This window comes from Apium graveolens, chromosome 7, assembly GCF_009905375.1.
Source record: "Apium graveolens cultivar Ventura chromosome 7, ASM990537v1, whole genome shotgun sequence".
Classification (NCBI taxonomy): Eukaryota; Viridiplantae; Streptophyta; class Magnoliopsida; order Apiales; family Apiaceae; genus Apium; species Apium graveolens.
The window spans coordinates 99241619-99313707 of NC_133653.1; the positions used below are offsets into that span (position 1 = coordinate 99241619).

At 35.1% G+C, this 72089-nt stretch overlaps 1 non-coding gene across 1 annotated transcript; it reads right to left on the bottom strand.

Annotated features, from left to right (window-relative positions):
* Positions 1-38853: 38853 nt before the first annotated feature.
* LOC141676125 (small nucleolar RNA R71) lies at positions 38854-38960 on the bottom strand. The gene has a single exon (XR_012556732.1). It is a non-coding gene; the product is annotated as a small nucleolar RNA R71 (small nucleolar RNA).
* Positions 38961-72089: the final 33129 nt, after the last annotated feature.

Sequence of the window (72089 nt, forward strand, 5' to 3'; positions counted from 1 at the left end):
GAGAGAGAGAGAATTTTAAGACTGTTGAAATTTTGAAGAAGAAAAAAAACTGAATTGAATGAGAAAACAGAACAGGAAAAAGCAATAAGTAGACAATTGGTATGACAATTCGGGATAGTCTTACCGATTGTCATACCGATAGTCATACCGGGCAAATGATACGACAAAAACAAAACAAAACAAACAAAAAATAGTAAAAATATATAACTGGTATGACAATCTGATAGTCATACCGATTGTCATACCAGTACAAAATAAAACATAAAATATCTGATATTAATTTTATTACTGGCATGACAATCAATAGTCATACCGACTGTCTTGCCAGTTATAAAATTAACCTGAATTAAAAATAAACATGTATTTGTATTGGAATGACTTTCAGCAAGACAATTTCAATTGTCTTGCCGATTGTCATTCAAGTATAAACTAAACACAAACAAACAAATATATATATTTAATAATTAAAATAAAAAACTGTTTTTAACAAAAACAAAACATATATATATATAAAAAAATTACAGAATAGTACAATAACTACTAATATAGATATGGCAGAAAATATTTACACAAATAAAATATTTCAGAGATAATAATATTTTCAGTAAAAAAATAGATTTCTTTTGAATTTTAGCAAATAAAATTCATAGAAAAATATTTTTAGAGAAAATAAAATATTCTGAGACATTAAAATTAACAAGTTGAGTAAATAAATAAGATAAGATAATAAAAATTACATAGAAATAAGCAAGAAATTTTGGAAAATGATAAAATAAATTTGCAAATGAATTTTTCATTTATGAAAAATTCATTTGTAAATTCACTCAAGAACAGATTTCAGATATTCACAAGTTTAATCACTAAAGTTATTCAACATACCTAATTTACCAATTAATTTGGTAAATGTGGATTCATCAAGAGGGTTAGTGAAAATATCTGTTATTTGTTCTTCTGTTGGAACAAAAAATAGTTCAACAGTACCATTCATGACGTGCTCTCTAATAAAGTGATACCTGATGTCAATGTGCTTGGTCCTTGTATGCTGCACAGGGTTGTTGGTGATGGCTATTGCACTTGTATTGTCACATAAAATAGGTATTTTGTTCAATACAGAGCCATAGTCCCGTAGCTGATTCCTAATCCACAAGATCTGAGCACAGCAGCTTCCAACAACAATATATTCAGCCTCGGCCGTTGAATTTGAAACTGTTTGCTGTTTCTTGCTGTACCATGAGACTAGTTTGCTACCTAGGAATTGACAACTCCCTGAGGTGCTTTTCCTATCAACAACACTTCCTGCATAATCTGAATCTGTATATCCAACAAGGTTAAAACCAGATTCTTTAGGGTACCAAATACCTAGATTTGGTGTTCCCTTAAGATATCTTAAGATTCGTTTAACAGCAACAAGATGAATATCTCTAGGATCCGCTTGGAACCTTGCACATAAGCATGTAGCATACATATTATCTGGTCTACTTGCAGCACTACAACAAAAATGTTCATAGACATCGGTTTTTGACCGATGTCTATGCTGTTTGGCAACCGATGTTGATGTCGGTGATGTCTATTCTAGACATCGGCCATAACCCGATGTCTTTACTTGCTTAGACATCGGTTCTGGCAAACTGACTGATGTCCATGCATTGTTTTTTTACAAAATATGTTAGAAATAAATAATTTAATAAGTAAATTAAACCTATTACAACAAATTAAACATATAATGAGCTATGTTTTTTGCCACATAGACATCGAATATTTTCATTTAGGTGATGTAAAATCAAATATTAAACATCGATTTATTTAGTAAAAGGTGATGTCTATATTTACATATAGACATCAGTTTTATCCCAAACAAAGTGATGTCTTTGTCCAATTTACACCTGAACATGTCAGTATTTGACATCAGTTTTGTATCTAAAAACGATGTACATTAACTTTTTTGACATCGATTTTTCTTCTTTTACATCAGTGATGTCTATTTTCCTTTTAGGAATAACATATAATACATAATATACCACTGAATCAAATTTTAATTTGAAGCATAATTTAAACCCACAACAACCACTAAATCAAAATAATAAGTAGAAAATGAACTAAATAAACACTTATATTAACGAAAAATAATATTAAGTACCAAATTTTCTTACATAACTAACCAAAACAAAACTATAAAGAAATACTTGTACAAGTAAACCAATGAAACCATAATTTACTTGGTGAACCATTACAACTGCCCTTTCCATGTTGTATATCATTTGATTCAGGTTGTCCAAACGGCAAATATTGATACTTCACCTCAACATATTTGTTCGATTTTTTCTTGAATTTACCCTACTTATGTTACAGGGCAGATGCCATATTCTAAAAATTTTGTATATTGATTGAAACCTCCATGTACCTTCAATAAGAACCTGTAATCATGGAAAGTATGAATTATAAGTAAACTGAGAACTTGGTTTGTCAAGATTTTTGCAGCCAACCAGTTAATGTAAAACTTATGTTAATCCATAATTAACAGATTGAGTCTATACCACTGATATGTAAGAGAAATTTGAGAGAACGTCTGTAAGCTCGACAGTGCCAAGGTGGTATCCACTCCTTTACTCAATGAAATTGCTCTTCATCTTTAATTTGATCCTGAGTGTCATCTGCAAATTGGCAAGTACAACCTGTTAAATTACCAACCTCCATTTTCAGAGGATTCTTGGTCCATGGATTATTAACTTCTTCTTCTATGCAGCCTCTGAAGAATGGCGAATCATAGTCCACATGTTAACAAGTATGTGTAATAGTGTCTTTAGATATTATTACAACAGCATTTTCAAATTTACCAGGGCTAATTCCTAAGAGACATGATTTCAGTAAAAAGCATACTATATCAAGGCAATTTGTATCATGAAATATTAGCTAAAAGAGCTACATTATATCCCTATATCTTTAATTTGGGTTAGCATAAAAATAGACTTGACTTTTTTTAAATTTCAAGATTATCCAAGCTGAAAAACCTTCATTGGCAATACAAAAAAACTAGAAGAAAATGAAGATGAAAGTAAGTCAAATAAAAAGGCATACCGTAACTTCATCATAATACAGGAGTTTCATCAATATAGTCCGCTGCAACAATATACCAGAGTAATTATTACACTAAATATGGAAATAAATCTGTGCATTGTAATCAACAACACAGTAACTGGTATGCAAATATACCTCTTCTGGCTTCTTGTCCAGAGTTCTCACTAAACTCAGATACGACCTTAGATTCTCACTAAACTAGACCCTAACCCAATTGGAAAATTGAAGATAATGCAGGTCTAAAGAAATCAATAAATCAAATACTAACCTGATGTGTGTGTATGTATATTCATGTCCATGATTTATTTCGGCACCTTACATATGTATATCCATGTCTATCGTACAAACTGTACATAAAACTGATGCTTTACAAACATCTAAATGGAGCTATATTATACCAATGCTTCTTCTTGGCTGCTCTTATAGGAACATCTGTCAATAGATTGAAATAGATTATGGTAGTTAGCTATCTATGCTATAAACAAGATAGAACAACAATGAGTATATGGAGATTATTCACCTCCTCTTTCGTACAGTGAGTTGTAATGTATCTCACTGCAAAAGCTCATCCATAACTTTGCAAACAATTATTTATATATAAGCAAAACGGATGCACGGATTTTAAATGTAGCCATATCTCAAGTTCACGTCAAACATTTATTCTATGCATGAAAAATATTTTCTTTTATATACTATAGATCTGACTTGAGATTACCAAAATAGTGTTGAAATTACCATATTGATGGTATTTAGCATGTAAATCAATAAACTAGGCATCTTAAGCATTTTATTTGACTGTTGCACTTTAAAATATGATAACCAGAACATAATATACTACGGCACAGAGGCAGATTTGGTAAAGGAAGCAAGAATGTATAGTTGATATGCCTCAGGTTTGTGCACACAAATATTATAGCTTTAATTTATTTCCTATACTAAAATTTGTCAATCCTAAATATATGTAAAGAAAAAAGTATACCTGGATGTTGATTGTAAATTTTTCCTCTTGAACAAATGCAAACCAGAAACGGGATCGTCTTCTGGTTTACCATCAACTTGACTACCATTGAAAAATGACAAGTGAAGATCTCCATCAACATAACAAATTACCTCAATCTGTAGACAAATAACATTTACTTTGAATGGAATTTATTGTAGCAGGATAGATAAGAAGGTCTTATCATTTTAAGGGGAGATTATACCCAACCAGCGAAGATTTTGGCATATTTTTCCTCGATGCCAAGTTAACCAGGCATTCTGTGACAACAAGTGTATTCTCAACAAAATTGAATTACATACATTCAGTCATTAGTCGTCACAATTGTAACCAACATGAAAATTCATTAAGAACCAAAATATTTACCCTGCATCTGATTAAATTCCTAACTTAAGGCCCTTTTTGTGAACATAATCTGCTAGAGCTTTAATGCCAGAAGGAAATGTAGTTCTGTTAGCCACTAGATACCCCTGAAATTGAAACAACCTCGACATCAGTCCATTCTGAATTCTAAATTTCATTTAAACACATAAACATATACATAAATCAAATAAATTACAAGTAACATAGAATTCATAACATACAAACACATTCAAGACATAAATATTTAAATATGATAAATATTTAAATTCAAATCCATACCTAAATATTTGAATCCACAACTGAACAACAAATTCAAATGAATTAATAACTTAAAAATACTTAGAATTAATTGTAGTACATAGAAGTAAGTAGGGTTTTGATTTGAGAAAACCCCCAATTTTAAAAAATTAGGGTTTTGATTGAAGAAACCCCTCAATTTACAAAGTTTATCTCAATTAAGATTTCAAGACCACTTACATTCAACCTTACCATCCAAGTTTCTAACAAGATAATCTTGCCAAGTTTATCTTCTAACCAATATGGAGATGTAGAGTAAAGAGTGCAGAGCAGAGATGGAGATATGTGAGATGAATAGATGTGAGAGGTGGGAGGAGAGACAGAGGACAGAGGTGTAGAGAGAGTATACAGAGTGGAGATTCGATCGAGAGAGACAGAGAGAGAGAGTTCGGTGAGGGGAGAGAGGTGATTGAGAGAGTTTATTTTATTTTTTTAGTTATTAGCTGAAAGAAAAAAACAAAATGGGGGGAAACACATTTTCTGAGTCAGAGTGAAATTTTGGAATAACGGGGAAAATTTTGACAAGGGGGGAAATATAGTGAAGTGGGCGCGAGTTAAAAATATTTAGGCAAATTTAGACATCAGTTTATAATAACCGATATCGTGAAGCAACAAAGACATCAGATTAATGCGGGGTGATGTTATTAAATCTTTTAACATCAGTGGCATTTGTAACCGATGTCTAATGTGTGATGTCTATTGAACTTTTTCTTGTAGTGTAGTAAGATAGAGTAACGAGCCAATCATACCTCTGTAGCTTGTGACATCTACCTTAATGGAGTTTTCACATGGTCCAAGCTTGACAGCTGTAGTTGACGGAGTCCTTGCTGATGCAGAATCCTCTAGATTGTACTTTTTGAGGAGTTCTTTGAGATACTTGGATTGACAAATAAAAGTTCCATCTAACCTTTGATTTACTTTTAATCCAAGAAAGAACTTTAGCTCTCCCATCATGCTCATTTCAAATTTGCTGTGCATTAACTTAGTAAATCTCTTATAGAGATTATCATTAGTAGACCCAAATATTATATCATCCACATAGACTTGGACTAATATAGTATCATTCTTATGCTTTTTAGAAAAGAGAGTTTTGTCTATGACACCTCTAATAAAGCTATTTTCAATAAGAAATTCAGAAAGAGTGTCATACCATTTTCTCGGAGACTGTTTGAGTCCATAGATAGCCTTGAACAGAAAGTAGCCAAAATCTAAATGATCTGGATCTTCAAAACCAGGAGGTTGCTCTACAAATACCTCTTCATCCAGCTTTCCATTCAGAAAGGCACTCTTGATATCCATTTCATAAACTTTAAAGTTAGAGAATTCTGCAAATGCCAGAAATATCCTGATGGCCTCTTGTCTAGCCACTGGAGCATAGGTTTCATCATAATCAATGCCTTCAACTTGAGAATACCCTTTAGCTACCAGTTTTGCTTTGTTTCTTGTAACCACACCATCTTCATCTAGTTTATTCCTGAATACCCACCTAGTACCAACAGCTTTTTGTGTGTAGGTCTAGGTACCAGTTTCCAGACTTGTTGATGTTCAAACTGATTGAGTTTATCTTGCATAGCAATCACCCAATCTGGATCAGTCAGTGCTTCCTCAATCTTCTTAGGTTCCATCTCAGAAAGAAATCCTGAGAACAGACACTCATTTTGAGTAGCACGTCTAGTTCTGACTCCAACATCTGGATCATCAATAATCAACTCAAAAGGATGAGCTTTATTCCAGACAGTCTGTCTTGGAAGATTTGATCTTGATGATTCGCCTTGAAATTCATTGGGATGTTGTGTCCTATTAGTTGATCCTTCAGCATCTCCCCCTGAGTTGTTGACATGTTGACTTGAAGATTCTCCGTGAGTAGCAGTGGTATCTCCATTGTTGCCAAAGTTTCCATCACCATTACCTTGAGTATCATCATGATTAACAGGTTCTTCACCAGCAACAACCTCAGGTTCTTGACCATGTTCTGATTCTGAATCTGACATATCATCAAACTTCAGTTTCTCAGAAGGATCTTCAGTTTGGATACTAGGGAGTTTAGTGTCATCAAATGTAACATTGACACTTTCAGTTACTTTGAGTTGATCAATGATATACACTCTGTATGATCTTCTTCCATATCCAACAAAAATACCCTCATATGCTTTTGCCTCGAATTTACCACGACGATCATCTTCATCCTTGAGCACGAAGCATGTGGCACCAAATACATGAAAGTATTTGATAGAAGGTTTCTGTTCATTCAAAATCTCATAAGGAGTTTTCATGAAGTCTTTTTTGATTAGAGTTCGATTCTGAGTATAACATGCAGTATTGACAGCTTCAGCCCAAAAGTACATTGGAAGACCTGATTCACTTAACATCGTTCTTGCAGCTTCAATCAATGTACGATTCTTCCTTTCTACCACTCCATTTTGCAGAGGGGTTCTAGGAGCTGAAAATTGTCTGGTAATCCCTTTGTCTGTACAGAATCTATTGAGAAGTGAATTCTTGAATTCTGTTCCATTATCTGACCTTATTGCTCTAATAGGGACATTAGAATCTAACTCGATCAACTTGATATGATCAATCACAACTTGTGGTGTTTCATCCTTAGAGTGAAGGAATAAAACCCACGTATACTTGGAATAGTCATCAACTATCACAAGACAGTAACACTTCTTTGACATCGAAAGGACATTAACTGGTCCAAATAAATCCATGTGCAATAATTGCAGAATACCAGTTATGGAAGATGTGTCAGTGCCTCTGTGACTTGCTTTCTTTGACTTTCCTTTCTGGCAAGCCTCACATAGTCCTTTTGGGGAGAATTCCAGCTGAGGCAGACCTCTGACCAATTCTCTTTTGACAAGAGAATTCATTATTTTGAAATTGAGATGAGAAAGTCTCTTGTACCATAGCCAACTTTCATCTGACGATGCCTTTGCATAGAAACAATTGACTTCAGGATTGCTTCCAGAGTTCATGTCAGCTATGAACAGATTTCCTTTCCGGATTCCCATCAAGGAGGGTTTATCATTTTTCTTGTGCAGAATCTGACACTTCAGCTTGTCGAATAAAACATTGTAGCCGTTGTCACAGAACTGACTAATGCTAAGCAGATTGTGTTCAAGTCCTTGCACAACATACACATTTTCAATGATAACATTTCCAGCTAGCAAACATCCATATCCCTCCGTTAAACCTTTGCTGTTATCTCCAAAGGTAACCACTGGGCCAGCTTTCTCAACCACATTTGATAGCAGGGCTCTATCTCCGGTCATATGTCTTGACGATCCGCTGTCAAGAATCCACACTAACGGTTGTAGCTGTTTAATGCCCTGTAATACAAATGGATTAGACCTTCTTCGGAACCCAAGCTTGGCTGGGTCCGACATACTTGTAAAATTGGCCTTTATCAGGCAAAACAACATTCTTAATTTTAATGTTCTCAACTTTCTCAATGACTGTACATTTGACCTTGTGAACAGCCTTGACAAATTTCTGTTTAGGCTTAGGCACAAAGGTCTCCTTTCTAGCTTTAGGAGGACTAGCAGTCTTAGACCTATCATGCTTTCTATTATTCATATGCGGACGAGGAGTAGTCTTATCATTAGAAACATGCTTACCATTAAAATAAGCATACATCAAATTAAAAGCACGAGACATACAATCAGGAACACCACATGCTTTATGAGAGGGATTAACAATAGGCAACTTATGCATGGTAGACATGGCATTTATGTTATCCAACTCATGTGTGTCTGAGTTAGTCTCAGTTGCTTTCACAACTTTGACTGGAACCTTTGACACACTTGACTTGGAGACAGCTTTCTCATTAGCATGATCTTCAGCACGGATTTCTTCTTGAATAATAAATGAGGTCTTATCAAATGGTTCAGCAATTGATTCTTTATAGAGGGGTTCATCAACACCCTTAAGCACATGTGGTACTTCCCTGCCTTTAGCACAGACATGAGGAGGGGAGTTTATGCCTAATTTTCCAATAGCAACATTGTAATCATAACCTATTCCAGATGTTTGATTAACAACTTGCTTATTGTAAAACTCTTTGGACTTCGAACAAGAATTAAAGTAAGCTTTAACCTCAGCCTCAAGACCGGTGATCTTGTCTTTGAGAATAGTTTCGAGTTGTCTATAACAATCAACTCTATTCTCTAGAAAAGATACTTGTTCTTTTAATTTATCTTGATTAATGTGCACAAGTCTTAATTCATTGACCTCTTTCTTAAGGTCTTTGATTTGTTGATTTAACAATTCATTATCACGACGAGCACAATCTAAGGAACCTCCTAGATGATAAACTAATTCAGCATCAGTAAATTTTACCTCTTTTCTTGACGATGAGGTGTTTGCATCACTAGCCATGATAGCAAGATTCCCAACTTTTTCATCTTCACTGTCAGTATCATCCCAGCTTCTTCCCTTTTCCAGGTAAGCCCTTTCAGATTTACTCTTCTGATTAGAATCGTAAGAGTTCTTCCTAACTTGTTTTGGCTTCCTGCATTCTGTGGCAAAGTGTCCCAACTCATTGCAGTTGAAGCATCGAATGGTGCTTCGATCAACCATCCCTGTTTTGTACCCACCAATGCTGGTGTTAGAGGATGAAGATCCACCTTTCTGGAATCTATTGTAGTTGGACTTGTACTTGAACTTGGGATTCCTTTTGAATCTGACATTTGAGAATCTCTTGACAATCAGGGCCATTGACTCATCCTCCAATAGCTCCAGTTCTTCCAAGGAATAAAAATCATCTCCTGATTGATTTTCTGCTACAATCACATTTTCTTCAACCTTGGAAGACTGTACCATTCTTTCTGACTGTTGAGATTGTTGTTGATATTGTGGTTGTTGTTGTTGTTCATCAGCTACTAGAGCAGTAGACGTGCTGACCACTCTTCCTTTCCCGTAAACTTCCTTCTGCTGAATCTGCTCCAACTCATAAGTCTTTAACACACCATAGAGCCTTTCCAAAGAAATCTCACTCAGATCTCTTGCTTCTCTTATGGCAGTGATTTTATGTTCGAGATGAGTTGGCAGTGTTAAAAGGAACTTTTTGTTGACCTCCCTGATGAAATAGTATTTACCATTAATGTTCAGGTTGTTGATCAATGCATTGTACCTCTCAAACACTTCAGTGATTCCTTCTCCTTGATTGGATTTAAAGTATTCATACTCAGAGGTTAGGATTTCTAACTTGTTCTCCCAAACTTTCTCTGTGCCTTCATTAATAACCTCAATAGTTTCCCAGATATATTTGGAATCTTTACAGTTCATCACATGTCTATTCATCAAGGGATCAAGGGAATCTACTAAAATTAATTGAAGGCTAGCATCCATGGAGGCTTCTTCTTTTTCAGCAGGAGAAAAATCCTCAGGATCTTTCACATAAGTTCTTGCTTTGGTAATCACCACATCATTTTCTATTACCTCTGGTTCAATAACCATCGGAATTTTAGGACCCTTCTTTAACACTTCCAGATATTTGGAATTTGCAACTTGTAAAAACAATAGCATCTTCTTCTTCCACATAACATAATTTTCTTTATCGAATAGTGGAATTTTAACGGTTCCAACTTTTTGTGTAGTCATTATGAATTTTTGAGTAAATAAAAATTCAAGGAGTGAAAGAAACACAAAAGTCTAGGATCTTGATTTGTACGTTAATCAGAAGGCTCTGATACCAATTGTTAGGTCTCAATATGTTTGTAGAAGGGGGGTTGGATACAAACAATACCGTTTAATCGAATAAAATGCGGAATAAAAAAGGTGAAACAAAATTCAAGTTAAATAAAATTATTATTAAACTTGAAAGGTGTTACAACAACGGTATCGTTTACAAGGGATTAATCTCAAATCAATTATTACAAATCTAGAATAAATTCGACATGAACTTTTTCTATTTTTGCAATAAAAAGATCAAATGCTAAAAGCGATTTGAGATTAAGTTCTAGGGATTTCGATCCGCTAGATAGTTACACAAGAACAAGAAAAGTATTTCTAGTGGATTAGATTTAACAATAAATACTAGAAATAAATGATCTGTGAATTTGCAATAATTTCTCTGCAGGTTTTCTTTTTGTTCTGTGTTCTTCTGTATGATATTCAATGCTCTGCTTTTGGAATAATCTGCTTCTGTTTGTTTAAGTAAACAAATCACTTGAATTGAACCAGTAAGACATTCGGCAAGACAATCAGAAATGAACTAGCAAGACAATCCTTTTAACTGGTAGAACTATCGGTAGGACAATCCTTTTAACTGGTAGAACTATCGGTAGGACAATCCAGAAAGACTTGGAAAGACTTTCGGTATGACAATCCAATTGTCATACCAGTTCAAGTTTGTTTTGCTGATTTTCTTTTTGAATATTATTCCAAAATCATTTCTGAAAAATTCATAATATTAATTCAGAATTAATTAACTAATCAATTCAATTAATCAATAAATTAATCTTTGCAGATTTAATTTATTTTCTTAATTAAATTATATGACTTAATTAATTAATAGAGAATTAATACCAATCTTGAGCAGCAACCATTCTTCTGAAAACCTTCTGAAAATCACTGTCAATTACGAATCTATTCCACCACTTCAATGTTGACACTCAATGTACTGTCTGGTTCATGAGTGACTAACTTTCGTGACGTTTCTTCATGACTTGACCTTGATACTCTTGATTTTCTTCAGACTAGATCCTTGTAATTAATTGATACCCTGACGAGATCTCTGTCACTTGACTAAATCCACAATCTTGATTTATATCACTGAGGCTTGATCAATTTCTTGAACTTCTTCCAGTGAATTAAGTCATCAAGTCTGTAGAAGAACAATGTTACTTAATCCTTTGACATATGTTACTCTGAGAGATCTCTCTGACAATAGAACCACTATTTACTTGTTACATCCTTATTTGAGTTGAGTTAAATCCTCGAATAAACAAATAGGCTATGACATATGTCTTTCAGAGTTAAATCCTCGAATAAACAAATAGGCTTTGACATATGTCTTTCAATCTTCCCCTATTTGTTTGTTAGACAATAACAACAAATACCTAGAGGATAACTCAACTAACAAATAAGAAAAAGATATAAACAATAATGCAAAGTAAATAGCAGAAAAGTTCTGGATTATATTTAACATTTTCCAGATTCCAAAAGAAATTTACAAGTGAATACAAGATAGATGTTCCTCTAGACTAAACATATGACTACATTTGTCTATCTTGATTGATAAAGCTCTAAGCATATTACATTAAGTTGAGCTAATTGAATTCAGTTGTCTTCCCTTCCGAATTGACCTTCTTCCAAATCTTGAAGCAGCTCCTTGTCAAAGACACGATCCTTTTCTGAAGTGAAGCTGGTTGGTCTAACTGGTTGAACTCCACCTGACTTCAGCTTATTCTTAAACTGATTATACCTTTTAATGTTCTTTTCACAATATTCTTGAATCAGATTAGCAGCTTTAGTTTTCAACTCAGATGAGTATCCAGCAGTTCTAAATTGATGTTCCGTCCAGAATAGATGCTTAGCAGAGTAGTCTTTAAGAGATTGTGAATCGAGCTGGCAGATTTGAAGACAGTCTGACTTAAAGAATCTTACTTGAAAGGGCAAGTTGACCACTTGAGGACTAGCCCTATTAGCAAACTCTTTTAGCCTTTCACGAAGGACTTCATTCAATTCTGAGCTTCTTTTGACTTTGTTGAGAAAAATCCAAATCTCTGATAAAGAACGATTCTCAAACAGATGAAGTGATACCTTGAAAGATCCTTCACTCTGACAATATACAAATATGCTCATTTCATTTAGAGATATGTCAAAAGCAGTTGTGATCCTTGAGATTTCAGTCTTGATAGCACTCATGTACACGTCATTGTTTGTATTTGAAATTTCCAGCCTGTCTAGAAGATGTAGAAACTCCCTATCATTGTTTGTACTCAGTTGAGGTATATCAATAACTCTTCTTGCTTCATCTCATTTTTCACCAATCTTTAGTTTGACATTTCTTCTTCTTTCTTTAGCTTTAATGTCATGAAGACGTTGCTTTCCAAGAGTTTCTGTTCGTTGGATGTCTTTCCTCATGTCAATGATCTGAGATATCTTTTTAAGTTTAGCTTCTTTTCTCTTCAACTCTGACTGTTGCTACTGGAACTCTTTCTCAAAAACAGGATCCACTTGAGCTTCCTCCTCCCATTCTTCAAAATTACTTTCCTCCTCAGCTTCAAAAAAACCATCTTTATCTTCCAAGACTGGTTCAGTGGGAACGTCAAAAATATCAAAGTTATCTTGTTCTCCACTATAGTAGATATCATCAGCCTTCCTTGTGTCTCCAGCAGAAGAATCTTTTTCTTTACCCTTTCCACTTCTCCTTTGCTTCTCCCCCTTAGTTGAGGAATCCTCTACTGATTTTCCTTTAGACCCTCCCTGACCTCCATTACCTCCAGAGCCTGAGCCTCCACCAGACGGCCCTTCAAAGAAAGTCCTTTGTTCTTCATTAGGGCAGTGAGAATTTTTTATCATGAAATACAAGTGCTTCATCCCTTCATTGAGATGTTCCATGCCCTTTTCTATCTTCACGAATCTGGAAGAGTGCAGTAAATGATTCATTTCAACCAGGTCTTCAAGAGAATTCATTCTAGTATGGAGAGAGCAGAAGTTTGCAATATCGTCGATTGATAAAGTTGGAGATTCCTGAATAGAATTAAGCTTTTTTATCATAGTGGCCTTCAAATCTGAGATATCATTTCTGATTAATGCCAGCTGATTGTTGACAGATGTGGAAGAAGAAGACCGTTCAACCACTTGTGCTTTGAATGTTTGAGCCTCAGCCTGACTTTTAGCAAGTTGTTCTTTTAGAGAAGCAATTTGAGCTAACAGATTTTCAGTGTTTGTGTCTGTGTGTGCGCTCACCTGAATATCTCTCCTTTTGGTTCACTCAACTCACGTGTTTGTGTTTCTCTCAATATAAGTGCTCGTGAGGAACTATCCTGTAGCTGGTCTTCTGTACCTGCAATTAAAATCACCCTAGCCTCTTCAAGAGAGGTCAGTGGCGATGCAATGGGAATTCGCGAGACCCGATCCTCAGTCAAACCTATCTTTTCATGTGAAATAGATGTCTGAATTGCTTCAGGGATAGATTGACCGAGTTGCCCTCCACTTACTCCAGATAAATCTGCGAGTGGAGAATCCCGTGAGGGAGCCAGAGGTGTTGGATCTGGGAGGGGAGAAAATGATTCTATTAGAGGTGGCTGAGAGTCAGATTTTCCCTCTGAAGCATGTGACTGCTCTTCTGCCGTAACTATGGTAGGCACTGTAACCAACTCAATGTGCACTCCTCTCTCTGTGTCCTGAGTATCATCTATTGGTCTGTATGCTTCCATTGTGAGTAATGGAAGTGTGCTTGACTCAGTACAAGATGCCATGGCCCTATGGCGAATTTCAATAGATTCATCCTGTTGAGAGAATGTCTCTAGTAACTGTTCATTGGTCATTTTAAAGTCCATGTCCTGTTGGGAGGACAAGGATGGGCTTTTAGATGCCTCAGTAAGTGTTCTTCTTTTCTTGGGAGGAGGCAGAGCTGAGGGTTCATTCACTTCCAGAAACACACTACGTCCTACTAACCTTCTCGGTAACATTTTAGACAGTGGGGGAGAGTTTGGGACAGGTTGTGACTCTGCGTTTGGCTCTATGACCTGGGATTGAAGCTACGGTTCTACAACTTCATGGTCAGCCCTATCAACCACTGGGGGTCTTTCAACAGAAATAGGAATAATTTGAGAGTGAGGAATTATTACCTGCAGTGGAAGAGCATAAGATATTTGTGCCTGGGTGGCTTGAACTACTGGAGGTTGAGCTTGCTGTTCATGACCGGGAAGATTGAAAATTGGTAAAGGAATGAAAGTGACCATGAAAGCAGATACAAGTACTGGAACTTGCATGAATTTGAAGGTTGTGTCTTGGCGTGTGTAGATCTTTTTGCTTACCAGAGGGGGTTCAGCTACTGATGAGTTAGCAAAAAAAGCCTTATGCTCAGGTGTGAGAAGATGTTTTGCTATAAGCATAAGAAAATGAGCGTAGTAGCATGAAACCCTACGATTCGTAGAATGATCACGCAAAGCTGTAGTGAGACGTCTCAGAAGAATGGGTAAAAGTAGTTTGCCAAAATTGATCCTTTGATTGAAAACAACCGCAAGACCAATATACTGCAGAGTGGAAGTGATGTTGTGAAAGTTGGATTTAGTGCAGTTGGCAAACACTTTGGAAAGTGTATCGAAGAAAATATCCCATTCAGAAACCAAATTGGATTTAGAAAGCTTGGTTAAATTAATCACCCCTGATAGTGAATGGCATGGAAAAAGTTTGAGATCTCATTTTCAGAGGGTAAATTACAGAAATTGTCCATTGGAAAATTTAACGCTCGATTGATGACTGTTTCATCAACTACATACTGTGTGTTTTCCATGGTGAATGAAAAAGATTTAGAATAATCGGCCACAGTAGAGGTTGTGCAAATCAGTCTAAGCAGATTGACATTTAATAGCACATTTGATTTAATAGTAGAGCTTACAATCGAATGGTCATTTAAAAATCTAATCCACAACTTAAATTTTTCCACATCACACTTTTCTGGATTAAAATAACCAACATGATTATGCGAGACAATTTTGAAATTGAGAGCCATTAAAAAAATAATAAAACACACACTTTCAGAATTTTAAGAATTAAATTAAGAAAATTTGAATTTAAAAAAAATAATAATTCAAATTAATTCAATTATATCCGAAAAATTTGGAAAGAAATTTATCTCGTTAATGTTCTTAACTCACAAAAGCAGATCTGCAAACTCACAAGACACAAAACCAAATTGAAATACCAAAAAAAAACTGATTTTGGAAAGAAAAAAAACGAAGTGAAATAGTTAAAAAAATGGGCAGCACTTCCTCACTGTATGTATACACACGAATATGTATATATAACAGTTAAGTGTGCTGAGTAAAAACTCGAGCAAGAACAATGGTGACTGTTGATTTGATCGAAGAGAGAGAGAAAGAAACAGCGGTTAGAAGAAAGAAAGAAAAAAACAGTGATGAAATGATTTTAAAACTATATACAAAAGCTTAAGTACTACAACTGGTATGACAATCCGGGATTGTCATACCGATTGTCATACCAGGAAAACGGTTGGATTTAAAAGGAAAATAAAAATAACTGGTATGACAATCTGATAGTCATACCGATTGTCATACCAGTATAAAATATCATGAATTATAACAGAATAAACTAGAAAGACAATCGATAGTTATACCGATTGTCATTCTAGTACAAAAATAACAAAAATATATATATAATATAAGTTTTATAACTGGCAAGACTATTGATAGTCATACCGATTGTCTTGCCAGTATAAAACTAAACTGAAAAATTAAATTAAACACATATACACTGGAATGACTTTCAGCAAGACAATTTCAATAGTCTTGCCGATTGTCATTGCAGTTATAAAATATTTTAAACAGAATTTACACTTATATAATATATTTACAAAATTAAAATATACAGAAATAATTATATTTTATTCCAAAAACAGATTTCTGTTGAATTTTAGCAAATAAAATTCATAGAAATTTTTTTTTAGAGAAAATAAACTATTCCGAGATATTAAAATTAACAAGTAGAATAAATAAAGAAGATAAGATAATAACAATTACATAGAATTAAGCAAGAAATATTGTAAATATGATAAAATAAATTTGCAAATGAATTTTTCATTCATGAAAAATTCATTTGTAAATTCATTCAAGAACAGATCTCAGATATTAACTAGTTTAATCACTAAAGCTATTCAACATACCCAATTTACCAACTAATCTGGTAAATGTGGATTCATCAAGTGGTTTAGTGAAAATATCTGCTATTTGTTCTTCTGTTGGAACAAAAAATAGTTCAACACTACCATTCATGACGTGCTCTCTAATAAAATGATACCTAATGTCAATGTGCTTGGTCCTTGTGTGCTGCACAAGGTTTTTGGTGATGGCTATTGTACTTGTATTGTCACATAGAATAGGGATTTTGTTCAATACAGAGCCATAGTCCCGTAGCTGATTCCTAATCCACAAGATCCGAGCACAGCAGCTTCCAGCAGCAATATATTCAGCCTCGGCCGTTAAATTGGAAACTGTTTGCTGTTCTTGCTGTACCATGAGACTAGTCTGCTACCTAGGAATTGACAACTCTCTGAGGTGCTTTTCCTATCAACAACACTTCCTGCGTAATCTGAATCTGTATATCCAACAAGGTTAAAACCAGATTTTTTAGGGTACCAAATACCAAGATTTGGTGTTCCCTTAAGATATCTCAAGATTCGTTTAACAGCAACGAGATGAATATCTCTAGGATCCGCTTGGAACCTTGCACATAAGCATGTAGCATACATAATATCTGGTCTACTTGCAGTAAGATAGAGTAACGAGCCAATCATACCTCTGTAGCTTGTGACATCTACCTTAATGGAGTTTTCACATGGTCCAAGCTTGACAGCTGTAGTTGACGGAGTCCTTGCTGATGCAGAATCCTCTAGATTGTACTTTTTGAGGAGTTCCTTGAGATACTTGGATTGACAAATAAAAGTTCCATCTAACCTTTGATTTACTTGTAATCCAAGAAAGAACTTCAGCTCTCCCATTATGCTCATTTCAAATTTGATGTGCATTAACTTAGCAAATCTCTTACAGAGATTATCATTAGTAGACCCAAATATTATATCATCCACATAGACTTGGACTAAAATAGTATCATTCTTATGCTTTTTAAAAAAGAGAGTTTTGTCTATGACACCTCTAATAAAGCTATTTTCAATAAGAAATTCAGAGAGAGTGTCATACCATTTTCTCGGAAACTGTTTGAGACCATAGATAGCCTTGAAAAGAAAGTAGACAAAATCCAAATGATCTGGATCTTCAAAACCAGGAGGTTGCTCTACATACACCACTTCATCCAGCTTTCCATTCAGAAAGGCACTCTTGACATCCAATTGATAAACTTTAAAGTTCGAGAATACTGTGAATGCCAGAAATATCCTGATGGCCTCTAGTCTAGCTACTGGAGCAAAGGTTTCATCATAATCAATGCCTTCAGCTTGAGAATACCCTTTAGCTACCAGTCTTGCTTTGTTTCTTGTAACCACACCATCTTCATCTAGTTTATTCCTGAATACCCACCGAGTACCAACAACTTTCTTGTGTGTAGATCTAGGTACCAGTTTCTAGAATTATTGATGTTCAAACTGATTGAGTTCATCTTGCATAGGAATCACCCAATCTGGATCAGTCAGCGCTTCTTCAATCTTGTTAGGTTCCATCTCAGAAAGAAATCCTGAGAACAGACATTCATTTTGAGTAGCACGTCTAGTTCTGACTCCAACATCTGGATCACCAATAATCAATTCAAAAGGATGAGCTTTATTCCAGACAGTCTGTCTTGGAAGATTTGATCTTGATGATTCGCCTTGAAATTCATTGGGATGTTGTGTCCTACTAGTTGATCCTTCAGCATCTCCCCCTGAGTTGTTGCCAGGTTGACTTGATGATTCTTCGTCAGTAGCAGTGCTATCTCCATTGTTGTCAATGTTTCCATCACCATTACCTTGAGTATCATCATGATTAACAGGTTCTTCACCAGCAACAACCTCAGGTTCTTGATCATATTCTGATTCTGAATCTGACATATCATCAAACTTCAGTCTCTCAGAAGGATCTTCAGTTTGGATACTAGGGAGTTTAGTGTCATCAAATGTAACATTGACACTTTTAGTTACTTTGTGTTGATCAATGATATACACCATGTATGATCTTCTTCCATATCCAATAAAAATACCCTCATATGCCTTTGCCTCGAATTTACCACGACGATCCTCTCCATCCTAGAGCACGAAGCATCTCGCACCAAATACATGAAAGTATTTGATAGAAGGTTTATGTTCATTCATAATCTCATAAGGAGTTTTCATGAAGTCTTTGTTGATTAGAGTTCGATTCTGAGTATAACATGCAGTATTGATAGCTTCAGCCCAAAAGTACACTGGAAGACCTGATTCACTTAACACAGTTCTTGCAGCTTCAATAAATGTACGATTCTTCCTTTCTACAACTCCATATTGCTGAGGGGTTCTAGGAGCTGAAAATTGTCTGGTAATCCCTTTGTCTGTACAGAATCCATTGAGAAGTGAATTCTTGAATTCTGTTCCATTATCTAACCTTATTGCTCTAACAGGGACATTAGAATCTAACTCGATCAACTTGATATGATCAATCACAACTTGTGGTGTTTCATCCTTAGAGTGAAGGAATAACACCCACGTATACTTGGAATAGTCATCAACTATCACAAGACAGTAACACTTCTTTGACATTGAAAGAACATTAACTGGTCCAAACAAATCCATGTGCAATAATTGAAGAACACCAGTTATGGAGGATGTGTCAGTGCCTTTGTGACTTGCTTTCTTTGACTTTCCTTTTTGGCAAGCCTGACACAGTCCTTCTGGGGAGAATTCCAGCTGAGGCAGACCTCTGACCAGTTCGCTCTTGACAAGAGAATTCATTGATTTGAAATTGAGATGGGAAAGTCTCTTGTGCCATAGCCAACTCTCATCTAAAGATGCCTTAGCATAGAAATAATTGACTTCAAGATTGTTTCCAGAGTTCATGTCAGCTACGAACAGATTTCCTTTCCGGATTCCCATCAAGGAGGGTTTTTCACTTTTCTTGTGCAGAGTCTGACACTTCAGCTTGTCGAATAAAACATTGTAGCCGTTGTCACAGAACTGACTAATACTAAGCAAATTGTGTTCCAGTCATTGCACAACATACATATTTTCAATGATAACATTACCAGCTTGCAAACAGCCATATCCCTCAGTTAGACCTTTGCTGTTATCTCCCAAGGTAACCACTGGGCCAGCTTTCTCAACCAAATTTGATAGCAGGGCTCTATCTCCGGTCATATGTCTTGACGATCCGCTGTCAAGAATCCACACTACCGGTTCCACCTGTTTAATGCCCTGCAATACAAATGGATTAGACCTTCTTCAGAACCCAAACTTGGTTGGGTCCGGCATACTTGTAGAATTGGCCTTTATCAGGCAAAACAACATTCTTAACTTTTATGTTCTCAACTTTCTCAACGACTGGACATTTGACCTTGTAAACAGTCTTGACAAATTTCTGTTTAGGCTTAGGCACAAATGTCTCCTTTCTAGCTTTAGGAGGACTAGCAGTCGACCTATTATGCTTCTTATTATTCACATGCTGACGAGGAGTAGTCTTATCAGTAGAAACGTGCTTACCATTAAAATAGGCAACCATCAAATTAAAAGCACAAGACATGCAATTAGAAACACCACATACTTTATGAGAGGAATTAGCAATAGGCAAATTATGCATGGTAGGCATGGCATTTTTGTTATCCAACTTAGGTGTGTCCGAGTTAGCCTTAGTTGCTTTCACAACTTTGACTGGAACTTTCGAGACACTTGACTTGGAAACAACCTTCTCATTAGCAAGATCTTCAGCACGTATTTCTTCTTGAATAATAAAGGAGGTCTCATCAAATGGTTCAGCAATTGATTTTTTATAGAGGGGTTTATCAACACCCTTAAGCACATGTGGTACTTCCCTACCTTTAGGACAAACATGAGGAGGGGAGTTTATGCCTAATTCTCCAATAGTAACATTGTAATCATAACCTACTCCAGATGTTTGATTAATAGAATGATTATTGTAGAACTCTTTAGCCTTAGAGCAAGAATTATAGTAAGCTTTGACCTTAGTCTCAAGACCGGTGATCTTGTCTTTGAGAATAGTTTCGAGTTGTCTATAACAGTCAACTCTATTTTCTAGAAAAGAAAATTGTCCTTTTAATTTATCTTCAGCCTTGGAAGACTATACCATTCTCTCTGACTGTTGAGATTGTTGTTGTTGTTGTTGTTGTTGTTGTTGTTCTTCAGCTACTAGAGCAGTAGACGTGCTGACCACTCTTCCCTTCCTTTCTCGTAGACTTCCTTCTGCTGAATCTGCTCCAACTCATAGGTTTTTAGCACACCATAGAGTCTTTCCAAAGAAATCTCATTCAGATCTCTCGCTTCTCTTATTGCAGTGATTCTATGTTCAAGATGAGTTGGCAGTGTTAAAAGGAACTTTTTGTTGACCTCCCTGATTGAATAATATTTTCCATTTATGTTCAGGTTGTTGATCAATGCATTGTACCTCTCAAACACTTCAGTGATTCCTTCTCCTTAATTGGATTTAAGATGTTCATACTCAGAGGTTAGGAACTCTAACTTGTTCTCCCGAACTTCCTCTGTGCCTTCATTAATCACCTAAATAGTTTCCCAGATGTGTTTGGAATTTTTACAGTTCATCACATGTCTGTTCATCAAGGGATCAAGGGAATCAACTAAAATTAATTGAAGGCTGGCATCCAAGAAGGCTTCTTCTTTTTCAGCAGGAGAAAAATCCTCAGGATCTTTTACATAGGTTCTAGCTGTGGTAATTACAACATCATCTTCTATAACCTCTGGTCCAATAACCATCGGAATTTTTGGACCCTTCTTTAATACGTCCAGATATTTGGGATTTGGACCCTTCATTAATGGAGGATTAATGGAGTTTCAAACCTTGTTGAATCACCACGTATCCCGCTCTCGCGATCTATGCTCCATGGTATCCACACAAATATTTTTCTTGAAGGATTGATGTGTACTAGCACCCGAAAACTCCATCTCTACCTCTCTTCCTATTTCTCCTTGAACGGCTAGGGTTTTGTAAAACCATGTATCCTTTTTATATAAATCAGCCCTCAAAGAGTTTATATAGAGAGAAGAATGAAATTTCTAATTATAATCTAATTATAATTAATACTAATCCGAAATCCCAATTTATTATTTAATTATGTCACAATTAATTAATTAATAACTTATTTTGGAATTAGTTTAAGTAATTTTTCTATTTTGTTTAAGTAATTAATTAAGTCATACTTAATTAATATCATAAATAAAATAAATTACTTATATATTTAAATTCATAATTTAAATTATTACTCCTTCAAGCGTTCATCGTGTGTGGCCTTGTAGGTTATTATTACGTTGGCAATAATTTTAATATCTCATATTAAAATTATAAACAATGAGCGGCAACTAGTAATACATCATTGCTACCCAAGTAATAATAATTAAATCGATGATTCGATTAAACCTTTCGTGATAATGTATATTGTAATATAACCCCTTTAACCAACTATTATAGATTAAACTAGAGGCATGTAATGTGTCATCCTCATCATAGTTTAATCCAAGTTTTCTTGATCAATGAGTAGACTATCATATCAAATCAATATTTGAGTGTGGCCACGCATTTCATAGTATAGCTCACACAAGAGGCCAATAATATCACTCCTAAAATAGGAGGGTTAAATCTCATCTAGATCATTCATATTTCTCATATGATTCATAATATACCTAATGTCAACTTTTATCATTACCCGATCAAAGATAACTTTTAATGGAATCAAAGTATATTAATTCTCTTATAGAAATATAATGACTTCATGTCTAAGGACCATTATATCATTAACAGGTCAATCCAACACCATGTATCTATTATATGTGCCTATGTTTTGACTTTGGTATCACCATACCTATGATCTAAGATGTGATCATCAGTCAACAAACATGTTAGGTCCCAATATGTTTGTAGAAGGGGGGGTTGAATACAAACTATACCGTTTAATCGAATAAAATGCGGAATAAAAAAGTGAAATAAAATTCAAGTTAAATAAAACTATTATTAAATTTGAAAGGTGTTACAACAACGATAGCGTTTACAAGGGATTAATCTCAAATAAATTATTCCAAATCTAGAATAAATTCGACATGAACTTTTTCTATTTTTGAAATAAAAAGATCAAATGCTAAAATCAATTTGAGATTAAGTTCTAGGGATTTTGATCCGCTAGATAGTTACACAACAACAAGATAATGATTTCTAGTGGTTTGAATTTAACATTAATGACTAGAAATTAATAGGCTCGAAATGCAATTGAGAGAGATGAAATACTTCTGCTGTTTGTTCTTCATGTTGTTGTTCTGTAATCAATTAGCTTCTGTCTGAGTTTTTCTTTTATATTCATTCAACAGAAATTCACTGTATTGGCAAGACAATCCGTTGAGCTAGCATGACAATCCCAACAGCTGGTAGAACTATCGGTATGACAAATGAATGAACTACCAAGACAATCCCAACAGCTGGTAGAACTTCCAGTAAGATAATTAAATGAACTGGAATGACTTTCGGTATGACTATTGATTGTCATACTGATTGTCATACTAATACAAAAGATTGTCTTGCTGAATTAATTTTGAATTTAAATTCAAAATCAATTCTGAAAATGTATAATATTAATTCAGAATTAATTAATCAATTAATCCAATTAATTAATAAATTAATCTTCGCAGATATAATTTATTTTCTTAATTAAATTATACAACTTAATTAATTAATAGAGAATTAATACTACTCTTGAACATCAACTATTCTTCTGAAAATCTTCTGATAATTATGAATCAATTCCACACTTCAATGTTGACACTCGATGTACTGTCTGGTTCATGAGTGACTAACTTCCGTGACGTTTCTTCATGTCTTGACTTTAATAACTTGATTTTCTTCAGATTAAATCCCTGTAAATATTTGATACCCTGACGAGATCTCTGTCACTTGATTAAATCCACAATCTTGATTTATATCACTGAGGCTTGATCAATTTCTTGAGCTTCTTCCAGTTAATTAAGTCATCAAGTCTGTAGATGAATAGTGTTACTTAATCCTTTGACATATGTTACTTAGTGAGATCTCTTTGACGAAAGAAACCACTATTTACTTGTTACATCCTTATTTGAGTTGAGTTAAATCCTCGAATAAATAAATAGGCTATGACATATGCCTTTCAAAACATACTAGTCTTAATACATTATTATTGTCCCCTATAATAATACTCGACTAGGGACCTTTTGGAATATTAATATTATTCTCATAATCTTATTTCTAAGTCACATGCTTAGAGATATAGAATTGCATATCATATTCCAAGGACATTTATTAATCTAACATTTATATCGCAGTAAATTACGAATTAATAAATTATAAAAGGAATAATGATAGAACATAAATACTAATAATCCAAATGTCTTATACTAAGCCATCATAGTATTATCTCTAGGGTACAAACACTAACAATCTCCCATTTGCACTAGAGCCAATAAATCATGTATCTAATACTCATGGAACTATTATGACCATCGTGCTTCTAGTGCGACAAAGCCTTAGTCAGTGGGTCCGACAACATTATCATTACTATGCATACATTTATATCTCCTTGATTATTAATCTCATTAATACGGTGATATCGTCTAAGGACATGCCTAAACAGTCTCATTGGTTGTTTCGAAATCATCAATGTATTCGACTTCCATTATAGAATAATCAATGTTCTTGTTTTGAACTATTCCAGCTAACTTCACTTATATTTAGAAAAAACACAAAATAGACATAAACACGTAATCATCCTTGTATGTCCAAAAATTAGGTTTAGAAACTAGCATCAGTGTAATCCATTTTGCAACTAGTTCCCTATCTTCTCCATACACCAAAAATAAATCTTTAGTCCTCTTTAAGTACTTAAGAATATTCTTGAAAACTATTCAGTGAACCTCACATGGATTAGACTAGTATCTGCTCGTTATGCTCAAAGCATACAAAACATTAGGATAAATACATATCATTGTACATATTGTAGATCCAATTGCGCTAAATACATATCATTGTACATATTATAGATCCAATTTCTAAAGCATATGGAACTTTCTCAAACGGCCCTTATCATCTAATAATTCAGGGGAAATTATCTTTTGAGATCACTATCCCATGAGACATCAAAACATATCTTTTCTTTGTCTCATGCATCCTAAAATGATGCAATATTTTATCAATGTATGTACTCCAACTAGGTCGATTAATCTCTTCAATCTATCTCTATAGATCTTGATCCCTAATATATAGGTAGCATCGCCTAAGTCTTTCATCGAGAAACTATTTCTCAATCAAGTCTTAACATCCTGTAGAGAAGGCATGTTATTCTCTATTTGTTATATGTCATCTACATATAATACTAGAAATGTCACATGGCTCCCACTAACCTTCTTGCAAACATATGGTTCATCTTCGTTTTGAATAAAACCAAACTCTTCAACTATTTTTTCAAAACGAATATCCATCTCTTTGAGGCTTGCTTCAATCTATAAATAGATAGAAGTAACTTACAGACCATCTTAGCAAACTTTGGATCGACAAAACCCTCAGATTGTATTATATAAACATCCTCTTCAAGGCTCCCATATAAGAAAATGGTTTTAACATCCATTTGCCAAATCTCATAGTCAAAGTAAGCAGCTGTTGCTAGCAAAATCCTGATGAACTTGACCAGCAACTGGTGAAAAATTATCATCATAGTCTATACCATGAATTTTCTTGAAACCTTTTGCCACTAGTCACGCTTTATAGGTCTGTACTTTACCATCCATGTTGGTTTTCTTTTTAAACCCACTTGCACCCTATAGGTTTTACCCTTTCGAGTGGATCAACTAAAGTCAATATTTTATTTTGATACATGGATTCCATCTCGGATTTTATGGCCTCCAGCCATCTCTTGGAGTCTGGACTGTTCATAGCATCTTGGTAGGTAAGAGGCTTATCATTATCCATAAGCATCACATCACCATCTTGAGTGAAGAGAAACCCATAATTTTTCTCGGGCTCATGGTTAAATTTTACTTGATCTACGAACAACCTGTGTTTCGTGAACATGATTACTTTCAACATTTTGATGTGCACTTTGATCATGTTCCAACTCTAATTCAATGTAATCATATGGTTCTCGATCTTCACCAAGATGTATTGTCCTCCCACTGATTTTCTTAGAAATTAGTTCTCCCTCAAGAAATATAGCGGTCCGAACAACAAACACTTTGTTCTCGGAAGGATTATAAAATCTATACCTTAGTCCCACTTGGGTATCCCATAAAATAGCATCTATCTAATTTTGGTCCAAGCTTGTCAGAGGCTACACGTTTTACAAATGCTTCACGTCCCTAAATTTTCATAAATGACATGTTAAGACATTTATCAGTCCATATCTTATATGAAGTCTTTTGAATCGCTTTTTTCGGAACTCAGTTAAGTGTGTATGCAGCCGTTTTTAGATAATAACCCCAGAAACTGATTGAAAGATCTGTTTGACTCATCATCTATCACATTATGTTCAACAAGGTATGATTTTTCCTCTCAGGATCTCTATTCCATTGAGGTGTTTCAGAAGGAGTAAGTTGTGATACAATATCACACTCCTTCAAGAATCTCTTGAATTTGAGGCTTAAGTATCCTCCTCCACGATCTGATCATAAAACTTTTATATTTTCCCCTATTTGCTTTTCTACTTCGGCTTTATATTCTTTGAACATTTCAAAAGAATCGGATTTGTTCTTCATAAGAACCACATATCCATATCTACTGAAATTATCAGTAAATGTTATAAAGTAGTATAAGCCACCCATTGCCATCATACACATTCGACCACATACATCATTATGTATAAATCATAATCGTTCGGTGGCCCTTTCACCTGATCAGGTAAAAGAAGCTTTAGTCATTTTTCCAATGAGATAAAGTTCACATCTTTTTTATGATCAAAATCAAACTTATCCAAGTATCCATCTATATGTAACTCAGAAATGCGTTTCTCATTAATATGGCCTAAATAACAATACTAGAGATAATGTTTGATTTGAGTCATCGTAGAACATAATTGTTAACTAATTGTGCAACATTATAAGCCTTATCATTAAAATAGAATAAACAACTGTTATTTATTTAATTAAAATGAAAACCTTTCTTGTCCTGACAAAAAATTGATATAATGTATCCGCTAAAGTCAGGCACGTAATAACAATTTATCAAGTTCTCAATATCGCCTTATGGGAAAAATTATGTATTGAGTTCCTTCAACTAGAGCAACAACCTTTGCTCCAATTCTAACCTGATACCTGAAGCTTGACCATTGTTGGTCTTCTTCTTTAGATCTCCCAAATAAGCTCGACAATTTAACTTCTAATTATCTGGTTATTTCCAAAGAAGTGACGATCATCTTCTTTAGCAACACCACTATCAGGCTTCAAAAGCCCTTTGGGATTGAACTTTGGTTTGGCACCGAACAAGATCAAATCTTCACCTTGCCTGTCCACTATTCTTTCCCATTTGCATTCCATGTGTACATCATCAATATGGACGTAGTTCATGCCTTTACCATGTTGTTTTCAGCAGTTCTAAACTTGTCTCACAACTCAATGGGTGTTCTCATTCATTTTGTTCATAACAAAACTGAGAGTAGAATTTGTTCAAAGATTGCTTGATCAAATCAAGCCGAGTCTCTAGACCAATCTTGAAACCAAAATTTCAAGGTACGAACGCCTTTAATCTTTAGAACATTTGGTCCAACCGGATCTCATTTTCCCATTTAAGCAAATTTATAGTGCCTTATATTGTCAAATCTTTCTTGACGAGCCTATCCTTCAAACATCCTTTGAAGGTGTTCAATCACATCATAAGCATCCATATGCTCTTGTTGCTTCTAAAGCTCGGCACTCATAATTGCAAGAATGGGACATGAAACATCTGTTGCATAATCAATTTACTTCAGGTAAGCATTTTGGTCAGCACATGTTTCATTCTCAGGAAGAAGAAATAAGGGAGGGTTTAATTGACATCCTTGAGCCTGGGGACAATCCTCAAGTTCCCATGTCAGTCAATAAAATTATTTCATGTCAGTTTGTCCTTCTCAAGGATTATTACATAAAGAAGTTATTTGTGTTATTTGTCATTTGATATCTAAAATATTAAAGTGCATAAAATGAATTAGTCTACAGATGATCATTAAATTATGTTCAAGTGATTATTCATATATATATATATTCATAATATATATCTCCCACTATTTTTATCAAATCAATAGCCCTAACTATTAATTAAAAAAGAATATCTTCAATATCCTTTCTAGTGAGTCAAGACCCTTATTTCACCATGCGTTAGGTCAGCTTTGGCTTTTCTCCTAAAACATGATTATTTAGGTAGACAACATTTGTTATTATATAAACTATATAACTCTTGGATAGCTTGGTGGAACAACATTTGTTCATATTTATCTAATAAATCTCGCCAAACTCTATGCCTCTAAGTTCGCAATCCTATTATGGTAACTTAGTTAAGTCAAGCCCAATAGTCAAAAAGTATCAATATACTTCAACACATCTCCCACGATAGAAGGGAGTACTTCGCTTTGGCGAACCCACTCCTTATCGATATAGGGGTTAATGCATTGGACTCATTGGAAGGCATCTGAGCAACTTAATATTAACTTTAGGGTTTTGTGAATTTTAAAACGATCATGATCCCATCATAAAGAGATTCCAAATTTTTCCTTGAATAAAATACTTCAAATCAATATTCATCAATGGTTTGATTTCCAGGTAGTGAGGGAGTCACAACGGTCTCGCTTAAAACCCACAACCTTACAAGTTCAATAAACCCGCTTTTGATAAGATTGCCCCATGTCGGAAATAAAGAAGATTAGTATTTTATTTCGTGTTTCATAAACACGAGAATCTCATTATCATTTGTTTATTTTAAAATCTTGAATCGTTACAGATTTTATCTTGTTTAGCAAGCATGACATGGGTGTCGTATCTAATACATATATCCTTAATCTAATTAAGCATACATCATTAAACTACTCTACACATACATTCATATGAGCATATATATGTAAAGTGTGACAATTAAACGTGGTTGGTTATGACTTCATCCTATGTGATTGTCATCAAGCTAATGAAAAAGATCTAAGTCAATCTAAGGTGGAAAATAAATACAGGCTAACTATTACATGTCTTATTTCTTGTATTGCTTCCTTGGATGACCTCCATGTGGGATTACCCTTCTTTGATCTTCAAATTTTCATGTCTCCATGTACATTACAAGAATGAAATATAAAACCTAATCTAATGAACTTACAAGAAGAACTCGAGTTATATTCGATATTTAATAATTACAAGACCGAACAACATAGTATTTAAAAAAACCAAAACTATTAACCTAAGGTCATAAGCCATAACCATCCACCATGCTCAAGTAACACATAAGAACATGTTAGAACACATAATCTAATCTTAAAATATCATGCCCATCATGATCTAATCATAAAAATTAAATATGAAAAAAATCAGAAAATTCGAAATTAATTTTGATAACATTAAATCACAGACTACAGGGTCTAAACGGCGTCAAATGCCTTACAGATGAGTCGATGATGGCTTTTGCCTCAGTTTTGTTCAGACGCTCGATTCCCTATCGAATAGGGTATTCGTTTGCAAAAATCAGACACCGGACCCAGATTTTAGAGAATTTGCAACTTCTGATTTAAAATCCGTATCTAATACGATTCTCATAACAAGAATAAATATAAATCATGTATATATCAGTATACATACAAATTATATAATCATCATATGATTATACAACTTACATGAATATCGTATATTCAAACCATACATATACAAACATGTTGTATCAACATCAAAACATGGCAAATCATGTCCATGCCGGTATATCAAAAATGGTTAAACACTTAAATGAATTAAACACTTTCGCAAGTAGCTCTGGTGCCATTGAAGGGTTTCGAGCAAATAAACGCAACGAAAATGATGTAAAATTAAATTAAAACCAGAATAAAATTGAAACCCTACGCAGGATCCATACGAAAATAGATATTTAATTCATAGTAAGAATCTTTACCTTAAAGAAGCTTTAGGAGTTCATTAATGGAGGATTAATGGATTTTCAAACCTTGTTGAATCACCATGTATCCCGCTCTAGCGATCTACGCTCTACGGTATCCAGAAGAATGTTTTTCTTGAAGGATTGATGTATACTGGCACCCGAAAACTCCATCTCTACCTATCTTCCTCTTTTTCCTTGAATGGCTAGGGTTTTGTAAAACCATGTATCCTTTTTATATAACTCAACCCTCAAAGAGTTTATATAGAGAGAAGAGTGAGTTTTCTAATTATAATCTAATTATATTTAATACTAATCCAAAATCCCAATTTATTATTTAATTAAGTCACACTTAATTAATTAATAACTTATTTCAGAATTAGTTTAAGTAATTTCTGTATTTTATTTAAGTAAATAATCAAGTCATACTTAATTAATATCATAAATAAAATAAATTACTTATTTATTTAAATTCATAATTTAAATTATTTCTCCTTCAAGCGTTCTTTGTGTGTGACCTTGTAGGTTATTATTACGTTGGCAATAATTTTAATATCTCATATTAAAGTTATAAACATTCAGTGACTTCTAATTATACATCATTGCTACCCAAGTAATAATAATTGAATCGGTAATTCGATCAAACATTTCGTGATCATGTACAATGTAATATAATCCCTTTAACCAAATATTATAAATTAAACTAGAGGCATGTAATGTGTCATCCTCATCATAGTTTAATCCAAGTTTCCTTGATCAATGAGTAGACTATCATATCAAATCAACATTTGAGCATGACCACGCATTTCATAGTCTAGCTCACACAAGAGGTCAATAATATCACTCCTAAAATAGGAGGGTTAAATCCCATCTAGATCATTCATATTTATCATACGATTCATAATATACCCAATGTCCACTTTTATCATTACCCGGTCAATGATAACTTTTAATGGAATCAAAGTATATCAATTATTGTATAGAAATATAATGACTTCACGTCTAAGGACCATTATATCATTATCACTGTGAGAATAACTTATGACACTATAAATATGTAGTATCTCACAACGGGTCAATCCAACACCATGTATCTAATATATGTGTATGTTTTGACTTTAGTATCACCATACCTATGATCTGAGATGTGATCATCAGTCAACAAACAGACTAGTCTTAATGCATTATTATTGTCCCATATAATAATACTCAACTAGGGACCTTTAGAAATATTGATACTATTCTCATAATCTCATTTCTAAGTCACATGCTTAGAGTTATAGAATTGCATATCATATTTCAAGGAAATTTATTAATGTAACATTTATATCGCAGTAAATTAAGAATTAATAAATTATAAAAGGAATAATCGATAGAACATAAATATGAATAATCCAAATGTCTTAAACTAAACCATCATAGTGTTGTCTCTAGGGCATAAACACTAATAGGCTTTAGAGCAGGGGGAATCATCCATATCAAAATCAGAGGTACCAACTCTAAATACAATTAATTTAAATACAAACCAATATAACAAAACTGTTGAAAAGATGAGTGTAGAGATGTTTCACATCAACACAAGCATGGTGGAAGCAATTGAGGAGGTTAGTAGATTGTCAAAAATTATTGAGAAGCTTGAGATTAAAAAGTAAGAGTTGGAACTGCAGTTTGTTGAGCTTGAAACAGTCAAGCAAGAAAATGAATATCTGAAAAACAAGCTCAAGTGTGCAAGTAAAATTGAAGCAGCGCTGAGGAAAAAATGGAAAAGAATGAAGCAAAATTGAAGTCCTTTAAATATGCATTTCTTTTGGTTGGACAATACCATGAGAAAAACAAATATGTGCTAATATTGCTATTGGTTTGAAGTATGATGCCATGAACAAAAACAAGAAAAATGAAGGTGACAAAGGAAAAAAAATTGCAGATCAAGATGTCCCAATTATGTTGAGAAAAGTAAATGCACCTTTGTTCAAGGCATGTAAAGTTAATTTCAGTGAGGTTGAGCTGGTCGTCAAGCAAAAGCTTGCGGATGAATACAGTGAAAAGCAGGATGCAGAAACCACTACAACAAATGAAACTGAAAAGAAGCCAATAGTCAATCAAGTTATCAAGACACCAACCAAGGAGGTTAAAACGGAGAATGCTGGGAAAAAGAAAAGGAACATGAATGGAAAAATAGGTGTGAACAAGAGCAATAACTATGCTTTTGTTGAAGATGCTCCTAGGAAATAATGTCAAAAATGTGGCTCAATAAATCACCTAACTTACCTTTGTAAATAGGTTGTTAGTGAGCCAAAGTTGGGAGCTTGCAAATACAATGTGGCATTGACTGAAGATCTATATTCATTCTGTGACAAATTTGATTGCATTCCTTACAATATGAAAGTGATGTCAAGCTATCATAAATTAAGAGTATATCTTAAAGAAGTTAAAATTGGATCCATAGCTAAAAAGGAAAATTTAATCAATCAATAAATACTGTTCTTTTTGAATCATCAAATTTTACTTCTGCAACTTGTGTGGAAAAAAAGTACCGAACACTGTTTGAGTAGCTAAACATACTTAATACTCATTGTGGATAGGGAAAGATAAAGAGAGTCATATGGATCATTGACAGTGGATGCTCCAGACATATGACAGGTGATAAGGCCCTTCTATCATAGTTTGAGGAGATGAATGGCCCATTGGTGACTTTTGAAGACAACAGCAAATGAATCACAATGGGATATCGTAAGCTAGTTTCAGGAAATGTTGTCATAGATGATGTAGCACTAGTTTCTAGACTTGAAGTAAATCTTCTAAGTGTCAGCCAATTTACTAACAAGGGATTCAAGGTGAATTTTGAAAAAGAAGACTGCTCAATTATCAGCAAGAAGACTGGTGAAACTGCTCTAAAAGGAGTAAGAAAAGGAAGCTTGTTTGTTGCAGATGTAAGTTCAGCAAACAAGGATGGAATTTGATGCTTTTATACCAAGGCATCCATTGAGCAAGGCAAGCTGTGGCACAAGAAACTTTCTCACCTGAATTACAAAGCAATAAATACCTTGGTGAAAAATGAATTAGTGAGAGATATGTCAAATTTGGAATTTGCTCAAGATGAAGTTTGTGAGGCTTGTGAGGAAGGAAAAATGAAGAGGTCCAGTCACAAGAGCAAAACTATGAATTCCATAAGTGCACCATTATAACTTATTCACATGGACCTGTTTGGACCAGTTAATGTTATATCTATTTCTAGAAAGAAATATGCACTGGTGATGGTGGATGACTACTCAAGGTATACATGGCTAGAATTTATGCATTCAAAGGATAAAACTCCACACATCATTTATTGAACACATTAAGAAAGTTGAAAAGCAGGTCGAAGATCAAAATTGTGTAAAAATGTTGAGAAGTGATAATGTAACAAAATTCAGAAATGCAGCAATGAGTGAATTCTGTAAAGATAAAGGCATTGTTCAAGAACTTTCAGCTGCAAGAAAACCTCAACAAAATGGTATTAAGGAGAGGAAAATTGAACTATTGAAACTGTTAGAACAATGCTGCAAGTTGCCAATTTGCCAACAAGTTTTTGGGAAGAAGTTGTGAACATTACATGCTATACTCAAAACAGATATTTGATTAACAAAAACCTTGGCAAATCACCTTACTCAATTCTATCAAAAATAATGCCTACTGTGAAGCATCTGCTTTTGTTTGGAAGCAAATGCTTTGTGCTCAAGGACGGCTCTGAATATGTGGAAAAAATTTGACTTTAAGGTTTTTGAAGCAATTTTTCTGGGATAATTATTGGAGAGACCTGCCTATAGAGTTTATGTACTTGAACAGAATAAAATTATGGAAAGCACATATGTGATTTTTGATGATGACAGGTGTCCAGACCTGGCTTGCCTTGATGAAAATAAAGCTGAAGCTTTGAAGTTTGAAAATCTTAATATTGACAGTGATTCTGAGGATGATGCTGAGATCAACACAAGAAATAGAATAGAGCAAGAAATAACTGACCAAGTGATCCATGAAAATGTAAATTCTAATCAAGAAAGAATTTTAATTGAGTTTGATGGCACAAACTCTGGGGGAGAAGAAGATGGTGGTTCTGCAAGTCATGCCAATAATGAAGAAACTGCAAACAATTCTAGTCAACAAGATCACACCAGGAAATGGGACATGAGTCACATAAAAGATGCTATAATTGGTGATCCAAATGTTGGAGTGAGCACTAGGAATGCAACTGCAAATGAATTCTTGCATACATGCTTTCTTTCATAAATTGATCCTAGGAAAACTGAGGAAGCTCTACTTGATCCTGATTGGATAACTACCATGCAGGAAGAGCTAAATTAATTTAAGAGAAATAAAGTTTGGGAATTAGTTTCTACACCAAAGAACAGAAATATCATTGGAATTAAGTGGGTTACAGGAACAAAATGGATGAAAATGGAACTGTGACAAGGAACAAAGCAAGACTGGTTGCCAAAGGCAACTCATAAGAAGAAGGATCTAATTATGATGAAACTTTTGCTTCAGTTACAAGACTTGAAGCAATAAGGATCTTTCTTCCATTTTCTGCACATTCAAATTTTAAGGTGTATCAAATGGATGTAAATAGTGTAATCCTTAATGGTGAATTGGAAGAAGAAGTCTATGTGTAACAGCCATCTGGCTTTGAAGATCCAGAATTTCCAGACTTTGTTTACAAACTGTTGAAGGCCCTTTATGGATTAAAACAAGCACCTAGAGCATGGTATGACACACTGTTAGATTTTTAATCAAAGATGGATTCACAAGAGGCACAAATGATAAGACTCTATTCTACAAGCATCATGGTGGTGATATTATCCTAGTTCAAATCTATGTGGATAATTTTATTTTTGGTTCTACTAATGAGAAGTTATGTCAAAGATTTTCAAGACTCATGCAGAGTGAATATGAGATGAATATAATGGGAGAGCTCAATTACTTCCTTGTCCTTCAAGTTAGTCAAAGAAGTGATGGCATCTTCATCAGTCAAACCAAATATGTTAAAGATTTATTGAAGAAGTTTGGAATGGTTGACTGTTCACCTGAATTTACACCAATATCTACAGCTACCAAGTTGGATGAAGATAGGAAAGGAAAATGTGTAGACATATCTGGCTATAGAGAAATTATTGGATCTTTGCTATACTAAACTGCTAGTAGACCAGACATCATATTTACAACATGTCTGTGTGCTAGATTTCAAGCAAATCCCAAAGAATCACATTTTATGGTAGTAAATAAAATTTTCAGATATTTGAAGGAAATAACAAACTTAGGATTATGGTATCCTAAGGGAACTGGATTTGAAGTTGTTGGATACACAGATGCGGATTTTGCTGGATGCAGAGTCGACAGGAAGAGTGCTAGTGGAAGCTGTCAATTTCTTGGTCAAAGACTTGTATCTTGGTACAGTAAGAAATACCAATATATGTCAACTTCTACAGATGAGGCCGAATATATAGTTGTAGGAAGCTGTTGTGCTCAAGTGCTTTGGATTAGAAATCAACTAATGGACTATTGTATAGTGTTACACAAAATTCCAATCATGTATGACAATATTAGAGCCATATCTATTGTTGCTAATCCAGTTAATCATTCTAGAACTAAGCACATTGATGTAAGGTACCATTTTATTAGAGAACATGCTACAAATGGTACTATTGAGCTTATTTTTGTTCTAATAGAAAAACAATTAGCTAACATTTTCACTAAACCTTTGGATGAAGCAACTTTCACTAGACTTGTTAGTGAAATTGGAATGTTAAATTCTTCATCCTAAAGCCATGAACTCAACTAATGTGTTGTAGAAGATTAATTTCTAATAAATCAAAACTAATATGATTTAATTAGAAATTAACTGGAATATGATTTATAAATATTTCAGAATTCTCTGTATATTTATTTTTCTATTTTTAATTTTCAACTTAATATTCTTCAAATTCTGAGAAAACTATCGAAATGTTGATTTACATTTTCAATATGTGAAATTAACAATAAGACATAACTGAAAGGATCAAAAGTACGTAGAGAACTGAGTTCTCGATAAGTCTAAAAGACTTCTCGACAAGTCACTTTGAGACTTCTCAACAAGATTCTCGATAAGTCTTTTTCATGACTTCTCGAAGGACTTCTCAACAAGCTTCTTTATGATTTCTCGATAAATATAAATGACTTCTCGACAAGTCACTTTGAGACTTCTTGATAGAGCTCTCGATAAGTCTTTTTCGTGACTTCTCAGTGGACTTCTCAATAAGTACTATAGAGATCTCGGCACATGTATATCTCTATGGAGTTCTCTACAAGTATAAATTTTAGACTTATCAACAACTCAGAACTGAGATAATTTAATTCAATGAATTGTCTTAGTAAAATACTTTTGACACAAAACTAATTCTAATTCCACATTGATTTATTCAATTAAAATTAGAATAATTCAGTCCAATCAGGACAAACTGGGTATTTATGCTACATCTCAATAAGTCATTATCTAGTTCTTGATAAAAGTGAGGATAGTGACATCTCGATATGAGTTTACAGATTCACGTGACTTCTTGATGAGCAAATACCAACCGTTGATCCCTACTTCTTGATAAGTCACTTTCCTTTTTCTATAAATACCCTGACATCTCGACGTAACCCCTCTTTATGCTTTCGAGATCTCAATTAACCTAACTTGTGCAAATCTTCACCATTGTCTCTCATTTCAAATTCTTTATTTCTCAAATGTCATACCCATTTAGACTCATACACTTACAATGGCTGCAAACAATGTTAGAGCCGTTATCCCAAAGGACGGTACTATAACGACTCGTATATTTTTATTATTATTATTTAAATGTGTAATTATTGCATAATTAAATAAATAAAATATATTCATGGGTTCTGTCAGCAGGATATTATTCTGTTATTAGTTATAAGTGATTATTGGTATTCGAGGATCATTTGTGTAATTAATTGTCGAACTGTGTTGCTTTGTTTATAGATTTAAAAGTGATTTTATTTAAGATTTATTTTCACAAATACATGGATTATCTCTAAAATCATTTTTATTGCTTCATAATTTTATTTATTATTTTTAGGAATTTATAAAATTTAGAAATCAATATTTCATTAATTATTCATCTTTAAATGTTTTTCTGATTGCATTTATTTGTAAAATCCGTATTTAATTCCAGAGTTCTTCAAAAAAATTACGAAACTCATATTTTGTGAAGTTTATAATATTCTGAGAATTTTGAAATTATTTTGAGAAATTTTTGGGGTTAATTTCAACCGCGGGTCGATTCGTTTAATTGATAAAAGTAGGTATAAATTATGTTTCAGAATTTGTTTTAAAATTAAGAAATATACATTTTTCTTAACTTCGGGATATTTATAATATTTTAAGACTGTTTTCATAATTTTCTGAAACCGTTTTAAGTGCACCTCGGTTCGTATATGTCGAAGCAAGGAATAAAAAATAAGGCTTGCAGGCAGTAAAAAGGACACGTGTCTTCTCTGTACTCCCATTAGATACATGGCAATGTGCTATTTGTTGAAAAAAATGTATAAATTTTATTTATGAGTTCGAAGCGAAATAGTAGTTAAATATTATTATTCGAGATTATTGGGATTGTGATTGTAATTGTTGTTTGGCATGTTGTGAATTGGGACGTCGAATTTCTTCGACGGGTTAGTCCGATAAAATAAGGAGTGCTGCCTGATTTCTAGGAAATCAAATTACGGAAACACGGGAGCTTATCCAATAATTATCGGGACGTCGAACGAGTATATATAAATACATACATATATTTAATACGAAATCTGTTTAAATGTCGTGGTGAAATATTTTGCCAAAACCAATAACCCTAATTTCTTAAAATGACGAGTATACATATTTTCTGAAAATGAACATCGAACCGGCTTTCGAGAATGCGAACCCTAACTGATACGTGTATTGCAATAATGTGTATGTTACAAGTCGGGTTTTGTTAACATACAAGTAGACTGTTAGTGAGGATATGTCAAGCATAGCTGGTCATCTAACATAGGGTAATTCGACTCTGTAGGTTCTAGTCGGAAGACCCGAGAGTTGACGTCGGACTAAAGATAGCCTAGTGATCAGTCGACAAGCTCAGTAAGGTTCCAATCGAAGGACCAGAGTGTTGAAGTTGAATCCAAGATGATCTAGTGGTTAGACGATAAATCCTGAGCGTCCGAGTCGGCTCAAAGTCAATCAGTAATAGTTATAAAGCTCTCCAAGGCAAGTACCCTGACCATATCTTTACGGTTCAGTAATATATGAAAAACTGTTGATTAAAATTACGTACTGGAACATAATGTTTTAAGTTACGTATCCCCTGTGTTCAAACTGTTTTATTAACTTGTGTTTTGGGAGAAAAGTAACTTCTGAAAATACCTATCTCTAAGTTTTGAATAAAATGAAAATGTTTTGGAAAGTGTGCTGTGATAGAACTGTTTTGGAGACCTAATTTGTTATTTGTCTTAGCATTGAATGGTAGCCATACCATTGGTGCATAAGTGCATAAATTGAAATTAACTTAAACCAGTCTCTGTGGGAACGAATCTGATTTATATCTTGTACTACTTGAGAACGTGTATACTTGCGTGTAATTTTAGCTCGTGTTTTCGCCCTAACAAGTTTTTGGCACCGCTGTCGGGGACTCGGTGTTAATTTTTAGCTTATGTGCTTGTCATCAGTTGTCGTTAAAGTTCACTGACTCGGATTCTTTTACTTTCACGGTTTATTTGTTTGTGTTTTAGGTACTCATTACAATGGGAGATCCAGCAGTACCAACGAAAGCGTTGATAGATTTTTCTTAACCCAAGATCAATGACATTTAATCTAGCATTGTTAGGCCAGCTATCACAGCTAATACCTTTGAGATCAAGCCTGACATAATTCAGATGGTACAGAATTCAGTCCAGTTTGGGGGTTCTCCAACGGAAGATCCAAATATGCACATCAGGGATTTTATAGAGATATGCGACACCTTTAGGTTCAATGGAGTTTCTGAAGATGCTATAAAGCTGAGGCTTTTCCCATTCTCTCTGAGGGATAAAGCTAAGTGCTGGTTACATTCTCTACCAGCAGGTTCTGTCACCACTTGGGAGGATCTTGCTCAGAAGTTTCTTACTAAATTCTTCCCTATGGCGAAGACAACTGCAATCAGAAATGCTATTACTCAATTTGCGCAACAAACGGGAGAATCTTTATATGAATCTTGGGAGTGCTACAAGGAGATGCTTAGGATGTGTCCTCATTATGGAATGCCTGATTGGATGATCATCAATTATTTTTATAATGGTTTGGGAGCACAATCAAGACCCATGCTCGATGCAACATCAGGTGGAGCCTTATGGGCTAAGAGCCATGATGAAACTTATGATCTAATTGAACTGATGGCTGATAATGAATATCAGTATCCAACCCAGAGATTGCCACAGAGCAAGGTAGCAGGAATTCTTGAAGTGGACACAGCTACGGCTATCACTGCTCAACTAAAGGCGTTGTCTATGAAGATCGATTCGCTGGCTAAATATGGAGTTCATTTAGAGGACGAGTGTTTGTGATCTTTGTGCAGGTTCGCATGCGACGGAACAATGTGCTATATCTAGTGAATCAGCTCAATTTATGAGCAACTTTTAGAGATCGCAGCAACCAGTTCCAAACATTTATCATCTTGACAACTAAAATCATCCTAACTTTAGCTGGAGCAACAATCAGAATACAATGCAACAGCTGTTCCAGCAGTTCGGAAACAAGCAATTTAATCCTCCTGGTTTTCAACAACAATTTCCACCAAGACAACAGCTCCAACTTCAACAACAAACTCATGGAGGTGCAGGTCAATATTCGAATGAAAAATCTGAATTGGAGGAGTTGAGGCTTATTTGCAAAAACCAGGCTCTTATATGCAAAAGTCAGGCTCTTTCTATCAAGACTTTGGAGGACCAAATAGGGCAAATTGCTAATGCCTTATTGAATCGACCACCGGAACGCTTCCTAGTAATACAAAAGCCAATCCAGGCAAGAGGGAAGTTAAAGAACAGGTGAATGCCATCACCTTAAGGTCTGGAAAGGTCGCAAGCCCCCAAATTCAGCAAGACGAAGAGCCTGAAAAATATCAAGTTTCGGAAAATGAAGTTGAGGCTAAAGAAGAAGTGCTGAAGGATGTCGAGGTGGAACCAAGGAAAAAAATTGTGGAACACACTCCTCCTGAGGGTAATACAGGGGAGAAACAGGTCTATCCTCCACCTCCTTTTCCTAAGAGGCTGCAAAAGCAGAAGTTGGATAAGCAATTTGCTAAGTTTTGGAAGTTTTTAAGAAACTTCACATCAACATACCTTTCACTGAAGCTCTTGAACAGATGCCTAGCTATGCAAAGTTTATGAAAGGTATTCTCTCTCAGAAAATAAAGCTCGATGACTTAGAGATCGTTGCTCTAACGGAGGAATGCAGTGCTGTGTTGCAACGGAAGTTGGCTCCGAAGCTTAAAGATCCTGAAAGTTTCACTATTCCTCGCACCATCAGAAACTTGTCGTTCGACAAGTGTTTATATGATTTGGGAGCTAGCATCAATCTGATGCCCTTATCTATCTTCAAGAAGCTTTGTCTACCTGATCCGAAGCCGACATATATGTTCTTGCAGTTGGTCGATCGTTCTATTACATATCCACGAGGCATTGTGGAGGATGTGTTGGTCAAGGTGGACAAACTTATCTTCCCTGCTGATTTTGTCATTCTGGATTTCGAGGAAGATAAGAAGATTCCCATCATCTTGGGAATACCATTCTTTGCTACGGGTCGAACTATGATCGATGTGCAAAAAGGAGAGCTTACGATGAAGGTTCATGATCAGAAGGTCACTTTTAATGTGTTCAAGGCAATTAAAGTTACTCACAGCTAAAGAGGAGTGCTTTAAAGTAGAGTGGGTTGACTTTGTCATGAATTCAGAGCCTGGGCAATTGCCAAAGTAAGATACCTTAGAGAGATCCTTAATAGAGGAATCAGTTATTGAAAAGAAAGAAGGAGTAGAGCAATTGCAGTATTTGAATGCTCCTTTGTGGAAGAGGAAGTTGGATATGCCATTCGATTCTCTTGGATTAACAGAGCATAAACTTTCTCAGGAGTGTTTTCAACCGTCTATTGAAGAAGCTCCCACACTTGAGCTCAATCCACTGCCACATCCCTTGAGTTATGCATTCTTAGGTGCACCCCATGATAAGGGGTTGGGATATATTTTTGATGATATAGAGAGTGGCCAGACGGATCCTCCAGTGCCTATAGAGGGTTCTTCTCATGCGCAGCAGGTAGTTGATAGAACTGGTGTTGGTGATGCGCATTACAGGAAATTGACTAGGCGTATGGAGGCCATGCACGACATTCACTGTCATTTTACTACACATTTGACACACGCTCTCGGTGCTGTTGTCCGAGACACTGGTGTCGAGGTTGATTGGAAACCTGATCCTCCACCCAAAGAGGGTGATCCTCCTGAAAACTAGGTATGCCTGAAATCCTTATTATTACCTTCAATGAGGACATTGAAAATTTTAAGTTTGGTGGTGATAATGTAAGGATTAGTTTGTGTGTGTCCGTGTCCATATAGATTCATATAGCTTCATATTGCATGTATAGTTGTTAAGTCATTCATATTTTTGCATGATTGTTCATATAGGACATGTTTGTTTATTTTTTTATGTGAGTTCATTTAGTTGCATGTGCATGCATATAACATGATCCCTTAGGTTGAGCTATTTCTGATTGATAAGTTGATGTTGATTTGAGTATGGTGATGACGAATAGAGGGTTAATTAAGTCTAATGAATTGATTTACATGCCCAGAAACAAAAAAAAATCACAAAGTCTTATAGGATTGCTTTAGAGCTAGATCATGATCATACTTGTTTGTTGTTGAGATTTAATCACTTGGTTATATTTAGAATTTGTGATATTCTTGTAATGATAAAAAGAATACTGAATTTTTAAACTGGAGAAAAGCTTGGATTTCATTGCTAGTTGTTGTATGGCTAGGTGTCAAATGGCTAGTAGCCGGCTCATAATTTATTAGTAGTCTAGGGTTGAATGAGATGGAGCGAAACACACTCATTCAGAAATCATTGAAAGAAAAAGAAAAAAAGAGAAAAAAAAAGAAAAAAGAAAAGAAAAAGTATCTGTTTATGCATAATTGGTCAAGAGTGAGGTCTTTAATACTCGAGTTATTAAGTTCCAGGGGACTTTGTACCTAGTGACCTAAGGCTTTGATAGTCTGGGATCCGCTAACCCAATGCTCGCTACATGAGTATTATTGTATAAGTATTTTGGGACCTCATTCATTGCACGATCAAATAAGCATATTTGTTATGTGATCAATAATAGCGTGAATCCTTGTATTACTCTAGTAGGATAAAGGTGTTATGAGTCATTATGTGTTTATTATCTACTCCATTTATAAATTTGTGATTGTTTCGATGATAGATAAGTTATGGTTATTGATCTAGTGTCGAGATTATATCTGTTAAGCATCCACACACACACGTTTCTGGTTTGTGAGTTGGTTTGTGAGTTTTTATTATAGCTCTGTTTTGAGTCATTGCAGTCTTAGAGGCATTATCTTATTCATTTGGTTATGGTTATTTTGAGGGGATCGATTGCATTATCAATTAGTTGCATTCGCGTAGTTGCATTCATGCATTAGGTTTGTTTTGTAGTTTTGAGTCTGTTTATGCTTGAGGACAAGCATCGATTCAAGTTTGGGGGTGTGATAACTGGATTTTATATCTACTTGGAACGCTTCATTTCAGGCTTAAGTTGGTGTTTTGGACTCAAGTTGTTGGTATTTTTTATGTATTTTTGTGTTTGTGCATTTCAGGCATCAGTTAAATGAAGAAAGAAGCATTTTAATGATATATGCTGAAAAGAGATCAGAATCTAAAGTCAAGACCATTCTCATGTTGAAGAGCATCTCAATAACTTCGCGTGGACTATTGGATCGTCGAAATCGGACGAACGGAACTCAATATGCAGTCAAAGCAAGAAAAGGATCCAAAATCCAATAGCACGGCGCGACCGCGCCAAATGTCCAGCAGGCGAGTGCACTCGCACTGAGAAGCAGGGCAGCCGCGCTGAAACCACAGAAATAGAGCGCGCCCGCATGGGTATGCAGGGCGGCCACGCGGAGTCGAATTGCCAGAATCCTATTTTGACTTGATTTTGGAGATTTTGAAGCCCAGTTCAATCCTGAAGCCTATATAACCCCTAAATAAGACATTTTTAATACCAAGGATCGAGGGGAGAGCAATAAGAAGACCTAGAGAGCACGAGAAGGCTACGTAGAAGACTTTTGTTTTCTTTATTATAGTTGATACTTGGATGTTTATTTTTTATTTGTCTTTGAACCTTAATACTCTTATATTATTTTATATCATGCTTTCATTGGAACCCATGGTGATGATGAGTTCGGTTATGAACTAATCGTTATCGTGGGGTTCTAATGGATTTATTTATGGATTTTTATAGTTAGTTTGTTTCAATATCGTGGTGTGTGGTGATTGATTGATATCCTAGTATTGGTTGTGCTTATTCATCTTATATGCATAGCTAACATATAAGATAGTGTGTTAATCTCTATTGAAGCGACAGTGAATATAGAGATTTAGAACTTTCCATGCTAGCATAGGTTCATGTATTTGTTATGCATGATTCGTAGGTAATTTTAACCATCTTACTTGCCCTATGTAATCACGATAGATAACTTGTGCATTAAACCTTTATGTTGTCAAATTTTATATACATATAGGGTCTCAACATAATTGGTGTCTATTCAGTATCATCTCTTTTGTGAAAGTCTGGTAGTAGGGTATTCGTGCAACGAAAGTTGGCGTTTACTAGTTTCGTGTTATCTGATTAGTTATCATCACCGTTGCATGCTAAGGTTAAGAACAATGACTTTGAATGAAGTAGTAATGAAGTTAGAATCCCATGTTTGTCTCATATAAGTAATTCAACCTCAATTCTCTTAGTTAATGCTATTTAGTATAATCTCTTAGTTTAATCAAAACCTAATTTGTTATTTATCTTAGCATTGAATGATTGCCATACCATTGTTACATAAGTGCATAAATTGAAATTAACCTAAACCAGTCTCTGTGGGAACAAATCTGATTTATATCTTGTACTACTTGCGAACGCGTATACTTGCGTGTAATTTTAGCGCGTGTTTTCGCCCTAACATAACTTCTAAAAATACTTATCTCTAAGTTTTGAATAAAATGAAAATGTGTTGGAAAGTGTGTTGTGATAGAACTGTTTTGAAAAATATAGGTAAGTGGTTTGAAAACTGGATAAAATAGATCATATAATTAAATAAGCGTGCGCAAGGGCCCGTAACGGCCAGGAAGATAGCATAAGAGGCGAAGTGGTTGCACACCCTATTTAAACCACTTAGTCCAGCGTGACAGGGACCTAGCTAGTCTCTGAGTTCCGGAACAAGTTTCATGGGATGGCAGATGGAGCCGTCCTATGGAGATAGCCTAATCAGCTGTCACACCAGGGATCATCCAATACATTCATATATGAGCGAGATTTTTATGGTTCCCGTAACGGAACAAATGATTTTGGGTCCCCGTAATGGGATAAATGGTTTTATGGTTCCTGTAATAGAACGGAAGATTTGGAAATGTAAATAGAATGTTAAAATTAAATTCTGGTATTCACACAACACAACTAATGAGATGTTTCATAGAGCATGCTAGTTATTGATATCCAGTTTTACCTGTTTACTTTTTATTATAGACGAGTTATGAATTCTGTTACTATAATTGCTTATCATAAACTGTTTTTGATTATTATTCATATAGTGGTACTGCTGAGCAATTGATTGCTCACCATTGTAAAATATTTTGTATATGTATTGCATATGCCTTGGAGACTTTTCCATTATAGTCAAGGTAAAGCTCCGGTTCCTTCCGTGTCAGGCTCCTCTGAGGTAGTTGTGTTGGACCAAAGATGGTTTGTTGAGTTGCTGTATTAAGTTAGTTGCGTCAGGATGGTTTGTTATAAGTTAGTTTTGTAATAGTTGTAACCTAAGTCATACTTAAACCTGGAAAAGGTCTTGGTTAAGGGGTCTTGGTTATGTATTATTAATGATTTGGTTTATATTATGTTTGTTATTATTGTTGATGGTGACGTCAACTACTGACCCCGGGGTTGAGGCCGTCACAGTTGGTATCTGAGCTACAGGTTTGAGTCCCTGATTTATGTTAGGAGTAGAGTCAAAAGAGTGCAGAAAGGTTTATATATTGATATGAGTCAGCAACTCAATCAGAGGAGCGAGTCTATGAGTTCAGTCAAGGGTTTCAGAGGCGTAACCCTGACGTCTATTGAGGATTGGCTGGCACTGCCCTAGTTTTTAGTATATCTCCTTCGTATATGTATTATTGGTAATGTTAGATAGAGATTTCTAGTTCCCCTCTCGAGAATTCAGTTTCTGAGCGGATCCTTAATGTGTCAGCAGAAGAAACATCCATATTATTCCTAATTATTGCATTTTCTATGTCAAGTGATGTTGTTGGACCAAGTGTGCGACCTCGGTGAGTTCAGATGGAATGATAATAGTCACCGACTGCTATGATAGCTAAGTCTCATAGTGAATGTGGATCAGTACTCTGGTTTATATCTTGAACCCTTATACTTCTTTCCTGAGATATATTTTATTTCCAGAGTAATTGTTTACCATCCCATAAGTTGCTTATTTTTCCTGTGAGAAAGTTAAGAACACGAAGTAAGCAACTTAGGGTCCTGTTGATCTCATTACAAATCAGATTCTCCCCTTCCTATTTGTAAACTTCTATTTAAACATTATTTCTTTCCTCAGTGATTCAATCGGTTGATTGGGGCAAATAATGCATATGATTTGACTATTTGTCTGTGTGACAAAAGGGTCCGGTGGGACGCCACCGAATTATATGTTGTAAACTATGTGGTACTAAGACTAGCCATCTTATGTACTTGTATGGTTTCTCTCAGTCATATCTATGTCTTCTTCCCCTGTCCTCCCTGTATCATTAATTCTTTGATTTTGAAATACCATTTGATAACCCCTGGTAGTGAATTTGTCGGTAACTTCTGTAACTAGACAGTCCTGGTTATTGAAAGTAAACAAAATTTGACTGTCGGGAGAAATTGAAGTTTTACGTTTGGTTACTACTTCACAAATGAAGATAGCAGAGAGGATTCATGATTCGATATTGAAGGTTGCCGCTTTGGGAAATCTAACTCAGTTGTAAATGGGTCATTTACAAGAGATAAGAAATCGCCTTGAGAGGAATGGTTGTTTGAAACTCGGACTAGTGTGTCAGCCAAGTCCGTGATTCCTTAAGTTTGACTTGACCTACCAGTTTACCCTTTTTGGTTGGTGACTAGTATAGTCCGTCTAGTTTCGGGTGTATCAAATTTGTTAATGTTGTATTTTTAATGGTACTGGGAGGTTGATCAGTTGTTATATTGAGAAGGCATGCTATAATGTTTAGTATCTTTATATTCCAGTTTTATACTGTCATTATTGCTATTGTTGCTAGTATTGTTAATCTAGATATCTTTTATAAATGGATCCCAATAATAAAGATATGGGTACTTCGATTGGGCAGCATTTTCCTGAGACAGGTGCACCGTTTGAATGGTGATATTTTTGTTATACATCCTCGTTATGTTTTTGAATAAATTCCCTGTTATATTTCAGGAAAATGCCACCCAAGAAAGCTACCCAATCTAAAGAAAATAGTAGTAGTTTTGCGGAGGGTCCAACTATAAATAAAATTCTAGATTTATTGCGCCAGCAGCAACAATAACAGTTGCAGTTAATCCAACAGATTCAGCAACAACAACATCAACAAAGAGAGCCAACCCAAGTAACTAGTTTTAAATCCTTTCAGTCTGTTAAGCCCCCAGAGTTTAAGGGCAGTAGCAAGATAAGAAGTTCTTCCGATCATGCGAGAGAAGGAGTTAATAAGCCAAGGATATAAGGTATATCCACCCTATGTAGAGATACGAAAGAGAAAGTACTTAAGCTGGAAGAAGTTCAAGTAATGAATAAATGTGACGCCCTCAATCTCAGGGTTAGGAAATGAGGACCCACACACATTTAATCTAATAACTAAATAAGCATAAACCCCGATTAGCTATCAACAAAATCAAACAGGATAAAGTATGAGACAAGATTACAACTACCAATCATAAAATATAACTTACAACCCCAAAATAATTTTAAATATACATAGTTGATCCCGGCTTGGAACCGACAGATAACCCATTGTATCTTTATAATTTTCCTTCTAAGCACTTGCTCACTCAGAAATACCACTACCTGCTCTGGAAACCGGAAGCCCTCAACACGACAGGGACCACCAGGTACGCTCTTACGAGCAGTGCGCCTAAGCCTGGCCATCTTCTTGCTTAACTGCCATGGTTAGATTAAAACAAAACATATGAGTATAAAACTCAACAAGTAACTGTAAAGCAGTTCTATGATATGAAATCCACAATTTACTTTACCAATCTCAGGGTATTTTTCTTTATTTGTTCTAGGTGGCAGATTTCCATCTTTTGGGTTAAGGAAGGGTTATGAAGGAAAAAATGTGGGGCTTTCAAGGAACAAGGCTCGAAGCAGGGTGAAAGCCGACATTCATCACAAATCATTAAAGGATCATAACAGATCTTTCAGAAAGGAAAGCAACAATATTTCACTATATGAAACCAATTATATGATCAACAGATTAAAATCAGGATTCACGAGCTTTAAGCTTCACAATATCATAATCAACTCTTTTCAAAGCAATATAAACCATTTTCATTTTCAAAAACCAATTACTGAACAGGATGTTTCAGTTCCATTTTAAATAATCAATACAGAACCCTTGATTGGATCACTTTATCTTTTCATTTTATTAAAATACGGGTGATCAGCCCGTACCGACCTCCATCCTAAAAGAGATGTGTCCTAAGTCCAATCATGTATGATGATTTAGGAATAACTTTTATGTAATCTGTTTTGATTTCATTGATATTAATAAAAGACTTGTTTTGGTTTTATTGCGGGCTTTATCTATTTAAGTGTTTAAATAAGATATACCATGGTTTAGAGTAAAGCTTTTTATGGATTATGATGAGATCATAATAATGAGACCTAAAAGATGATAACCCTAAACTTAAATATTTCCTGGTCGTAGGATTACTAACTGGTAATTAGTAATCCGCAAAGATCGGTACATACTATGCTTGCTTCATTATGAAGGATGTTTGTTCTCATAGACATTTGTGTGGTGACACTATAGCTAAGTATGTAGGTGCTTATTATAGAATAAGTTTACTGAACATGACTCACACAGTGGAACAACTGATGGAGTTCACTCACGTGTCAGCAGTTGTTCACATAGTGATAGTTGTACAAGTATCCTTAGACTTGAGGTCATCATAGTCATCTTGTGTACACTGAACTATGCTTTGGTTTAGTTCTTAGTCTCCAGGGACAATTATAAGGGCTCTACTGGGTATAGGAATTTGTACACGAAGATAGTGTATGATCAATAAAGGATCTACCCCTTCCAGTGAAGGAAGAGAATGTTCAATGCTGATCCACTTATGCTAGTTCAGGAATCTCTGGCCAGAGTAAATGAAATTAGAAAGGAGTTTCTAATTTACATTAAATAGAACTAAGCATAGTGAATGGGAAAGCAAATGATTAAATAAGATAGGCTTGATTACAGGGTAGAAGGAATTGATTGTACGGTAACTACTCACTGAAAAGGTTCCTGGTATTCTAAGTAGTGAATTCGCATTATCCGGAAAGTTGCGATATGCTGAGAAGTATCCCTCACGATGTAGAATAAATATGATTAATTTATTAATTAATCATATTTAATGAATTAGAGAATTTATATAAATAATGATAAAATAGTTTTATTATTATTTATTTCTACTACCGGCTTAATATTGAACCTACAGGGTCACTCTATAAAAGAGAATGATTTAATGGTGGAGGAATTAATTAATAATGACTGGTAATTATTTATTTGTGAAATAAATAATTAATTAGCAGATTTAATAATTGATTAAATGAGATTCAATTAATTCTTAATATTATTAATTAAGAATTTAATTTTGAAAATTAAATCAAGTGAGAGAATTATCTTTCTAAAGTGTTTAGAAAAGGGATTAATGATTAAAAGGTGTTTTAATTATTAGTTAATTGGTTAATAAGAATAATCAATTAAAGGGTTAATAATAATAATATTTTATGGAAAATTTTCAGCTGAAAATTTTGCCTATAAATATACTATTATAAGCCCTATTTGCCTCAACCCAAATAATTAACCCTAATTCTAAATTAGAACAAGAGGGAGGCAACTAATTCTCTCAACCTCTTCCTCCTCCATCACATTGTACTCTTGGTGGATACCGGTGGAGTGCTTCACACTTGAGGAGCAGCTGCTAGGGATTTCCGTTCATCGTTCTTGGATCGCTATTAAAGATCTCCATCTTTCCATTAACGTAAAGCTACTTAAGGTAAACATACTAAACTACGAATTAAATATTATTTTTCGCATGGATCCTGCGGAGGGTTTCGGTTTTTTTTAAGATTTAAATTTACGTTTTCTTTGCGTTTATGTGCTAAAAACCCTTCAATGGTATCAGAGCTACTTGTGAAAAGTTTTTAATTCGTTTATGTGTTTAACTATTTTCGATATATGAGCATGTATGTGATTTGCCATGATTTGATGTTGATATAATATGCTTATATATGTATGGTTTTGAATATATGATATTCATGTGAGTTGTATAATCATAAGATGATTATGTAATCTGTATAAATACTGATATACATGATTTATGTTTGTTATAATTATGAGAATCATATTAGATACGGATTTTGAATTGGCCGCTGCAGATTTGCTGAAATCTGGGTCTGGTGTCCGATTTATGCAAACGAATACCCTATTCCATAGGTAAACGAGTGTCTGAACAAAACTGATAGCTAAAGCTATCAACGACTCGTCTGTAAGGCGTTTGACGTCCTTTACTGCCCGTAAACAGTGATTCTTGTTTTTCTGATTTGATTCTAATTTTTCTGATCTTTGTCATATTTTTTTTTATGATTAGATCATGGATAATATGATATGTTAAGATCAGATTATGTGTTTTAACATGCTTTTATGTGTTGTATGAGCATGGTGGATGGTTATGTCCTTTTGACCTTAGTGTAATGGTTTTGGTTTTGGTTTTAAATACGACTTGCATGTCGTCAATCTTTGTAATCATAAATCTCGAATGTAACTCGAGTTATTTTTGTAAGTTCATTAGATTAGTTTTACTTTCAATATATGTAATGTAATTGAAGACTCAAGAAGGCTATCCAATGGAGGTGATACAAAGAAGAAGACGAGGCATACAAGAAGTCTAAACAAAGAAGAAGACTTATGTAATAAGTAGTTATATTTATTTCCATCACCATATTAGATTGACCTTGATCTTTATCATGAGCTTGATAAAGATCACATAGGATGGGGCCATAACCAAACACATTTACTTTATTGCACTTTACATTTACTTGTTTATTTAATTTTATATATGATATATATGCCTATGTTTACCATGCGATGATAGATTTAGGTGAACTTAAATCAATATAAGGCGTGCTCTAGAAAATCTAGAATATGAATCGTTTCTTGCCTTAACAATAATATTATGAATACAATCATGAGATTCTTGTGTTTATGAAACACGTAATTAAATATGAATTTTCAATATTGAGATAAAGGATGATTCTGTCAAAAGCAGATTTCTATCTGTAAGAAAGGGGAATTAAGTGCCGCCTCTTGACAATGCTCCCCCCGATCTGGGAATCATCTGATTATCAATTATTGATTTGAAATATTTAATTTAAAAGGAAGAATCTCTTTATAATATGATTATGATTGTAACATAATATAATCCCTCTAAAATTAAATAATATCAAGTACTAATTGGCCAATGACACAACGGGCTTGTGTCGGTCATAGCCTTCCAACATGGTAGAAAGTGGTTCTTATTTTTAAATCATTGTCGTTTCGTGCTACAGCCGAGGGCTTTGATTTCGAAATAAGAAATACTTGTCTATTACATAGAGATGTGTACATTGAATTAGAATCTAAAGGTCGTTACGTGCTACAGCCGTGGGCCGTTGGAGACTGATTCAATTGTACGAAATGTTGGGTTAGACTTGACTTAGAATATTGAGTTTGTCGTGCTACATCCGTGACTCAATTATTCAAGAGGCTAAAGTTTTATTAGGGAATAACATAAGATGTAATTGACAAGAGTTGTCTGCCTATTGAACATCACATGACGTTTCGTGCTACAGCCAAGGTTGTGTGATGGAATGTAGGATCCCTATTCCCACTTGCATTATGAATGCTTAATTTTCACTTAGGGGTTGTATAAATTAGATAAACTAGTGGGATCCACTTATGAATAAAGACCCGATTCATATAATGTCTTGAAATGAAATTGAATATTTGCTAAGTGTTGTTATGTGTTCATCATTTACAGATTTACTATATTCGTTATATCTTCTGCACTATCACTCCGGAGTATACTAGATGCTCACAAGTTGACTGGTCCTAATTTTGCTGACTGGAGAAACTTGAGAATTGTTCTAAGGGTTGAGAAGCTGGAATATGTGCTTGACTCACCTAAGCCTACTGAACCTGCTAGCGATGCACATAATGATGAACATGTTGTGTATCGTAAGTGGATAAATGATGTAAATATTGCTCAATGCATCATTCTAGCTTCCATGAACATTGAGGTACAGAAGCAACATGAGCATATGGATGCTTACAATATCCTTATGCATCTATAAGAGTTGTATAATGTGGCAGGGAGGACAGCTCGATATGAGATATCGAAGGAACTGTTCGGTTGTAGGATGTCTGAGGGATCATCTGTGAATGACCATGTACTTAAGATGGTCAATTTGATTGAACGTCTTGGACAACTTGGTTTTGCCATGGATGGAGAGTTGAGCCAAGACTTGGTCTTGCAATCACTTCCGAGTTCGTTCTCGCAGTTTTTTGTGAACTTTCACATGAATAAGCTGGATGTCAGCCTGCCTGAACTCCACAACATGTTGAAGACTGCGGAATCAAATTTTCCCCTAAGAAGAGTTCTGTTCTTCTAATTGGTGAAGGTTCCAATCCTAAGAAAAGGAAGAAGAACCCTTCCAAGAAGAAGAAAGTAGGTGAGAAAAAAACCGGTTCCACCAAAAGTTGAAGACCCCAAGAGCAAAGCAGTTTGCTTTCACTGTAACAAGGTGGGGCACTAGAAGATGAACTGCAAGGTTTACCTTGCAGAATTGAAGAAGAAAAAGGGTAGTGAGATTACCGCTTCTGATTCAGGTATGTTCATGATCGAAGTTAATATGTCACTAAGTCAAATTTCTACTTGGGTATTAGATACCACTGTGGTTCTCATATTGGCAATTCGTTGCAGGGACTAAGGAGAAGTAGGACTCTTGAAGAAGAGGAGGTGATTCTACGGATGGGAAATGGAGTAAGAGTTGCTGCTGAAGTTGTAGGATCATTTCATTTACATATGCCTACGGGCAAGACTATTGTTCTAAATAATTGTTATTTTGTTCCCTCGATTATGAGGAATATTATTTCTATTCCATGTTAGACTTGCCTGGATTTTTGTTGGTTATTCAGAATAATAAATGTTCAATTCTTAGAGATAACGTTCTTTATGGAAGTGGTATTTTAAACAATGGTCTGTATGTATGTGACGTAGAGCATAATTTACTACAAATTGAACATACTAATAAAAGAAAAAGGGATGATGAAAATCTCACTTTCTTTTGGCACTGCGGACTTGGTCATATTAGTGAAAATAGACTGCGGACATTGCATAAGGAAGGGTTACTTGACCCCTTTGATTTTGAATCATATCCTACATGCGAGTCTTGTCTATTGGGTAAAATGACCAAATCTCCATTTAGTGGACGTGGAGAGAGGGCTGCAGATTTGCTAGGATTGGTACACACAGATGTATGTGGACCAATGTCTATGCAAGCCATGGGTGGATTTTCATACTTCATTGCTTCCATAGATGATCGATCTAGATTCAGATATGTGTATCTGATGAAACACAAGTCTGAAGCCTTTGAAAAGTTCAAAGAATATAAGTATGAAGTGGAGAAACAAACCAAACATAGTATTATAACTCTTCGATCAGATCGAGGTGGTGAATACTTGAATGGAGAGTTTCTAGCTTATCTCAAAGAAAATGGTATAGTCTTCCAGTGGACTCCTCCATATACTCCACAGTTGAATGGGGTATCTGAAAGGAGAAATCGAACTTTGTTAGACATGGTTCGGTCCATGATGAGCTATGCGAATCTTCCAGTATTCCTGTGGGGTTATGCATTGGAAACCTCAGCATATTTACTGAATAAGGTGCCTTCCAAATCTGTTCCTCAAACTCCATATGAGATATGGAAAGAAAGGAAACCGAGTCTTAAACACGTTAGGATTTGGGGATGTCCAGCTTATGTCAAGAAAGTTGACCCAGATAAGCTGGAATCTCGATCTATAAAAGGTAATTTTGTGGGATATCCTAAAGAGACTTTAGGGTATTACTTTTACACCGATCATCGGGTGTTTGTCTCCAGACATGCTACCTTCTTGGAAAAGCAGTTTATCCTTGAAGGAAACAGTGGGAGCAAAATTGAACTTGATGAAGTTCAAGAAGCACAAAGTACTACGAATCAAGTGGAAACACCTATTCAGACTGAACAACCTTCTGTGGAACAGCCCATTCGTAGGTCAGGGAGAGTGTCTCGCCAACCTGAGAGGTATTATGGCCTTGTCATTGAGAATGACAATGAGTTGTCAATCATTGACGATGACGACCCTGTGACCTATAATGAGGCTATGAGTAGTGTTGACTCAGAGAAATGGCATAGTACCATGAAATCCGAAATGGAATCTATGTATACCAACCAAGTATGGACTCTGGTTGAGGCGCCTGAAGGTGTTAAGCATATTGGGTGCAAGTGGGTATACAAAAGAAAGATTAGAGCAGATGGGCAGGTGGAGACCTATAAGGCCAGGCTCGTGGCAAAAGGATTCAGACAAAGGCAAGGGATTGACTTTGATGAAACTTTTTTGCCTGTAGCCTTGTTAAAATCAATTCGGATTTTGCTTGCGATTGCTGCTTACTACGACTATGAGATCTGGCAAATGGATGTGAAAACGGCCTTCCTGAATGGGAAACTTGAAGATGAAGTGTATATGACACAGCCAGAGAGTTTTCTTTCCAAGGAAAATGAACACCTAGTGTGTAAGCTGCTGCGAACCATATATGGTTTAAAGTAAGCTTCACGTAGATGGAACATCCGTTTTGATGAGACAATCAAAGAGTTTGGTTTTATCAAAAACATAGATGAACCATGTGTCTATAAAAAGGTTAGTGGGAGCGCGGTAACATTTCTTGTATTGTATTGAAAGAGGAGATGTCAAGAGAGTTGACGCACATAACAACGTAGCAGACCCACTCACAAAGCCACTTTCTCAAAGTCACTTTGATCGTCATAAAGACAATATGGGTATTAGATACCAGAGTGATTGGCTTTAGTACAAGTGGGAGATTGAAAGAGATGTGTCCTAAGTCCAATCATGTTTGATGATTTAGGATTAACTTTTATGTAATCTGTTTTGATTTTATTGATATTAATAAAAGACTTGTTTTGGTTTTATTGCGGGCTTTATCTATTTAAGTGTTTAAATAAGATATACCATAGTTTAGAGTAAAGCTTTTTATGGATTATGATGAGATCATAATAATGAGACCTAAAAGATGATAACTCTAAACTTAAATATTTCCTGTTCATAGGATTACTAACTGGTAATTAGTAATCCGCAAAGATCGGTACATACTATGCTTGCTTCATTATGAAGGATGTCTGTTCTCATAGACATTTATGTGATAACACTATAGCTAGTATGTAGGTGCTTATTATAGAATAAGTTCACTGAACATGACTCACATAGCTGAACAACTGATGGAGTTCACTCACGTGTCAGCAGTTGTTCACATAGTGATAGTTGTACAAGTATCCTTAGACTTGAGGTCATCATAGTCATCTTGTGTACACTGAACTATGCTTTGGTTTAGTTCTTAGTCTCCAGGGACAATTATAAGGGCTCTACTGGGTATAGGAATTTGTACACGAAGATAGTGTATGATCAATAAAGGATCTACCCCTTCCAGTGAAGGAAGAGAATGTTCAATGCTGGTCCACTTATGCTAGTTCAGGAATCTCTGGCCTGAGTGAATGAAATTAAAAAGGAGTTTCTAATTTACATTAAATAGAACTAAGCATAGTGAATGGGAAAGCAAATGATTAAATAAGATAGGCTTGAGACAAGTTCCATGCCTTGTATTTAATCGTGGCATTGCAGGGTAGAAGGAATTGATTGTACGGTAACTACTCACCGAATAGGTTCCTGGTATTCTAAGAACTGAATTCGTATTATCCGGATAGTCGCGATATGCTGAGAAGTATCCCTCATGATGTAGAATAAATATGATTAATCATATTTAAAGAATTAGAGAATTTATATAAATAATGATAAAATAGTTTTATTATTATTTATTTCTACTACCGGCTTAATATTGAACCTATAGGGTCACACCATAAAAGAGAATGATTTAATGGTGGAGGAATTAATTAATAATGGATGGTAATTATTTATTTGTGAAATAAATAATTAATTAGCAGATTTAATAATTGTTAAATGAGATTTAATTAATTCTTAATATTATTAATTAAGAATTTAATTTTGGAAATTAAATCAAGTGAGAGAATTATTTTTCTAAAGTGTTTAGAAAAGGGATTAATGATTCAAAGGTGTTTTAATTATTAGTTAATTGGTTAATAAGAATAATCAATTAAAGGGTTAATAATAATAATATTTTATGGAAAATTTTCAACTGAAAATTTTGCCTATAAATATACTATTATAAGCCCTATTTGCCTCAACCCAAATAATTAACCCTAATTCTAAAGTAGAACAAGAGGGAGGCAACTAATTCTCTCAACCTCTTCCTCCTCCATCACATTGTACTCTTGGTGGATACCGGTGGAGTGCTTCACACATGAGGAGCAGCTGCTAGGGATTTCCGTTCATCGTTCTTGGATCGCTATTAAAGACCTCCATCTTTCCATTAACATAAAGCTTCTTAAGGTAAACATACTGAACTACGAATTAAATATTATTTTTCGCATGGATCCTGCAGAGGGTTTCTGTTTTTTTTTTAAGATTTAAATTTACGTTTTCGTTGCATTTATGTGCTAAAAACCCTTCACATCCGGTCTTTAAGGTACCAATCGGCATAATTTCAGCCTTAAATTGGACTAGCCCGGTAGCCTCTTACCATGACTGGACTAGTCCCACTAGCCTCTTACGTCCCAATCCAATCCATCAGGAATTCGTTTGGAAAACCTTGAGTTGGAAAAAGTAGGTTTTTCTAAATTCATTTTATCATTACCAAGAATATGAAATCATTCAGACTCTTTCGAGTCGAAACTCATTCTTAAGTCAAATTTCAAGAAAACAAAGTTAAGTGATTCAAAGACAAGCAAGGAACAACTCTAAGGATTCTGAATCAGGGATAACAAGGTACTTAAATTAGAAGGATCAGTATCTGTTTCAAGGATCAATAGGGTGATCAAGAAATAAGGTATCATTACAAAGGGTTCGTAAAGGTAATTATAGGGTTTATAACAGTTCATGCCTTAACAAATAACTTGAACAGAAAAGATAGGGTACCAAAGGGTTGAATAGTAAGCTTATCAATAACAGTTTATCAAGATCAAAGACAGGGTATCTCAAGTCATTAATAGGGGTTCATTGTAACACCCCCAAATCCGGGGTCGGGGATCCGGGTTGTCACGAGTTCCATTTCCCTTAATAACACCCAATCCTAATAAATAATCAACTATTTTGTACTGTGACCCCCACCATAACAAACACACCACAAGTTATAGCCTCAGAGATGAATATCTAAAAAAATAATCACAAGTCGTTTTATTCCACAAATATATGCAAATACCCTTAAAAGGGTTTCTGAATAAATTGACATATTCCTTGCCATTATTACAATTCATATTATACATAAGTCTGGTTCATCAATAGTTGAAAACCTAGCCTATTGGTAGCTCCTACCTCAGCTACGGCGACATCAATGCTTCCAGAAGACTGCGGAACGTTTTCTAACCACTTGTGAATCGGGAGCTTGGTCCTGTTCATCTTTTCTATCTGTTGTTATATGATGGAAGAAGAAAGCAAGGGTGAGAAGCAAGCCCACCAAAATAATATGTATAATGATTAACAATATATGAGCCTTCTCATAGTATTCATGAAAGTCTTGGTCAAAAGAAATGTACCAAGTTTGATATCTTAATGCGATGAAGTCACAAAATATTCAGTATATATATATACATATATACTTTTCACAATCTTTGAAATCCTCTAACATATATAATATACACAGAGTTCCAGTTTATAACTGTATAAAAATATCGTTGCAAGGTGATCTCATATATCTAACCTTGTCTCAACATTTTTCTGAAAATCTTTGACATGCACAAGATGATCATTTACTAGATATAAGTTTAAAAGATGAAGTTACAAGATACTCCAATATACTTATATCTTTTCCAAATACTACTTGAACTACCACCGTTCAAGTTATAATGAGCTTTCAACAGTTCATCACATAGATGAGACTACAAGACAAGATTTGAATAGATTAATCTTTGAAGTATTATTGAAGGAAATGAAGTTATGATATACTTCATTAAGTTCTGATATATATATATATATCCACATATACATCTTCTTTATACATTTCCTGAAAACCTCTGTCATGTAAAGTATGAACAGAATTTGTAACATCCAATAAATTTTTGGAAGGAAAAAGAATTGTGGTATAAACCCGATATCTTGCTGATCAGGCAAAGATACCAATAAGTAACCTTTTCTACTAGTAGATGGACGAATTCCCCACTGGTCTTCACCCTGGTCGCAAAAGGACCTTATGCTGGACTACCACTCAGCCACTTACACATTTGATGGACTCCCACTGAGCCACTTACACTATCATGGACGCCCACTGAGCCCATGTTGCTTATGCCGACTCGATAGATGGACTTACTTCCCGAACGTTGGGTAAGTAATCAATTCATTTACCAAAACCGCAACCTTGTTGCGAATATAAAATACACCACAGAGCCGGATCCCTCTGGTTTTGAGCGAGTATTTAAATCCCCTTTAAAAAGAAAGATCTTAATATATAAAAATGAGTTTTGGGATCCGCTCTAACTTTTAAAAATCATTTTAAAGACTCGGAAACACTTTAAAGAGTGTTTGGAGTAATGCTGATTTAATAAAGTAAATCAGTCCCAATATATTAGAAAATATCTGAATATTATTATTTAAATAATATTTCCATAAAGAATAATCTTTATACAAATAATTGAGGTAGAAGTTGTAAAACTTATACTTGAAATGAGTATTAAATAACCAAAGATATACTTATACGAAAGTACTATCTTTATTTGAATAATCAAAGATAAGTTTGATAATCGACACCTTATTCTTTAATAAAATAAAGTATATATCTCAGAAAATAATCGGAGTCATAGGTCCTCAAATGAATATTCAAATAATATTCATTAAATAATATAAACTCAGTCATAAGCCCTCGAATGAATATTCAAATAATATTCCTTAAATAAAATAAAAGAGTCATAAGTCCTCGAATGAATATTCAAGTAATATTCATTAATAATATAAAGTTATCGAATAAACTTTATTCGATTAATAGTTTTTAAAACTATTCATATATATATATATAATATACTCGGAAGCCTCGCTTCCCGATTTTAGAAAAAGGTCACCTTTTGCTCCCCTATACTAAGGGTATACGCAAATATCGCTTATCTCGAGCATATGTATTATGCAACTAATAAGCATTTGAACCAACAGATATATCATTCAAGAATATGAAATAGGCATGCATATATACCATATAAAATGCTACAATATATCGCAAGAATTTGCTAATAACAAATATGCATTTATCGCAAGATCATGCATATACACATATATATCACAACAACAGTTATACGGGTAGAAAACTTGCCTGAGCGACTGGGGGGTTACAAATGGCTCGGGACGAGTCTGGTAACCTATAAACAACATGTGATTTGGAATTAAACCAAATTCACTTGTAACTCTATACTTTAACCAAGTTAGACTCTAACGCTCGCTTTGCGCTTACTGATTCTCTTAAGTCACTCGAGTACCCTCGGCTCCACCATTTTTAATAATTTAACCATTAGGAATTTTAAGGCGATTCCTTCGCGAGTGTCTTACCAACTGCCTAACACACTGTACATAAATTTTTCATACTCCAATTAGTCCTTTAAGGTCTTTAACATATGTTTCAAAGTAAGGCGAGGGGTAATAGTTCATTCGCAAAACGTCGTTACTTAAAACGGCCGTTTCTCCTAAACCATACATCGGAATCAAACGAACCACATATCAAAACGAAGCTCGTAACATGAACTATCTAAACATGGCAATGGTCAAAATCTAGCAGGGAGTTCTCGGGTCCTAATGTTATGAACAAAAGCAGTCTAAAGTTAATCGGACATTACGACGGCTATGTTTACGCGATTTCCCAATTTTATACCATTCCAATTCAACCACCAATCAATCCCAATTCATTCATAAAACCAATATCCATCCACACTACATCATAACATCCCCAATCAACTCAATATTAACAATTTATACTTATTCTTAAACTTGAATTTAAACTATACTTAAGTCCTTTAACCAAACCATAAGATTTCAACATTCAATTCACTACCATTCCAACCCAAACTCTAAACCAACAAGCATCGAGCTACTCTTTTACCATAACTATCAAAATCATCCTAATATACAAAGTAAAGCTAGGGTTTGGAGATGTTATACCTTCCTTGAAGTGATGTGAGTAGCTAGGAAGCCTTAAGAAGCCTTGAGATGTCTTTAGGATGCTTGGATCTTAAAGGAAAAACAAGAAAAATCAAGTTAAAAACCTTGAAATCACTATTCATTGTCTTCTTCATTGATTTCTTGGAGAAGATTGAGAATGAATTGGAGGCTTAAACTCATAGGATAGCTATATCTATGAATAAGGAGTACTAGATAATTAACTTACCAATTAAGGAAGCTTGGAACTTGAATTTTGAAAATTTCTCTCCTTGAAATGGAAGAAAGCCGAGAGCAAATGTGGGAGAAATGAAATGATTTTGTGTTTTTGATTTGTTTTGGCTAGCTTGGTTGTTTTTGTTTTGTTTTTGGTTAATTACCTTTCTAACCTTGAACTTTGTGTGGTTTTAAATCAACCACATCTCTTCCCCTTATGTCATGCTTATGTCATGTTTATGATGTCATCATCCCTTACTTGCCCTCTTCTTATTGGTTGGATGACCTCATCATCCCTAACCTCCTTGATTAACTTCCTAATTGTTTGCCTAATGACCGCTGATCTGTTATACGGTTCGCTTAACTTTCATTTTCGTTTATCGTTTGAGGGATCATACCCGGGATCTTATTACTTGGGTTTCCTTAACCTTTCTCAATACATTATATTCCTTTTATGATCCTCTCTTATAATCCGTTACTTTAAATCCTCTTTATCCTGTCACTTATACTCAATTCTTTCCGTATCTAGTAGATTTCCGGGAAAAATCAAAGTGTTCGGAATTGGATTCTGACGATCTTTACATACACTTATATACCATATAGAGTACTAATAAAATCTCAGAATATCAATAACAGAACCCCTACATAGTGTGGTATGAAAAGTTTTCTTATTCAGCATAATCAGCAAAATCACTATTCATCAGGGTTAAAAAAAAATCCAAAAATTGGGGTTATTACAGTCTCCCCTCCTTAAAAGGATTCCGTCCCGGAATCAGACAGAAAATGAATAGGGATAATTTCTTAGCATTGCACTTTATAACTCTTAAGTAAATTTTCCCACATTGTAGTTCTTCCATCAAACTCTGAATAGTTTGATAACCCTTCTCCTAAGCACTTCTTCCTTTTCACTCTATAACCCTTCCTGGTTGCTCCATATAGGTTACGTCGGGTTGCATGTCTATGCGCTCATATGCCCCTATTTATTTGGCATCCGAATTACACTTCCTTAACATTGATACGTGGAACACGTTATGAACATGCTACATGTTCAGGGGTAGGGCTAGCTCATATGCTAACTTCCCAATATGTCTTAATACCTCAAAGGGTCCAACAATTCGTGGGTTTAGCTTTCCTTTCTTTCCGAACCTCATCCATCCTTTCCAAGGGATACCTTTAACATTACTAGGTCCCCTATTTCCTATTCCTTGTCCTTTCGTGTCAAATCAACATACTTTTTATGTCCACCTTGGGCTACTACCAGCCGTCCTTTGATTAGATCTATTATATCCTTGGTCCTTTAGACCACTACTGGTCTGAGCATCTTGCGCTCTGCAACTTCATCCTAACATAAGGGAGATCGACATTGTCTTCCCTCAAGGATCTCATAAGGCGATATCTCAATACTGACATATGATCTATTGTCGTTAAGAAAACTCAATCCGTGTTAAGTGATCATTCCAAATTCATTCAAGTCTATTGCACAGACTCTCATTATAGCTTTTAGCATTAGAGCTTTTGCTTCTCAATACCCATTCTTTTCCAGTTCGTAATCGCTACTACCTTCCGTTCCTAATATTATACTGGTTATACTTTTGCTCGTTAGCGTTCTATAACCTTTTAATAACCACATCAACCTTAGTATCACGAATGTGTTTCCATTCCGAATACCACCATAACTTTACCACTCCTTTTTCAGTTGTTTCTATTTTCCAAAGTTTGATCAATCATATAGAAGTAAAAGAACTTATTGAGAGATCATTATGATCATGAACACTTGTTATATCGCATAGTTAGTACAGAAGGTGGCCAGCCTTTAGTACTTGACAAGCAATTAAACAATAGATGGTATCCTACTAGGCTTCTATCACACAGATAGATAGTCATTCGGAAATACCTCCCCTTCTGGAAGGGTTGTTCTTCTCAGCTTATATGAAATGAAAAGAAGAGAAAAGAACGAATTGAAGAGAATTGTGTATATGAAAAAAAAATATACAGCCACAAAATATCTGGCTTGGAACCTACCTCTGAACTATAGAGGTTTGTCATAGGAGAACAAAACATATGTGTATATATATCAAGTATTATCGAATCGCATTTCACATGCTTAAATATTTATTATTCCATCCATCATTCTATGGACCCATGCTCTTGCTCGAGCTTATACACAATCACCTTTGAAACTCCCTCGATATCGAAAATCGAATCTGGGATCTCATTCTAGACCTCATCGTTACTAGAATCCATTTCTATATCACAACCTTCTTCGTATGGGTAATACTACTCTTTATCGATAAGAAGGAATAAATATATCTTAGGTAAATGTTCGGCTTAGTTGGTCTATCATTATTAACTTATACATCACCACGACCCGATTAGTTGTACTTAATCTCAACATCCATTCCAATACAACTCTCATGGTTATAATCAGCTCATTACTCGCAGAATCATTGCTGCATTACTATGGTCCACTACTGACCTACTGTCGTCATTCACGTTCCATGAAATCTTAATATCTAACCATACGGAGTCCATACATGTCGTATCAAATCCTTCTAAGGAGGTAACATAATCACCATTCATGATTCATGAAGAACACTCCTGATCCTGACATACATACATGACATGAAGCAGATAAAATTGCAGAAGAGTTTCAATCAAAGCAATGATAGCAGGTTAATACCTTTCTTAATCATACGCCTTAATTAGAAGACTTAACTCAAAGGTTCGTCTAGTACTTTTTGAAACATGGTCCTGGCTTATCTCAAGATAGTACCTTCTGAGATAGATAGCCCGCTCATGGTGATTACACGAGTTAAACCTTTACCCAACTACTATTACGGTTCAGTATTGCACAGTCATCAAAAGGAATATCAATCTTCCGAACCGTAATACAACCTTCCCGGCTTCAACCATCATCACTGTATTCCTCTCGCACGAGCGCCTATAATTATCTTCTTACACTTAAAGTGTCGGCCACCTCTTTGGCCCTTCCTGATAGTAATATTTCCTTACAATCAATGTCATTTTAACCACCTTCACTAAATTTTCTACCTCATTTCCAATCACTGCTTGAGTGAAGATGTTTTCCTTAAAATCAGATGAGTTAAAAAAAATATCACCATTTTTCCATAAGTTATTGCCTCAGTCTTTAGAGGTTAATCACTATCACGACTGACTCTCAATCATACTTAGAGCATCTTTTATCTTAGGTCCTAATTGTTTTCACCAATCTCGACCCTCATTGGGTCGATCTACACTTTCTTATGGTTCAACATGTGCCCCACCTGGCATTATTATAATTACGTCATATTTCCTTTATCAACATTTCTATTCTTGAGAATTTTGAATATTACCCTTCTCCTTGTAAAACCTCTAAGGTTATCCTTGAATCGTTCCTCCTGTATTCCCTAGATACAGGGCATATCAAAATACCATATACTAATACTAGAATCATTGTCTATATACTTTTTGAAAAAATTTCTCCATTGATTCTTTAAAGGTTGTTGTTACCTTAATCCTTTCCAATTCATACTGTCAAAACTCATACTATCCCTATTAAGGGTGAAATGCCAATCTTTATGCATTCCCCTAGGATTCATTTTAAGTTACCGATGTTCTATCCTTAATTCCACCTTTAAAACGGTACATGCATCCTTCCATGGATAAATCAAGTCATATTTTCCTGATAAGGGTGTCTTATTCAATCATTTCCATCTTGATAGTATATGCCTAATTTCACAATAACATCTGTATTCAAAATGAGGTCAATTAATATGGCCCCCAAAAGATAACAACGGTTATGTAATAACCCCAAATTTTGGAAAATTTTTGAAACCCTTATGAATAGTGTTTTTGCTGAATGAGAAAACTTTTCATGCCACACTATGTAGGGGTTCTGGTATGGATATTCTGAGATTTTATTAGTACTCTATATGGTATATAAGTGTATGTAAAGATCGTCAGAATCCAATTCCGAACACTTTGATTTTTCCCGGAAATCCACTAGATACGAAAAGAATTGAGTATAAGGTAACAAGATAAGAAGGATTTAAATTAAAGGATTATAAGAGAGGATCATAAAAGGAATATAATATATTGAGAAAGGTTAAGGGAACCTAAGTAATAAGATCCAGGGGATGATCCCTCAAACGATAAACGAAAACGAAAGTTAAGTGAACCGTATAACAGATCAGCGGTCATTAGGCAAACAATTAGGAAGTTAATCAAAGAGATTAGAGAGGATGATGTTACCCAACCAATGAGAGGAGGACAAGGAGGGAAAGATGACATCATAGCATGACATAAGCATGACATGGGAAGGAAGGAAATGTGGTGGAATATTAACCACACAAAATCAAGGTTAAATTGGTAATTAACCAAAAACAAATCAAATATTCAACCAACCAAGCCAAACAATTCATTTTTCATCAAAACAAGAACACAAGGCATTTTATTTTCTTCATGCTCTCGGCTTTTTCATTTTCAAGAAGCTAGAATTTTCAAAACTCAAGATCAAGGCTTCCTAAATTGGTAAGATAATTCCCTAGTCATCCTTATGCATAGTTATGGCTATATTATCAGTTTAAGCCTTCAATTATTTCTCAATCTTCTTCAAGAAATCAATGAAGAAGACAATGAATAGTGACTTCAAGAATTTTAACTTGATTTTCTTGTTTTTCCTTTAAGATCCAAGCTTTCCTAAGACTCCTCAAGGCTTCCTAAGGCTTCCTAGCTAATCCCACCACTTCAAGGAAGGTATATCATCTCCAAACCCTAGATTCCTTTGTATAATAAGATGATTTTGATTGTTATGATGATATAGTAGCTTAATGCTTGTGGTTTAGAGTTTGGATTGGAGTGGTAGTGAAATGGAATGGTGAATCTTGTTGTTTTGATTAAAAGAACTTAAGTATAGTTTAAATTCAAGTTTTAGGAGTAAGTAAATGGATTATAATGAGTTGGTTTGGGGCTGTTGTAATGTATTTTGGATGGAGGTTTGATTGGGTTGTGAATTGGGGTTGAATTGTGATGGTTTTGGAATGGTTTAAATTTGGGAAATCGCGTAAACATAGCCGTCGTAATGTCCGATTTACTTTAGACTGCTTTTGTTCATAACATTTGGACCCGAGAACTCCCTGCTAGATTAGGACCATTTCCATGTTTAGATAGTTCATGTTACGAGCTTCGTTTTGATATGTGGTTCGTTTGATTCCGATGAACGGTTTAGGAGAAACGGCCGTTTTAAGTAACGACGTTTCACGAACGAACCTTTACCCCTCGCCTTACTTTGAAACATAGGTTAAAGACCTTAAAGGACTAATTGAAGTATGAAACATTTATGTAAGGTGTAATAGGCAGTTGGTAAGACACTTGCGAAAGAATCGCCTTAAAACTCGTAATGGTTAATTTATTAAAAATGGTGGAGCCGAGGATACTCGAGCGACTTAAGTAAATCGTTAAGCGCGAAAGCGAACGTTAGGACTCTAAATGGTTAAAGTCTAGTTTCTTAAGCGACCGGGGTTTAATTACGACTTATGTTGTTGTTCATAGGTTATCGGACCCACTCTAAGCTTAAGCCTATCCGGGAGCACTCAGGCAAGTTTTCTACCCGTTATACTGTTGTTGTGATGTATATATGTATATGCATTATCTTACGATAGATGCATGTTGGTTAATTAGCAAATGTTGCGATATATTGAAGCATGCTGATATGGTATATATATGCATGCCTGTTTCGTATTCTTGCCATATATATCTGTTGGTTCAGTTGATAATACCTATGCTAGAGAATAGTAGTAATTTGCATATACCCTTAGTATAGGGACCCAAAGGTGAAAACATTTTCTAAAACCGGGAGTCGAGGATCCCGAGTAGATTTTATATATATATATTTATATATATATATGGTTATAGTTTTCAAAACTATTAATCGAATAAGGTTTATTCGATAACTTTATTTTATTATTGAATATTATTTCGAATATTCATCCGAGGACTTATGACTCCTTTATTTTATTATTGAATATTATTTCGAATATTCATCCGAGGACCTATGACTCCTTTATTTTATTATTGAATATTATTTCGAATATTCATCCGAGGACTTATGACTCCTTTATTTTATTATTGAATATTATTTCGAATATTCATTCGAGGGCTTATGACTCAGAGTATTTTATTTATTGAATATTATTTGAATATTCATTTGAGGATCTATGACTCCGATTATTTGCTGAGATATATTCTTTATTTTATTAAAGAATAAGGTGTCGATAATCAAACTTATTTTCGATTATTCAAATGAAGATAGTACTTTCATATAAGTATATCTTTGGTTATATAATATCCATTTCAAGTATAAGTTTTAAAACTTCTACTTCGATTATTTTTATAAGGATTATCTTTATGAGAATGTTATTTAAATAATAATATTCAGATATTTTCTAATATATCGGGACTGATTTATTTTAATAAATCAACAGTACTCCAAACATTCTTAAAAAAATGTTTTCGAGTCTTCAAAATAATTTTTTTAAAGTTAGAGTGGACCCCAAAACTCATTTTTTTTATATTTAAGATCTTCCTTTCAAAGGGGATTTAAATACTCGCTCAAAACCTGGGGGATCCAGCTCTGTGGTGTATTTTACATTCGCAACGTGGTTGCTGTTTTGAGAAAACAAATGAATTGATTACTTACCCAACGTTTGGGAAGTAAGCCCATCTAATTGAGTCGGCATAAGCGACAGGCCGGGGTACGGTCTATCAAAGTGTATGTGGCTGGGTGGCAGTCCATCAACGCGTAAGAGGCCGGGTGGCGGTCCAGCACAAGGTCCTTATGTGGCCAGGGAGATGACTGGTGGGGGATTCATCCATCTACTAGTAGAAAAGGTTACTTATTGGTATCTTTGCCTGATCAGCAAGATATCAGGTTTATGCAAAAATTCTTTTCTTTCCAAATTCATTGGATATTACAACTCTGTTCATACTTTACATGACAGAGATTTTCAGGAAATGTATGAGATATATATATATATATATATATATATATATATGGATTTATATATCAGGACTTAATGAAGTATCTCATAACTTCATTATTTATAAGTATATTTCAAAGATTGAATCTATTCAAGTCTTATCTTGTAGTCTCATCTGGGTGATGAACTTTGAAACTGATTATAACTTGAATGGTGGTAGGTCAAGTAGTATTTGGATATAAGTATATTGGAGTATCTTGTAACTTCATTTTTTTAAACTTATATCTAGTAAATGATTATCTTATGCATGACAAAGATTTTCAGAAAAACGTTGAGACAAGGTTAGATATATGAGATCACCTTGCAACGGTATTTTTATACAGTTATACACTGGAACTCTGTGTGTATTATGCATGGAAGAGGACTTCCAATATTTTGAAAAGTATATATGTATATATATATACTGAATATTTTGCGACTTCATCGCATTAAGATATCAACTTGGTTCATTTCTTTTGACCAAGACTTTCATGAGTACTATGAGAAGGCTCATATATTGTTAATCATTATACATATTATTTTGGTGGGCTTGCTGCTCACCCTTGCTTTCTTCTTTCATCACACAATATCAGATAGATAAGATGAACAGGACCAAGCTCCCAATTCGCAAGCGGATAGGAAACGTTCCGCAGCTTTCTGGAAGCGTTGAGGCCGTTGTAGCTGAGGTAGATATTACCAATAGGCTAAGTTTTCAACTAATGATGTACCAGACTAATGTATATTATGAGTTGTAATAATGGCAGAGAAATGTAAATTTATTCAGAAACCTGTTTAAGGTGTATTGGCATGTAATTGTGGAATAAAATGACTTGTGATTATTTTTGGATGATCATCTCTGAGACTATAACTTGTGGTGTGTGTGTTTATTGTGGGGTCACTGTACAGAGTAGTTGATTAATTATTAAGATTGGGTGTTATTAAGGGAAATGGAACTCGTGACAACCCGGATCCCCGACCCCGGATTTGGGGGTGTTACAGGTTATCCGCTTTTCTTGCCTAATTTGGTAACGATAACAAGGATGTTCTGGAAGATATTGGTCGTGTTCAACGTGAACTTCTTCTTAATAATTCCTTATTTACTTTTATTGTTTATCTCAACAGTCATCTCAATGTTGGGACATCTTTCATACTTGGCGTCTCCCTTTCTGGGTATCAAGCCACTGGTCTTACACTTCATATTCTTGAAGGTCACTTCCTTCATCCAATTTTCCTAATTTCTTACTTCCTTGTCTCCTCAGTCTATCCGCGTCTCATTATTTATCCTTCAAAATATCTCAAGGTTTCCTCGAATCCTCCCAACTTACAGGGGATAAAATATATGTATCTCTTATTCCTTCAATCATCAACTTTAACTCATGGTGAATCACCCTCATCCTGACGATTACATACCTTTATATTTCTATTGCTACGAGTCTTTAGGGTTTCCTCATACCCAACTCCCTTATCATTCCTCAAACTCTATTGCCTTTCTGCTCCTTTCCACTTCGGTTTCTTTTTATTTTCCTTTCTATTACAATCCTTTCACATACCCACTAATCATTGACTTCAAACATCACGTAGTTCTGGGATTCTTGTCCTCCAGACGAATCTTGACATCTTTTACAATCTTAGATTCTTAATTCATCATATTCGTCCATTTTTGCTCTAGCTCCAAAGCTTTTACACTATTTCCTTATCCTTGGGAATTACTTTCCCGGAAATAATTGACTGAACTTTAATCAGTTTATCATAACCTCTGGCTCCGTGCCTTTCTTGGCCTTTCACCAGCGGGTGGCCTCTCTCTTAGGAGGGTAAGTGACAAAAACAATCTTTTGGGCTTCACCAATCATTTAGAATATAAAATCATTTCTCTATTTCCTTTAGCCAGGCTCTTGCCTCGGCTAGGTTAGCTTGTTCCTTGGAACTCTGAGAGCTTAGCGACTTAAAGTTCCTGAAAAAAAAAAAAAATCTCACCGCATTGTTTCCTCAAGGTGGTGGTTGGAAATAAAAGTATAAGTTCTGTTTAGATAGGTCCATGAATTTCCCAATAGGAGTACCATCCTGGTTCTTCCTATCTTGCTCGACTTTTGATTTCTCAGTCTAAATATTTCTTCCTACTCCCCATAATTGGGGTCATCTTTTGATTTAAAATCCTCATTTTCCACTTCATTATATTCTGGGTTCCTTATATCTTAATTGCGACCTCCCTGATTATCACATTCAAGGTTTGCCCCTAATCTTATTCCTCGTGGGGGCATATTACTTGGAAAATTTTTTAGAATCTCTGGATATTTGTCTTACTTACTTTGCTTAACTCTATCCCTCGTTCAGTCCTTGCACGATTGCAAATTATGAATTCTCAAGTTCGATAAACTTCATGACACTCTCTTAAGTGTTAATAGTGCAATTAACAATGTGATCTTATCACAAACAAACTGATATGAACTGAAATTAACGAATATATACATAACCATTGGTTCGAGGGTACAACCACTGAACACATTAAAGAGAATTACATCATGTGATCTGATCGCTTCTATCCCAAAAGTACTACCATAGATAATCATCTAGTCATTAAAACTAATCATTCATAACTTAGGCTAATCCTCCAAAAGCGGTGCTACATGAAATTCTTGTCAGATTGCTCAAACTTTGCACACTACCATGGATCAAGAAATGCGGGCATGCACGACATCCCTAACCTGCTCCATCACAGAGGTGATGAGGTATAAGATAGTTGCCAGTAGAGCTAGATCAATCTGACCCTCAAGATGGCCTCTAGCTGTAACACGGGTGGTAGCCTCAATCCTTTCCAGGCTATGAGCTAATCCTGCCGGAAGTACCCCGCCCTCAATCCTTGGTGCAGTAAGTCGATCCAACAGATCACTCCTAACATTACGGGCCTCGGACAGGCCACCCAACGCCATATGATAATTGGCGATAAGAGAAGCCTGAGTGGTAGCATCTAGCAGTCCATGGGGTGAAGGTGGCGCAGACCCAGGAGATCCAAATGGATAACCAAGCACGGTATCAGGTGACAATGGTGCAGGAGATAAAGGTGGCATTTCATCAGTAGGTGATGGGCTCTGTATCGGGGATGGAACAGGAATTGGTGGAACCTCATGGATGTCTACAGGAACCTCTGGAAGCGGGTCTGATACTGGTATAATTGGTGTCGTGGAAGGCCCCACTCCTTCTGCCCTCATTAACCTTTGTGCCTTTGGTAACTCTTCATCCTCTAGTGCCACCCTCGCAGCTATTCTTGCTCTGGTAGTCGCCCTGACTACGGTCATCAATTCCTCAACGGTCCTCTTTTCATTATAATCAGGATCCTCCATGAGATCCTCCTCAGCCACAATCCTTTCCGGAATAACATCCTCAACCGCAACATTCTCAATATAAATCTCATCCGGTCCCTCATTAGGGTACTCTATCGGATTCACAATTTGATCTCCAACTTGTAATAAAACATCCTCATGCTGATGCTCCTGAACCTCAGGGTTCGGTGCCCCGCTGCCCTATACGAGAACGAACTATGTTACTATCACGATATTTATAAGGGTTCCCGTAAGGGTTTTAACTGTCAGTACTACGTTAGGTAGCCCGACTATGAACTTGGCAAGAGTTCTTATTATCTTAGTGAACTTATTATCTTAACGTCACATCATCTCTGAGGTATATAACGCTTCGCTCTGATACCATTTCTGTAACACCCTCAAATCCGGGGTCGGGGATCCGGGTTGTCACGAGTTCCATTTCCCTTAATAATACCCAACCTAATAAATAATCAACTATTCTGTACTGTGACCCCCACCATAACACACACACCATAAGTTATAGCCTCAGAGATGAATATCCAAAAAAATAATCACAAGTCGTTTTATTCCACAATTATATGCCAATACCCTTAAAAGGGTTTCTGAATGAATTTACATATTCCTTGCCATTATTAAAATTCATATTATACATAAGTCTGGTTCATCAATAGTTGAAAACCTAGCCTATTGGTAGCTCCTACCTCAGCTACGGCGACATCAATGCTTCCAGAAGACTGCGGAACGTTTTCTAACCACTTGCGAATCGGGAGCTTGGTCCTGTTCATCTTTTCTATCTGTTGTTGTGTGATGGAAGAAGAAAGCAAAGGTGAGCAGCAAGCCCACCAAAATAATATGTATAATGATTAACAATATATAAGCCTTCTCATAGTACTCATGAAAGTCTTGGTCAAAAGAAATGTACCAAGTTTGATATCTTAATGCGATGAAGTCGCAAAATATTCAGTATATATATACATATATACTTTTCACAATCTTTGAAATCCTCTGACATATATAATATACACAGAGTTCCAGTTTATAACTGTATAAAAATATCGGTGCAAGGTGATCTCATATATCTAACCTTGTCTCAACGTTTTTCTGAAAATCTTTGACATGCACAAGATGATCATTTACTAGATATAAGTTTAAAAGATGAAGTTACAAGATACTCCAATATACTTATATCTTTTCCAAATACTACCTGAACTACCACCGTTCAAGTTATAATGAGCTTTCAACAGTTCATCACATAGATGAGACTACAAGACAAGATTTGAATAGATTAATCTTTGAAGTATTATTGAAGGAAATGAAGTTATGATATACTTCATTAAGTTCCGATATATATATATCCACATATACATCTTCTTTATACATTTCCTGAAAACCTCTGTCATGTAAAGTATGAACAGAGTTTGTAACATCCAATAAATTTTTGGAAGGAAAAAGAATTGTGGCATAAACCCGATATCTTGCTGATCAGGCAAAGATACCAATAAGTAACCTTTTCTACTAGTAGATGGACGAATTCCCCACTGGTCATCACCCTGGTCGCAATAGGACCTTATGCTGGACTGCCACTCAGCTACTTACGCATTTGATGGACTCCCACTGAGCCACTTACACTATCATGGACGCCCACTGAGCCCATGTTGCTTATGCCGACTCGATAGATGGACTTACTTCCCGAACGTTGGGTAAGTAATCAATTCATTTACCAAAACCGCAACTTTGTTGCGAATATAAAATACACCACAGAGCCGGATCC